Below are 72,089 nucleotides of genomic sequence, written 5' to 3' on the forward strand. Positions count from 1 at the left end.
CACCATGTTAGCCAGGATGGTCTCGATCTCCTGACCTCGTGATCCGCCCGTCTCGGCCTCCCAAAGTGCTGGGATTACAGGCTTGAGCCACCGCGCCCGGCCCAAATCTTTCATTTAATTTCTAATGAATGTGTGTAAATCTCTCCAATATTTTTAGCTCACCAAAATGGGGATATCTGCTCCATCTACTTTCTGACAAAGGAGTGAATATCAACTGAGTGATGTTTGTAAATGTGCTTAGTCAGCTAAGTACTACATTAGTCCTGGTTATTATTTGTCCAGAATTTTGCTTGGATGCATACCATCTACCATTCTAATATCAGCATCAGTCTTTTCTGCTATTCCTGGAGAGAATAAAAACACAAATGTAACGGAAATCTTATTTTGTCTCAAACTTAGGGGAACTCACCATATTATTTACCTTATTACATAATTCTGTCCAACTGATGGTATGGAGAGAAATTACTCTTCATGAACAGGTGGCAGATGACATAATAAACTTTGCAATGTTTGACTTAAATAAAAATTAGTAGTTTAAGTTGGTGGGGTCCTCCTCCACAGTCCTAGGTCTGTGTCTGTGTTATGCTAATTTGGTGAGTGCTATTAGAGTTTACTGATTCCTGATGAGGGTGTTGGAGGTGATTGGTTAGGAGACACTTAATAAGCATTAATAGGAAACTGTTTCTTGACTAGCAGCACTATTAGTATTCCCCCATCCATTCCTTTTTCACCTATAGCACAATTGGCATAAAGATTCTTCAGCAGGCTTCTCACCAAGACTAGTAAGAATAGAGCAGTAGGCTGGGCGCGGTGGCTGGCGCCTGTAATCCCAGCACATTGGGAGGCCGAGGAGGGCGGATCATGAGCTCAGGAGACTGAGACCATCCTGGCTAACACAGTGAAACCCCATCTCATCTCTACTAAAAACACAAAAAATTAGCCGGATGTGCTGGCGGGCACCTGTAGTCCCAGCTACTTCAGAGGCTGAGGCAGGAGAATGGTGTGAACCCTAGAAGCAGAGTTTGCAGTGAGTCGACATCGTGCCACTGCACTTCAGCCTGGGTGCATGGTGAAACTCCATCTCAAAAAAAAAAAAAAAAAAGAATAGAGCAATTAACTCTACATTGTGGTACCTTGTAAAAAGATAATGTCCCCAGATCAGTGAAGGACTCTTTCTATAGGCAATCACAAGCACAGAAAATGTCACCTTGTGGTATCAGAGACTTCCTTGAAATTACATTAAATCAGATTTAATTTTCACATGTTTTAGCTGCTAATACTGAAATACAGATGAAGAGATGATTGAGATGTTTAGTGCAGATTTTTTTCTAAGGCACAGAGCTTTTTAAAAAATTATTCAATTTTCTAAATTGCACCCTGCCATTAAGAAATCCTTCCAGGATATGAAGATTGAGTTTTAGAGAATACTTAAAACCCAAAACAAATAAATCAAGACAGCTCATAAGAATTTCGTATGTCAGTGTAATTTACAAAGATAGATATTGCACTTTTTTCCTGAATGTCAACAGAATGGGAATTGCATTGAAAATTCTGCATCTACAATTCCCGAACCATGGACTTGGGAACATAGTGATAAAGTTCATTTTTTAATGACATCTTAATGAAACTTATTCATATTTGGATGGTCAGGAGCAAGCAGAAAAATCAACTCCTTGTGTATTTATGTCACACTCAGTGCCCCTTCTCCTCCTCACTCCTTGCTTGAGAACTTCTGTCTTTATGCAGGTGTCTCAAGCAAGTTTTGGAAATTCAGTATTCCTTCAATCACTGATTATTGATGGGACTTTATGAAATGTCAAAGAGCATTTATTTTACCAAAGTAAGAATAACAGTAAAGAGTAGAACAATTTAGTCAACGTGTGTATACTCAGACACTATTATAATATATAAGTTTCATTGATAAAAAGCTCTTCTAGAGGGGACAATATTCTTGTGGACACCAATTTTTAGAAGAATTTGAAATGCCATAATGAATTACTGTGGTTGGTGAGACAAAGAGGAGCAACTTGCATAAAGAAACAAGATGAACTGGTCAGGCACAGTGGCTCAAGCCTATAATCGCAGCACTCTGGGAGGTCGAGGTGGGCAGATCACCTGAGGTCGGGAGTTTGAGACCAGCCTGACCAACATGGAGAAAACCTGTCTCTAGTAAAAATAAATAAATAAATAAAATAAAATTAGCCAGGTGTGGTGGCGCATGCCTGTCATCCCAGCCTCTCGGGAGACTGAGGCAGGAGAATCGCTTGAACCTGGGAGGCACTCCAGCCTAGGCACCAAGAACAAAACTCCAGCCAAAAAACAAAGAAAGAAAGAAACAAGATGAGAGAGAAGTGGACCAAATTTCACTTGCATATTTAAGGCCACTTGAGGGATATAAGAACAGAGTTGAAGCTTAGATAAGGAAGTCAATATCTTAATAAAGACTGCACTATGCACATGCCACTCCTAGTAACCCATGACAGGATTATCTTGTCAATTTAGTTATATTATAATTAAACACATAGATATGCAGATAGATAATAGACATGGAAATACTGATACATAATGAAGTAAAAGAAGTACTCTATTGTGAACTACCATATAGTTTGGTATTTCCATTTTAGGTCAAAGGCTATACATAACTTTTCATAGTGGATTAAAAGAACTTTATTTCCTGGTGGGATGAATTTGGATTTGGTAAATTTTTATGGCGATTCCTGGTGGCATGTCTCTCCTTTTATCTTGCCATGTCCAAGGAAGAATAATAAAAATGAAATGTTATTTCTGTTGTTATCAACTAAGACATACTGAGAGCTTGCTGGTAGAGGTCATCATGTGCATTGTTTCATTTTATCCTCATAGTACCCTTGTGAGGTGGGAATTATCTCTTTCCTTCACCTTATGAATGAGTAAATAGATCAGACATGATAAATAATTCACTCTGAGAAAGTGTTAGACTTTCAATTTGAACTAAAGTTTATCTACTAAGACTATGCTTCTTTCCAAAATCACATACTGATCATTTTTTATTCATTTAACTGGGATTTATTAAATTAGGTGTTGTAGGGAAAATTATATGGTCATAGTTAATTGCATGGGCTCCAGAGTCAGACAGTCTGGGCTAAAATTCTAGCTTCATCATTTGGAAGCTTGTTAGCCTTGGGGAAGTTGCTTATCTTCTCTAAACATTAATTGCCTCATCTATAAAATATGAATTTTAAAATGGTGTCTATTTCCGAGAATTTGTTAGATAATTAAAGAAGATATTGCATACTAAATACTTAGCTCAGTGCCTAAATCATAGTAAATGTTCAGTAAATGATAGTTGCTCTAATTGTGATAAATATACCAGGGCCTCTGCCCTCAAGAACCATTGATTTAAGAAGGGAAGATTTGATATGTACCAAGTGACTGCAATACATAATTCAAAATGACATTGTGAGAGGTGAAAGGACAAGTGATAAGTCTGATCTAGTGAGATCATAGGCGTCATTGTCAGGGAGGACACATTTTATTAGGGCCTTGAGGAATTGGCTTATGCAGATTCAGCAGAAGGGCATCTCATGGAGCGGCATGAACAAAATTGGAGCCAGGAAAATACAAGCCTTGGTTGATAAACAAAGAGAACTGAGACTGACTGGAGCGTGGGCTCTATGTAGGAGCTCAGTGGGAGACAAAACTAGGAAAATATATTGGAGGCTGCAATGCAAAGCTAAGAAATCTGGTCTTTATTAGGGGATAACATAGAAGACTTTTAACAGGGGAGTTAGAGGAATTTCCCTGACCTCTTAAATAAGATGCAGATGTAAAATGTAGTAATAACTGAGAATGTAAAATACAATAATCAGATCGGCCAATTAAGGAGACTATATGGAAGTCAAAATGAGCAATAATGAGACTTAAGCAAAATAGAGCAGTGGGGAAACAAACTGTCTCTGAGGGGGATAAACACATAAAATGGATGGTAGTTGTCAAACTGGGCACAAGAGACAAGGGAGAGGAAATAATTTTTTAAAAGACTCTGAAATTTCAAGTCTGACATAAAAGGACAGTAGAGGCAGTGAAAGAGAGAGAGATCAGAAAGCAGACCAACTTTGCGGAGCAGGTGATGAGCTCTCTTGTGCACATACTGCTTTTGAAACCAGATAGCTATATGGAGATGCTGAGAGGTGTTGAAAGATAAACCTTCGATAAATTCAATTTAACAGAGTTTAATTGAGCAAAGTACGATTCACAAATCAGGTAGCTTCCAGAGCCAGCCTAGGCTCAGAGAGGCTCCAGCACAGCCATGCAGTGGAAAAAGATTAATGGACAGATAAAGAAAGTGAGGTACAGAAAACGGAAAGGAGGTGCAGAAACAGTTGTTTTGGTTACAGCTCAGCATTTGCCTTATTTGAACATGGTTTAAATAATTGGCAACTTTTAATTGGCCAAACCTTGGTGACTGGCACAAAAATAGTTTAGTCTCTTGACACACCTAGTTAGGTACGTTTCCATTAACTATGTATGGAGAAACCTTTAGGTTGAACTTAAAATATGGAAGGAGGCAGCTTTAGTCTAAACTTAACAGAGAACAATCAGAATTGTGAGACTGCAACTCAGAAGAGATTTAAAATCATAGTGGTAACTGATTTGAGATGAATCGCCACAAGACTAAGAAGTTAAGTACCCTATAAAAAGTACAATTGCTGAGAGAAAGAGAGGAGAGCCAGGAGCATGGCATGCAGAGAGGGGATAGAGTCACAGAAAATACAAAGAATAACAAGAACAATGTTAAAGTATTCTCAAAGCCAATAAATAAGTAGTAAATAAAATAGATGGTCATCAGTGCAAAATTGTGCAGTGAAGCCAATGCTACAAACTAATAAAAGACCAATATTAACAATGGAAAATAAGAACTCATTGGTGGAGCCAATTTGGAAAATACTTTTGGTAGCTTCTCACAATTTTAAACATATAGATACCATATGAGTCAGCATTATACTCATAGATATCTACTCAGAGAGAAGAAACATATTGTCCACACAAACTGTGCATGAATGTTCATAGTGGCATTATTCATCATAGCCCCAAAATGGAAATAACCCAAATATCCAACAATTGAAATGCATAAACAAAATGTAGTAGATCCAACAATAAAATATTATTCAGCAGTAAAAAGGAACAAAGCACCGATATTTGCTACAGCATGGATAAACTTTGAAAACTCGATGTTAAATGAAAGAAGGCAGTCAGAAAAGGCTACAGATTGAATGATTCCATCTATATGAAATGTCCAGAATAGGCAATTCTATTGAGACAGTAAATTAGTGTTTGCCTAGATACAGAGGAAATTGAGAAGAATGAGTAGTGACTGCTAACTGGCATTTGGCTTTTTTTTTTTTTTTTTTTTTGGAGTGATGAAAATATTCTAAAATTAGATAGTGGTGATGACTGTACAATTATGTAGATATACTAAAACTATTGAATTGTATACTTAAATTTGCTGAATTCTATAGTGTACAAAATCAAATCTCAGTAAATCCATTAAAAAAGAAGAAAGACAAAACAATGGAAAAAGTAAAATCGTTAGTGGGTAAAAAGATGGTAGCACAGAGAATTTTTACGGCAGTGAAAATACCCTGGAAGATGCAATAATGGTGGATATAATGGTGTCATTTTACATTGTCCAAACCCATAGAATGTATAACACCAAGAGCAATCCCTAGTGTAAACTACAGATGCTGGGTGATGATGATGCACCAGTGTAGGCTCATCGGTTGAAACAAATAAACCACTCTGGTGAGGGTTGTTGACAGTGGGGGAGGCTGTGAATGTGTGGGGGAAGGGGGCATAGAGTCCGTTGGTAATGTTTGAAAGACCTATTTCTGTGAAATAGTAGGATTCAAAGAAATAAAAGCTTCTAATACAAACCACATTTAAAAAAATGTTCAGTAAGTTACAGCCATGAGGTAAGTCAAATGAAACCTCAAATAGGATACCACCTAAGACGCTGTATCATGTCTCTGCAAATGAAATTCTGACAATCCATTCATGTTTTACCCCAAGGAGAAGATGAAAGAAAGGTGGTTGTGTGGCTCCAAATGCTAAACTTATTTTCCGCTGACTTAAACTCCTTCTGCATAACCATTCACTGATTTGTTTAGAGACATCTAAGGTTTACTCATGAGTCAAACACTTTCATTATTTACTATGAACATCTTGCACCATATGCCTTCCAACACTCAGAATGACCCAGTAGGGACTTCATCATAGATTTGCTTGTCTATCATGCAGTGAAGCCATTGAGAGAAGAGCCTGGTGGTCTACACGATAACTGCCTTGACTCGCCTGGTGGTCCTACTGTGGTGGTAACACCCAGGGCACCCACTGGGGGGTATATCACCCCTGTGTGTTATGTGGGCTGCTCTCAGGTGTGGCACAACTGATCACCATCCTGGGGCATTTGGTTGAACCTGGTGCTCTAGGCACTAAAATGACATCAAGAGTCATCATAAAAGAATTAATATATCTTAATACAAAAGCAATAGCAATAGTAATTGAATAATTTGTGTATATGGCCCAAAATTTTAAGGAATGAATATTAAGATTAAATAGGGTTGTGACATTGAAATAAACATACATACTTTGAGCAATAGAAATCCTAAAAATTAGCAAAACTGTTTCAAAGCATTAGTATAGGCCCTAATGAAAAAGTGATTTCTCTTTCAAATATCATGTTTTTGGTTCTTCCAATATGAATAAATAAATAAAAGGGAATAAATGATAAGTATTTTTATTTTTAAATAAACAAATAAAATATTTTATTGTTAAATTCCTTAAATCCAAACCATTTTGACTTGCAAAAAAATGGCTTAGGGTATTATTTGCTTCACAACTGATTAGTAACCCAAAATAATTAATGGTTGGAGAAAACCCCACCCTCAGCAGATTTTATGAGATAAATTCATGCTTCTGACATTATAGGACATGCACTCAACACCTCAGAAAATTTCCCTCCAGGTCCAATCTCCTTTTACCTTCTCACACTAGCATTTTGTCCATTACTCAAGGAAAACAGAAAGGATTTTTGATGGCTAGTTAATGGTTACATACCATTTATTTCCAATCCTCTGAGCCATCTCATTAATGTAATAAGATTGAGACATTACAGCTTCAGAGCTTACATTACCTAAGATTTTGAGACTGATGTGCCAAAGAGAGCCCTTCAGAACAAAATGCACAGAGCAGGAACACACTGCAATTCACCACTTTAGTGGACTGAAAATTGATTCCATTCAACAAATTTGTATTGAGTGCCTACTATGTGCCAGACAGAGGGCTCATTGTTCTAAATGGCACTGTTCTAAACATAGTTACTCTATTCAAGAAGGCATTAATATAGTAGAGTGAGTTAGATTTTAAAAATTAATAAATTTCATATTAGGTAACCTAAATACTAATAGGGCATTAAAAGAAAATGTAATAAAGTTTAAAATTTAAAATAAGACCTGTATTAGTCCATTCTCACACTGTTAATAAAGATAAAAATTCCTGAGACTGGGTAATTTATAAAGGAAAGAGATTCAATTGACTCACAATTCAGCATGGCTTGGAAGGCCTCAGAAAACTTACAACCATAGTGGAAGGGGCAGCAAACACATCCTTCTTCACATGGTGGCAGGAAGGAGAAGTGCCAAGCCAAAGGGGAAAAGCTCCTTATAAAACCATCAAATCTCATGAGAACTCATTCATTATCACAAGAATAGCAGCATGGGGGTAACCGCCCCCATGATTCAATTACCTCCCATCAGGTCCTTCCCATGACACATGGGGGTTATGAGAACTGCAATTCAAGATGAGATTTGGGTGGGGACACAGTCAAACCACATCAGAACCCTATTTGGAAGATTAGAAAAACTTCCAATTAGAAATATATCTTTGATATAATGATAGAATAATTTTTTTAATGTTTATGTGACAAGCATATCACATCCATTTTCTCATTTAGTCACAGAAATAACACTAATATAGGTAGGAATATTTCCATTTTTATAGATGAGAAAACAAGTTACAAGACAATAATGAATTTCTCACATTCATGCACAGTCAATAAATAAGTAGAACCTGGATTCAAACCCAAATCTGTCTAGCTCCAAAAGTATAAACCAGGTCAATATAATGGCTTTTAAAACACAGAAAATTTGTACAAGCAGAATTGGTGTCAACATTTCTCATAAGTAGAGGGTTAAGGTGAAAAGATATCTACACAAAAGACTATGGGGATGTTGATGGATTGTCAAAAATACACTGCATGTAAGCACAGTAGGGAAGAAAATAAGGGTACATGCACTGGACTGAATGTTTGTGTTCCCCTAAAATTCATGTGTTGAAACTCTAATCCCCAAGTGATATTATTGGAGATGAAGACGTTGGAGATGATTAGGTCATGAAGGTAGAGCCTTCATGAATGGGATTAGTGCCCTTATAAGAAGAGGCTAGAGAGCTAGTTATCTTTACTCCACGTAATGACACAGCAAGAAGACAGTTGTCTATAAACCAGAAACACCACCCTCACCAAGAACCCAACCTTGCTGACAACCTGATCTCAGACTTCCAACAAACTCTAAAACTGTGAGAAATAGATGTTTGTTGTTAAAACCACCCCATTTATGGTATTTTGTTATAGCAGCCCAGGCTGACTAAGACAGTGCACAACTAGAAAGGAGAAATTTAAGAACCAGTCAAGAAATTTGTACCTTTCTGGTTAAAAAAAAAAAAAAAAAATTGAAAGTCTCTGGGAACTTTTCACAAAAAGAGCAAAGCATGAAGAACCTTAATTCAGGAAGATTGCCCAGACAACACTGTGTACAAGAGATTGCATATTGAACAATAATGGTACATACACATAAAGAACACTCATTATCAAATAAAAATGCTTAGTGCTAATTAGCAGGTTGTTTATTAGAAAGGTTGACTATGGGTAACAAGAGGGAAGGTTTGGAAGATATTTCATATAAAATAATTACTCAGGGTGGCCACTAAAGGAATGTTAAGTATTGTTTTGAGTGAAACACTGAGAAATAAGATGGCATTAAAAATATTTTTTAAATTCTGCTGCACTCACTCTGTCTTGAGCTGTTTATCCATATTGGGCTCATAAAAGCCAATGTCCCCCAGCCCACACAAATATTTTTCTCTTCAAGAGTTGCTGTTTTGTAGAAGGGCACAAATACTTTTCTTTCAATAGTTCCATAGATACTTTATACATTCATCCCAAATTTCAAATCTATTAAGCATCTTGCCCTCATTTATTTTCAGATCAGCACTCATAATTCATTATTCATTATACACTTTCCAAGCTAAGCACTGTACTAAGTATCGGGGATAAAAAGAAAAATAAAGTAAAAAGGTTATATAGCATGTTGGGGGATGTACACATGTCAACAAATCACGACAATACGTTGTATGAAGATTGTCTAATAGAAGCATATGAAAATTACCCTATGGATATTTCAGGATGTCAGTATAGCCATCTCAAGTATTTATAACAGAGAAAATATAATGCAAATAGTTGATTACTTAGAAGATGAGGATATGTGAAGTTAAATGATGGACAGTGAGGTGGCCCGGAATTATTCACTGCAGATAGCCTCTACCACTTCAAGACTGGAGAGACAAAGAGAGAGGTGGTTGTGGTATGTTAAATGGCGGTCCCTAAAAATATATATTCATCTTTGGGAGGCCGAGGCGGGCAGATCACCTGAGGTCAGGAGTTCCAGACCAGTCTGACCAACATGGAGAAACCCCATCTCTACTAAAAACACAAAATCAGCCTGGCATGGTGGCATACGCCTGTCATCACAGCTACTATGGAGGCTGAGGCAGGAGAATCACTTGAAGCCAGGAGGCAGGGGTTGCGGTGAGCTGAGATAACATCATTGCAGTCCAGACTGGGCCACAAGAGCGAAACTCCATCTCAAAAACAAAAATACACACACACACACACACACACACACACACACACACACACACACACACATATTCATATCCCAATACCTGGATCCAGTGAATATTACCTTATTTTGGAATAAAAGTTCTTTGCAGACATAATTAAATTGTCATCAAATTAAAGATTTTGAGGCTGGGCATGGTGGCTCATGCTTGTAATCCCAGTACTTTGGGAGGACATGGTGGCTGGATCGATCACCTGAGCCCAGGAGTTCAAAACTAGCATGGGCAACACAGCAAAACCCCATCTCTACTAAAAATGCAAAAAATTCACCAGGCATGGTAGTGCAAGAGAAGTTACAAGAGAATAATGAATTTCTCATGTTGATGTACAGTCAATAAATAAATAGAACCTGGATTCAAACCCAAATCTGTCTAGCTCCAAAAGTATAAACCAGGTCATTATAATTGCCTGTAGTCCCAGCTACTTGGGAGGATCACCTGAGCCCAGGAGGTCCAGACTCCAGTGTGCTGTGATTATGCTACTGCACACCAGCCCAGGCAGCAGGGTCAGACCCTGTCATAAAAAAAAAAAGAAGAAAGTAAGAAAGCTAGAAAAAAAGCAAGCAAACAAGAAAGAGAAAGATTGATTTTGAGATGAGATCATTCTAGATTACTCGGGTGGACCCTAAATCCAAAGACAATCATTGTTATAAGAGACAAAAGAGTAGATATAGACAGAGAAGAGGAGGAGGCCATGTGAAGACAGAGGTAGAGATTGGAGTGGTGTTGCCATGAGCCAAACAAAGTCTGGATCCATCAGAAGCTGAAGAGGTAAGACAGAAGTCTCCCCTAGAACAGTCGGAGGGAGTGCCCTGCTGACACCTTGACTCTTCTGGCCTCCAGAGCTAGGGGAGAATATATTTACATTAAGTCAGTAAATTTGCAGTAAGCTGTTGCTGCGGCCCTAGGAAACGAATTCAGCGGTGTTACCGGAGCTGGAGTTGGAAGCAGAGCAAGCACATGGAGCTGGAGCTGGAACCAGAGCAAGCATATCTACTGGGAGCTAGAATTTCACAGTGGTCAGAGTCACTTCTTGAAAATCACTCAATGCAGGGAAGGAGGACAAGACCCTGATTTCTGCTCTCCCACCCCTATTTTCTGCCAGAGTCGTTCATTGGCCGATACCAGCCCTAGGTCAGCTGACACAGGAGTCTGGAGGAGTCAGTTCCCACCATGCAGAGAAGAGTCAGGGAGAATGAAGAACTTGTCCGAGGGCCACAGGCTCAAAGGCAGCACATTATGGAGCACACTTGGTAAGCAAAGCTTGGTTATATCAGAAAATCTTCACAGAGAAGATAACATTTAAGCTTAATCTAGACGAATGAATAGAAATTCATTAGGCAATGGAGGAAAGGCATCCAAAGGTTGGAAGAAGCACATGCAAAGTCAAGTTCATAACCCATGGCATCCTCCTCCACTCGTGTGCTCATGGTATCTGAAACACAAACATGAGCAGGATGTAATCGCTAGGGGCAGGCACCCACTCTTCTTCAGGGTAGCAGCCTGGGTAATTGGCATAGGATCTAATCTGAAGATTTAGCCATTTTAGGTGCAGAACAAATGTAGAACATTCCACTGGGTATCTCTGGATGAAGTGGTTGTGTTAAGGGTTATGTTAAGGCTATGTTAGGTAATTGCCAATCTATAACAAAGCAGTATTATCCTTGCTATTTGGATTCTCACCTGGCATGCATAAATATCTTCAGCTCATGTATAAGAAACTCCAATGGAGGTGAAGTAAAGAGGAAGAATTTCAAATCTCTTCCCTATTCCCAAAAATAGATGCTTAGTTTTAGATCATATGATATATTCATATGTAAACATCCATTACGCAGTTGAAGTATGTTTCTGAAATTCAAAGCAAATATTGGACATGGGATAGAGGTTTGGGAGTCATTAGATTTATAATTTAAAATGTGGGATTGGATGAAAACATTGAGGTAGATGCTAGATGAGGACTGAGGACTTTAGGGAATCTCCAGTGATGGGCAGACTTCATTACTCTTAGGAAATTCTGTTGCTATTCACTACTCATCAGTCACCTGCAGCCACCTGGACTCTCCCACTTTACCTCAGACCTGAGCCAAAGTTATCAATGGAAGCTTAATTTTAAAACATTAGATAACTTTATTGAAATACCTAATCTACCAGGTATCAGAATGGGTTAATCAGAAAATAACACGGCCAAGCCTTCAGAACATTTTAGCTTTTTCTTAAATCCACCTATTCTACCTGGACTTCAACCAGAATTGAAGAGAAAAGTTGCTCTTATTTTACTGGAATTGCACCTCCTGAAACTATAACTCCATCTTTAAAGGTTCTGCTTTTTATTTCTTGCATATTTTATCTTTCAAATTCTTGCTCAAACAAAAATATAGTGTTATTTCCTCATTTTAGCTCCCACCTTATGTAACCTCAAAAGGCGAAAGAAGACCTCATCGTAAAGTTTCTTTTCATGGGATGTTGGTAAAAGAGGAAGAAAATGCTGCCTTGTCAACTAAACAGCACTGGATGGTTACAAATGAATGCAGCCCTCCTAAAGGACAAGCTTGTATCCAGGCAGAGGCTGGCAGTGCTACAGCATTGCACATAAATGAGTGATGCACTGCAGATAAAATGCAAATCAACCTGTCTTCTAGGCAGCGAGCCCGTTCAAGGAAGAAATTTTGCTCTTTACTGGAAGCACACCATCCTTCTTGTCCACACTCCCCAAGTGCCTGTCATTTCTTCAAGAAAATATTAAATGAAGAACTGGTCTCATTGAAAGAGTACTGTCCTGGAGGGAGGACTTTGACCTTTCAAAGCAGTCATCAACTTCCTTTGTCTAGAGACAGAATCAGCTCCCTGGATTTAGGTGTAATGGGAATTATTTTTCCTTTCTTGATTCACTTCCGAAAATGTTTATAAAACATCCCAGGTAAATTTGAGAACATCTATGTCCATTTTCTAGCGTTTGGAATGATGATTGTAGCTTTAAGATCTATAATTCTATACTAACTATGATATTAAAGACAGAAAGGATTTTAGAGATCATCTAGTCTAATGTTATAATATATCCTTACCAGGCAATTTTCTTTGCAACATGTCTGGAAAATTCTGCTTTAAAATGTTCAAGGACAGGAAGCCTACCAGCTATTAAAGCAGATCATCTCTTTGAAAGCTCTAGTTGACCAAAAATCTCTCCTAATAGAAGACTGAAATATGTATCACCTATTTCATCCTATATGCATCACCACCACATACCCTCTACCTGGCTACACTCCATTAAATCACACCTGCTCTTCTACATGAGAGCTTTTCATGTATTTCAAGGACACTTTTGCTATCACAGACACATGGCATCCATAGTTGTACCTGTAATGGGAAGAATATGCCATACCATGAAATTGACTAGTACAGTGCCTGTCCTACAATGCTGCATCCATTCAATACATGCTAGTGCTTCTTTAATAACAATCTCTGAAATTCAAGTAGGATTTTACAATATAAAGGGACTTTGAAATATTATTTTATGTAAATGACTCCACAAAACGAAAATGAGGAGGTAGGTATTATGATCTACTTTTCTTGGATAAGGATATACATACGTATGTATTTTCAGAGAAAGGGTCTTGCTCTATCACCCAGGCTGGAGTGCAGTGGCATGATCATAGCTTACTACAAACTCAAATTCCTGGGCTTAAGCAATCCTCCCACCTCAGTCTCCTAAGTAGCTGGGACTACTGACACATGGCACCATGCCCAGCTAATTAATTTTTTTTTTTTTCCTAGAGATGGAGACTAACTGTATTGCCCAGGCTGGTCTCCAACTCTTGACCTCAAGTAATCCTCCTGCCTTAGGCTTCCAAAGTGCTGAGATTACAGACATGAGCCACTGTGTCCGGCTAAGGGTATTTTCTTATTCAACAATTATCTATCACATGACTAATAAGTGACAAGCACTGTTCTAGGTATTCAAATTGACACTAAGAGAATAACATGTCTGCTTAACTTCATACAGCTTCTTAGGGGGAGATTCAGGACATCATATAGAAATCTTTGGATACAAAGTCCATCATCTGTCTACCACATGACTTATCTCATCACTCCAGAGAGAGAGGAAGACAGAGCTCTGGGGTCCTGGGCAGTGACAGACAAATAACTCCACCTATGGGTACATGGCATCCAGTCGGTTCATTCATGACCCACTCCTGAATAGGAATTTACAGTCAACAATTACCACATATTTGAGAAAAAAATTTACTATAAAAGACACAAACTGAAACAAACAGAGAAAAAGCAATAGGATAGACACAGAGAGAGTATGGGGAAAACAAATTTAAAATCTATATTAATAGCCCTCCCCAAAAAAATATGTTACATCCATAAAGTAAAAACAAGCAACATCCAAAAAGACTACTAAAAGAATCAAGAGATGTTAAGAATTAAAATTTAAACATGTAAACTTGAAGAAATCTCCCAGAAAACAGAACTAAAATATAGAGAATTGGAAAAATGGAGAGAAAAGATAAGAAAATTCAGTAACCTTTGCAGAATGTCCAAGATACAAATAGAAGAGTCACAGAAAGAGAGGACACAAAAAGTGGTAGGTAGGAAATCACCCATGGGATATACTTGAGGGACTCTCTCAAGTTTCTAGATTGGAAGGGCTTATTTCATGCACAGCACAACAGATAAGCAGTGGCATCATTGTAAAGTTTCAGAGCACTACAGACTAAGAAAATATTCTAAAATCTTCCCAGAGAAAACTGGTTTCATACAAAGAATCAAGAACCACATTGTGTCAGATTACCCAATAGCAACACTGGGAGGCAGAAGATCATGGGCCAATGCTTTCAAAAAGAGATTTGTTCCAATACAGAATTGTATTCAGCCAAACATTCGATCAGGTATGAGAGTAAGGGGGAAAAAAGAGACATTCTCAGACACTCACTTATCAGACAAAAATTTAAAAGAAACAAGAACTAGAGAGTAGGATGTATGACACAAAGGAGAAGCCCAGAGAATCACCAGGATTAGGGTAGACAGAGATACCAATGTGGCAGCAGTGTGCGGTAGAAAGAACAGGTCAAAAAACTCTGGGGATCTTTATTTGTTAAAAAGATGATATTGTAAAATAGCTGACGGATTGGGATGTGGTGGCTTACGCCTGTAATCCCAGCACTTTGGGAGGCCGAGACAGGTGGATTACCTGAGGTCAGGAGTTCAAGACCAGTCTGGCCAACATAGCGAAACCTTGTCTCTAGTGAAAATACAAAAATTAGCCAGGAGTGGTGGTGCACACCTGTAATCCCACCTCCTTGAGAGGCTGAGGCAGGAGAATCGCTTGAACCTGGGAGGCAGAGGTTGCAGTGAGCCAAGATCATGCCACTGCACTCCAGCCTGGGTGACAGTGAGGTTCTGTCTCCCCCCCCCCAAAAAAAAAAAAAAAAAAAAAAAAAAAACGATATAGAAAAATACCTGATGACTTTGAACACATTGAGAGAAGAGTTACAGCATTAAAAGAGATTTCATGTATAAATTAATAACAGGAATATAAAACCAATCAAATGGGAAAGAACAATTATGAATTTGGGGGTTGATAAGAAAGGGATAGCAACTATGACATACTACGTGTGTCAGCTATCAAGCACATTTACAATGTGAAGATAAACTGTTTATCGTCCAGTGATTCACAAAGTATGGTCCCTAGACCATCCAAGCAGCATCATCGACATCTCCTGAAAGTGTGTTTGAAATGCTGATTTTCTAGATTCACCTTTTTTAGTCAAAAGAGGAAGTAGCCAGAAAGTTGTATTTAAACAAGCTCTCAAGATGATTCTGATACATGGTAAATTTGAGAATCACTGATATAATCAAAATTACAATATCTGTATTAGAGAGGGTGACACGCTGTTTGCCTGTGTGTGACTGGAATGAACAGAGGAAAAATTTAGTAACTGATGCTTAAACAAAATGAATAATTAGTAATATCAAGAAATACCATCTAAGCATTATATTTAGAGATATAGAGTAACATTCTGAAGAATTAACAACGAGTCCATCACAGCAGCCTTCAGATGCTGGGATAGGTGGGACAGAGCAGGTTGCTGCTGTAAGCATCAGGTACAAGTCCACAGGACAGTTGTGCTCTGAACTATGTACTTATTTCAATTGATCAAAAGAAAAAGTAACTTACAAAAGGAGCTATAGCCTGCTCAGTGCAGCTGACCTGATGTTCCCCAGCCCACCAAAATTAAGGGTGGTTTCCCTTTTTGAATTATAAAAAGAACATCTGATCTACTTAAAAGGCCTTGGTTAAGGACATTAAGAATATTTAAATTAAGAATTAAGAATATTTGAATTATCTTCATACATATTCATTTAAAAATCTTTCCTACTTCATAAACCATAGATCTCATGTTCCAAAATATTCAAATAAAAATTCGTATTATTTTTAATCCTATAGGTGAGGTTTTTAATTGAATGCCAACCTTTGGGGGAGTGCGGGGGTAAAAGCATAGCTTTTAATAATAAGCATAGTATAATATGTCATATTATATATACACATACATATGCCATCATGCACCACTTAATGATAGAACTGTGTTCTGAGAAATGCATCATTAGGTGATTTTGTCATTGTACTAACATCATGTAGTGTACTTACAGAAAACTAGATGGTATAGCCTACTATACGCCTAAGCTAATAACTATGTATATAGTGTATGGCATAGCCCACTACTCCAGTACTACAAAACTGTACAGCATGTTACTGTATTGAATACTATAGGCAATTGTAACAAAAGAGTAGGTTTTTAAGTATGTAAACATAGAAAAGGTAGAGTAAAAATGTGGTATTATAATCTTGTGGGACCACTGTCATATGCGGTCCATCAGTGACCAAAATATCATGGGGCACATGACTGTATACATACGTATACATCATACATGCTTGTGCACACACACACATATTAAAGATCTCATTTTATTCTCAAAACCATTTTAGAAAAGTGGTTACCTCCTGTTTAGGGATGAGGAAATGCTGACATGAACAAGTTATCGAAATTGTTTAACATCACACTACCTTTCATGACCTCCTGTTAAACTATATTCAGGTTGTAATTATTTGTATTTCAACTAGTCAGATTTTTGTAGCATCTGCAGACACATAATTGTAAAAGACAGAGGTCCCAATCTTTCTACATTGATGTGAGGAGCTCAGTAAAATAAAATGAGCAAGTGGCTCTGCAATTTTCTCTTTAACAAACAAAATAAGCTATTGATCATCAAAATGTCGAAGTCAGTTTACAGGTCAGTGGAAATGTCTTCTTTAATAAAAAGTCAGAAGCAACTCTAAACATAAAAAGCAAATGGGGAAAAATTGAATTATTCAATCTTATTTTCCTCCTCAGAATTCTGCTGCAGGTGCCCCCTGGCAGGGTGAACACAGCCCTTCTCTGACTCAGTATTAAACCTCCCTCCAGAGCCCGCCTTGTTTTCTTCCTGTCTTTTTTGGCATACCTGCCTGACTCTAAATAATACAATGTGATTAAGGATCAGCCCTGATTGTGAGAATTGACTGACCAGAGCAGCCCAGGAAATTGTGTAGACACTCAAGCTGACTGCTGGACTTTTCTCTTTTTAGAATAAGTATCACTGGAATCATTTATATTCTGCACACACTCAAATCTTCATTCTGGACCTCAATATCATGTATTTCCTGAGACAAGGAGCCTAAGGCTGTAACTTTTGAGACAATCTTACATTCCCAGGGTGAGCAGCTTCCTAACCCATGCTTGTGGGTCTCTGACTTCTACCCCCTGGCCTCCTTTGCTGCTTCCACCTGACTCCCTATTCTGAGTGCAGAGCTTTCTTTTGTCCTGGACAGCCACCCTCAAGCTGATTTACTCCAAACTTACATCCACCCTCAAACCCTTATGCTTGGCAAATCGGGAGCAGACACACTTAATTTTCCAGGTGAGCAGGACTTCACAGCAATCTCAGCAACTATTGCAAAGTGACTATTATTGATGATGAAATGGAAATAGCCTGGGTTTAAGAGTGAGACTCACCTGATGTTTTGGGATAGGCTAAAAATAAAAGTGCTTTCTCTTTATATCTAGGTGTAGCTTTGTTCTTTCTATTGAAGTGAGAGAGGAATTGCAGAATCCTGAGAGACAGGCCAGCTAAAATGTTTCACTTTCCCTTTATTACCTCGTAAATATAGTGTCAAACATTATCCAAATCATTTCCAGATCTTTTCCTGGCTTCTGCATAAAGGAAATGTCCAGGCATTTCCCCAGAGGCCCAAGCCCCATGACCAGCTCAACTTGCTATGTGATGAGGCAGACAGCATGGGGTCACCACTGCTGCACAGCTGTCCTGGCCTGACCTGGCATCCATTCCAATGGCGCGAGAGAGCAGAAGATTGAGTGGGAGCCATATATTCCAACTCCTTCCATTAGTTCTTTCATGCAAGAATTATGACTACTCAGTACAAATTCCTATTTCTGTTTAAACCTTTTTAATTGTGAAATATAAAATATGATCTGCATACAGAAAAGTGCAGAAAATATAAATGTATGGTTTAATAAATAATCGTAAAGTAAACATGTCTAAAACCACCTCCAAGGACAAAAAAGAGAACATTGCTTGCACCCTATAAGTACTCAACACACCGTTCTTCATCTAAATTCTCATCTTTATCCTGGAGGAACCCTGACCTGACTTTGATGGTAATCATCTTGTTTTCCATGATAGTTTTAATATTTATGTATGAATATTTAATAATATAGTATGGTGTTGTCTATTTTTGACTCTTATGCAAATGGAATTATACATAATTCTGTATAATTATACAGAATTATTATACAGAAGTCTGCATCTTTGGTTTGTGGGTTTTTTTGCTTATTATCATATTTTTGCGATTCCTTCACATACTTGTGTAATGAATGGTTAGCAGACATTCATTCATTTGCATGGGCGTAGAGCAAACATTTCCTTATATGAAATATTAAAGCATACCCCTTCATGCTGATGAATACTTGTTGTTGCTTTATTCTAAGTTAGGTCATTATGAATAACGCTGCTGAGAATATTTTCATACATACCTCAGGTCACTCTTAACATCATTAAGGGACACATAAAAAATGAGTAAGTCTGAATCCAAAGCTAAAAGTGACGTTTAAAAGGGAATTTTTAGATACGCCTTTTTCTCTTGTTTCAGATGTATCATTGATCCTGAAGAGAAATATGCAGGTCTTCATTGCCTACCTATTCTATTTACCCCATCTGCTTTCTGAGAGCTGGAAAAATATTTGTATGACAGGGTCAGAGAAATCTGGGGTCCTAAAAGCCTTATTTCCTCATAAGTGGGTTCTGGAACCTTTCCTGTAAAGTTCAAAAGGGAATACATTATTGTTATTAAGCATCAATTATGTTATGCACATGAATTTTGCCATCCATGTAGTTAACGATCTTATTTAAGCATTTCAAAAACTTGGCGAAATAAGTCCCCACATGTTCAATTTTACTATTTTTATCTCCCAGAGTTGTTTTGGGTGCTAAATGAAATAATGTATGCAAGTGCTTGCACAAAGTTGAAATCCAACCCATATTCATTACACTGATATTGCCTCATCACAGTCTGCACATTTTAAAAACTATTTTCGACACTAAGTATATTTTATGCATATCTGATCAAATCAGCACACTGATTTTGTTATGATATTTATGTCTGATCCCCTTGTTTTGATTCATTTCAATTTAAAGTACGGGAAGAAGAAGACAATAGGAAGCACAATGAACATTAAGAACTAAATTGAGTTTCCACTCAAACTTAGTAACTGTCTTTAAAATGTCTTCAGTCCTCTGAAGACGCAGTGAAAACACAGTGAAATTTGGAATCCAGATTTTTAAGTTGCCTTTATTTAAATAAACCCCATGTCCTTAGAAAAATACTGTATAGAGATGGCTGTTGCATTGGATCTTCATTTAGATCACTCAATAAATAAATCAATAAATAGAAAGATGTGAGGATTTTTGTGGCTACACTTAAGGTCTATTCCTGCTTCATGTTTCAGGTTTGGGGCTTTAGCACTTTATTTCACTTTGGCAACAAAGTAAGGAATATTCCACCACCCTGATTTACAAAGCTGGTTTTGCCACAATATTCAGGAAGAGGCGCTCAGTCACTTTGATTCCACTACTTAGAAAAAAAAAGGAGTAGTCCCAGAAGAGGAGCGCAGTGGCTGAGAAATAATTAGAGAGTAGCTCTTCTTCCCCCACCCAGCCTGGCTGCTTCCCACATTCTCTGCTTCAATCTTTTGATGGCCAGCAAGATAATGCATCTTGTTAACCAGCTGAAGACTCCTTGGGTATCATGGCTGATAACTCAAAGTCAGAGAAAAAAAGGACATGAGGGCCATTGTTCAGGGAAAGTATTTAATGAGTGCAAACCCTATATAATGCATCATATAAAACAGAAGATCAGCAAGCATGATTCGCTTGTCAAGTCCTCAAGTTATTGCATGGATTTCACCTTTGCCACTCAGCATTAGAGATAATGCATAATACTGTTTTAAAAAAGATTGAGAACATGTATCCCCCAGTAACCCATACCTCCTCTGGTACTGCAGTTTCTAAAATCTGATTTTCCTTGCTTCCCCCCTCGCCCCCCCGTGCAAATCTAATGCCTTGAAGCTAATCCCCTGAGCAGTTATGTCAGAATCTTTAGTTCATATCTGTCTGGAAGACTGATTCCTGAGGGTTCTTTGGTATCATGTGCTGGGAGATGATAGCATACAGGAGAGCCAGGAGCCAGGAGGGGCAGAGGTGATGGTGTTCAGAAGCTAAGAAGAAAAGAGCATGTCAGCAGAATCCAACATGAAGTTACAGCCATTTGTACTTGGCTATGTACCAAGCCAATTCTCCAATTATCAATGCAACTCCATTTTCCAACCCTGGAATTAGACACTGTACAATATAATCCCTGGCAAAGATTTGTCTGTGGCAGCAGTGGCTGTGAAGTAATGGGGTTGAGCAAATTGTAGGGCTTATGTAATATGTCTTATTTCTTTCTGGCTGCATTCAGTCCTCCTGCCTGTGATTAAGTCATCCACAGTATCCCTGAAGACTAGCTAGAGGATTTTACTCAATTCCCAAAAATTCACTAAGAAAATTGTGAATATCTAAGCTTTAAGAGGAAGTTAACTATGATACCATTGAAATTTGTTTTCCAAGTTGAAGATTCAAATATTCATAGCAGAAACCTACCTTCATTTTATGGATATGCAGTGTATCTTTTCTCTATAGGCCCAGAAACCAGAATGCACCTATTTCAAGGGGAAAAGGCAATACCCAAGAAAAAATAACCATTGGAAAATAGCTGAGCAATATTGGGGAAACCAAGTCTTCCATACTGTCAGACACCAAGCATTTTCAGTGCTGCAACAATGAGTCTAGAGACCAAAATACACCACTGTCTTCTGAGAAACCAGACATTCATGAATTATCACCCACCTTGAGGTTAGAAACAATGTCATTAGCAATAGCTGCAATTGCTTAAGTACGTACTATTCCAAAAAAAAAAAAAAAAAAACACACACACAAAAGTACCAGGAATTTACATGCCTAACAGTTAAGCCTCTCCACAAGTTTGCAGGGTTCCCATTATTATACCCATTTTACGAATGAGCAAATTGAGGTCCATAGATGTTAAAAACCTTACATGAGATCACGTAACTGATAAGTGGTGGAACTGGTATTGAAATCAATTTCTGCCTCACTCCAAATCCTATTCTATTTATGTTCATTATGCTATTTACACTTCTTTTTCTGAAAGAGAATTCATTCATTTACTCCTTCATTCAAAAATTACTAAATAGCTGGACATACTGGCTCACACCTGTAATCTCAGCACTTTGAGAGTCTGAGGAGGGCGAATCACTGGGGGTCAGGAGTTCGAGAGCAGCCAGGCCAACGTGGTGAAACCCCATCTCTACTAAAAATACAAAAATTAGTCAGGCATGTTGGTGCATGTCTGTAATCCCAGCTGCTCAGCTGGCTGAGGTGGGAGAATCATTTGAACCTGGGAGGTAGAGGTTGCAGTGAGTTGAGATCCCGTCACTGCTGTCCACCCGGGTGAAAGAGCAAGATTCCATTTCAAAATGATAATAATAACAATGATAATAATCAATACCCAATATCTATCAGACACTGTTCTAAGTGCTAGGATCACAGCAGTTGTGAAACAAAGTTCTTACCCACGTGGATCTGACCTCCTAGTAATCATTAATCTATAAAGAAATGTATGGTAGACTAATAGAATAAAATTGAGAATATAGAAATAAACTCATACATCTATTAATATGACCAACTGATTTTTGTCAAGGGTGCCAAGTTCATTCAATGAGGAAAGAATAGTCTCTAAATGGTGCTGGGACAACTGGATAGTCACATAAAAAATAATGAATTTGGTCCCTTATCTAGAACCACATACAAAAATTATCTCAGAATGAAACAACCTCATGTAAGAGCCAAAACCATAAAATTTTTAGAAGAGCGCGTAGGATAAATCTTCATGGCCTTGAATTTGATAATTGATTCTCAAGTATGACAACAGAAGCACAAACAACAAAAGAAAAAAAGAACAGATGAGACTTCATCAAAATGAGAATCTTTTCACGTCAAAAATCTTTATCATTCACCATGGAATACTATGCAGCCATAAAAAAGGATGAGTTTGCGTCCTTTGTAGGGACATGGATGCAGCTGGAAACCATCATTCTTAGCAAACTATCACAAGAAGAGAAAAGCAAACACCGCATGTTCTCACTCATAGGTGGGAACTGAACAATGAGATCACTTGGACTCGGGAAGGAGAACATCACACACTGGGGCCTATCATGGGGAAGCGGGAGGAGGGATTGCATTGGGGAGTTATACATGATATAAATGATGACTTGATGGGTGCTGACGAGTTGATGGGTGCAGCACACCAACATGGCACAAGTATACATATGTAACAAACCTGCACGTTATGCACATGTACCCTAGAACTTAAAGTATAAAAAAAAAAAAAATCTTTATCATTGAAAAGAACATATAGAACGGTAGAAAACATTTGCAACTCATATAACTGATAAGAAGCGAGTATCTAGAACATGGAAAGAATTTAAAGTGAAAAGACAACTCACAGAATGAGAGAGAGTATTTGCAAATCATATAGCTGATAAGGGTCTAATATCTAGAACATATAAAGAATTCTTACAACTTCACAAGTAAAAGATAAATTATTGAATTTTTTAAGTGGACAAAGAACTTGAATAGACATTTCTCCAAATAGCCAACAAGTACATGAAAAGATGATCAACATAATTAGTCATTAGGGAAATGAAAATCAAAACCATATTAAGGTTCCACTTCACATCCACTAGGATGTCTGTAATCCAATAAACAAAAATAACAAGTGTTATCCAGGATGTGGAGAAATTGGAGTTCTCCTATATTGCTGCTGAGAAGGCAAAATGGTTCATCCACTGTATAAAACAGTTTGGTGGTTCCTGAAAAAATTAGACATAGAAGTACCATATGACCCCACAATTCTGCTCCTAGGTAGACACCCCAAATAACTGAAAACAGGTACTTAAATACATGTACACCCATGTTCATAGCAGCACTATTTGCAATAGCCATAAGGTTGAAACAGTCCAAATGCCCATGACCAATGAATGGGTAAACAAATTATGGTATATACATACAGTGGATTATTATTCATTCATAAAAAGGAATTAAGTGCTGATACTGGCTACAATGTAGGTGAGACTCCAAAACACTGTGCTAAGTGAAAGAAGCCATATACAAAAGGTCACATGTTATATAATTCCATCTGTATTAAATACCAGTAATAGATAAATGCACAGAGATAGGATGCAGATTAGTGCTTGTGAGGCATGGGGAGGAGCAGGGAATGGGGAGAAACTGGTTAATGGGTAAAAAGGAAAACATGCTATGAAATTAAATAGAAGTGGTAGTTGCATTGTCAATATACTAAATGCCCCTGAAAATGGTGAATTTTATGTTACTGGAATTTTACCTCAATACATTATTAAAATATAAGTTTTTTAAAATCTAGAAACAGTCAGGCTCCAGGGCCCACACTGTTAACTATAATGCTGTAGTGATAGTGGCAGTTGTGCTGCAGGATTGGCTTTCCATGAGCAGGTCTTAGTGTGCTGCTGGTTTTCTTGCAGCAGTCCTCAGATCGTGCCTGGTTACTGGCTTCCTAATCAAGGCATGAGGGCTTCTGATATCCATGGAGTGTTTTAAATATTAAAGGACTAATGAAGTAAGATATTCAACTAAAGTGAATTAGCATTGACTCATGCAAGTTAAATACCTGTCTCTTAATGGAAGCTTAGAGCTTCAAACTTGATCAATGGGATTGAGAACTGACAATTAAATCCACTCAATAAACACTCACCACCTGCCATTACCTTTCACTTGGTCCTTGCTTCTCACCAACTCCTCTTCCTTTTCTGTCTGAAAACCATGACTCTTTAGAGTTTGTGTCTATCTTTCCAAACCAAAGTGAAAGAGAGACAGTCTATAGAAAATACCTTATCTACTTAGAAAATGAAACCTAGTTCACCTGTTTTCAACACTATACCCTGCACCAAAGACAACTGATATGAGGCAGCCACAAAGAGCAGGGAAGGCTCTGGCATTGCACACCTCCTTTGTATAAATGGTAGAATAAGCCAGGTGTAGTGGTACACACTTGTAATCCCAGCTACTTGCAAAGCTGAGGTGGGAGGATCACTTGAGCCCAGGAGTTCGAGGCTACAGTGAGCTATGGTAGGGCCACTGCACTCCAGCCTGAGTGACAGAGTGAGACTCTGTCTTTGAAAATAAAGAATAAAAACGAAAAGATAGTCTTATTTTGGGTAGACTTCTTGGTGACTCACCAAATTCATAGCACCAATGTTTTTATTTTCACAAGGCTCCATTCCTCAGTTCACTCAATAGATGTTTACTGAGCATCTATCAAATGCCAGGCACTTCTGAGTAACGGCAACACAATGGCAATGAGGCATAGGCTTTGCCCTTGGAAAAAAAATATTCAAAGTAGTAATGATTGTGCAATGAATAAAATTATAGGTATTTACTTAGGATGCTATGGTAACATAATGCCTTGGCTAGATTGTTACAAACATCTTTATAGAAACATTGGTGCTCATTTTGAATAAAAAAATATATCGATATATATTCTCAGCCAAGTAAAATTATATCTCAGGACCTTAGTTTTATCATATGTAAAATAGGTTTAAAAATATTGTCTCTTCATCATCAGAATCTTTACAAAGCTTAAATTTAAAGAAGACATAGGGAAATGAAAGATCTTTGTAAATTATAAAGTTATCTGCCAGAACAGAGTTAAATAACATGGTGATTTTTCTAAACCTTCACTCTGAAACAAATTTTGCACTTTTGACATTCTCATAGGAGATGCTTATATTTTCCCCTAAATGAAAATTTCCATATCGGACACTGCAGCTATAGCTAAGCCAGCTCTCTTATAGTTGCAAGTGTGCTGGAGACCCTGTTGAGTAGCACTTAACACTCTTAATGCACATAGCCTGTGAAGGAATTGTTCCCAGATGTCTCTTTAGTGCTATCCAAACTACCACCATCCCACCCCTGGCTCCCACAAGCTCTTAATCCTCTCTCTCTCTCTCTCTCTCTCTCTCTCTCTCTCTCTCTCTCTCTCTCTCTCTCTCACACACACACACACACACACACACACACACACACACACACAAAACCATGCAAACACACAAACAATTCCTGTCAAACAATCCCTGTCTAGTCGTCTTCACTCTTTGTAGAGGTCATCCTTTTAAGAGGCAAAAATGACCTGACAAAAAAGTAACTAAAGAGAATACTTTCCTAAAAGCCCATTCCATTAACCTTCCTCACTTCCTTAAGCTCCACCCATGTGTTGAATCATATTTAATTCTCCAGCTTCCATGAAACCTCTCTTGATTATTCCAACACATATTGACCTCTCCTTTCTTTGAATCCTGGTGGCAGTTAAGGTCCGTAGGCCACAGCCCCACCAACAGTGGGACTTCCCCTCAATAACGTCCACACCACATTCTTTTGTACACCATTGTTCTTGGGTGACTCTTCATCTGTAAAATCATCACCTGTAAATAAAATCCTTACTTTGCAGAATACTCTCAAAACTAAAGAAAATAAAGTGCTTTAAAAATAAATATTGCAGCATTTGCTACACAGAAGGTGCTAAATAAATAGTACCTCTTGCTTCCCTCTCTTTTGTATCTCCAGCAATCAGCACAGTTCTAGGGTAAATAGTAAATGTGTCAATAAATAGAATAAATAGGTATCGATTTGCTCTATCATATTGTGTGCCACTCTTTTCTCTTCCCTTTGGAATTATAGAATTTTTTAAAGCTATAGTGCAAGAACTCAGTGCTCTTTATGCTCCTCCCCTTGATTAATTTCCTCTCAACTCTTGTCCTGCCTAATTACATCCAGTCTCTTTAGGTCCTTCTCCAGTTACTAGCTGATTCAAAGGCGTGTTTGTTTGTGGATTTCATTTAAATTTCTACTTTACAGGCTAATTGCTGATGATGTTATGAAAGTAAACAGTTCAGGAAAGCTGCCAATGTGTGTCCTATGAATTCATCACTGGTGAAAGCCCTTATTCTGCCAAGCCTGTGCAGAATGTATAAAATATTCAGAATGGAAGGCACTCATGTAGCAGAAAATATCCCAGCAGATCTGCAGCTCAGCATAGAACAGCGGGCAATGACTTAGAGCCCAGAAGAGTTTATCACGCAAGCCTAGTACTTCTATTTATGGTGAAAAAGGAGACAAAACTTGGCTTTCTTAGAGCGTGACCTGAAATCTAGGAACTATGAGAAGTCCAGTGAGTGGATGGGAGTCTCTTGCTCACTAATGTGGCAAGAGAATACAAAACACATTGCACCCCTGTATCTCTTGTCAAAGGCAAGGAAGTCAGTTACCCTGCCTCACCTCCAATCTCCGATAGCCACTCATGACAACCAGCCATTCTATTGGTCTGCATGTCAAATGACCATACCATATAGATCATGGGCTTTATGCACCAGAGGATTCCCCAGCAGGCTCTCCTTTAAGTCCACTCTCTTCAGGAATGCAGTATTGACTACTAAGAGACTGGCTCTTTTGAACACTAAGAACCATTATAAAGGTCTTATGTGAGTGAGTGGTAAAGGTGTTGGCAATCACACTGCATAAAGTCAACAAACATAGTTCATTAAGCCCCTGTGAGTTGTCATTTCTGCAGGACTGGAAAGCCTTTCTATCTTTGACACTGCAACTGCTTTCTGCCTGAAACACCTGAAAGTCATCAATGAAAGTGGTAGCCCTGAAAGTTGCATTCTTTAATTAAAAATAAAGATCAGATGCAACTGCACCTGGGCCAGGTGACCCAGTGACTTCTATTTATACCAGAAAAAGATCACAAGGCTCCCCCTACCTTGGCTGTGAGCCTTGTACAACTGAGAAGTCGCCATGAAAGATGACATGCATTGATTCCTTGTCTATCTCAGAGAGTGCTCATTAACTCTACCGCAACATTACTGAGTGCTGCAACAGAAAACGGACACGGGCATAGGCAAATGTGGCTTCTAGAAACAACCACTGCTATTTCAAGTGTTCTGGCTTCCCCTCCTTCGACTCTAAATTATAAGATGCACAGGATAACCAACAAATGGAATTGAGTTTAAAGATTTCTGATTCAAGGAAAAAAAAGAGTCCACATTCTCCCTACTTCTCAAATACCAATAATATAATAAAAAGAATGTAAAAAGATACCAAAATCTATACCTGTTCCTGAAAGCAGGGAAAAAAAATGTCATTTACATACACAAAATTTTAAGAAATTTCTGCAAGAAACAGTGCTGGCAAGACCAAGGTAAAGGGTCACCTGATCAGCACCCAGATCCCTGCATGAAGGGAAGAGTCCCTCTTGTGAGGCACACAGGGAGCCCGAGCAGACCGCACTAACTATTAAGACTGGACCAGGGGCAATCAGTGCAGATTAAATCAAATACAACCACCGTCTCTGGAAAACACATCAGTGTTGATGCCCAGAGCAATGGGCTGTACTTCCCTTCACACCTTTCTTTTTTTTTTTTTTTTTTTTTTTTGAGACGGAGTCTCGCTCTGCCGCCCAGGCTGGAGTGCAGTGGCCGGGTCTCAGCTCACTGCAAGCTCCGCCTCCTGGGTTTACGCCATTCTCCTGCCTCAGCTTCCCAAGCAGCTGGGACTACAGGCGCCCGCCACGTCGCCCGGCTAGTTTTTTGTATTTTTTAGTAGAGACGGGGTTTCACCATGTTAGCCAGGATGGTCTCGATCTCCTGACCTCGTGATCCACCTGTCTCGGCCTCCCAAAGTGCTAGGATTACAGGCTTGAGCCACCCCGCCCGGCCCCCTTCACACCTTTCTTTGGACACCGGCTTTGGTCCAAAGAAGGACATGGGAACCCATGAGAGAGTTGACCAATGAGAACATTCAGTCAAGTTGCAGGTAAAAAAACAATAAAGATCAAATCCATCACTTCCTTATATGCCAGCAATAACTGCATAGAATATATAATGTAAAAAAAGGCCTCATTTATAACAACAATGTAAATTCCAGCGAGTTTAAGATGTAAAGGTAAAAAAAGAAGCCTTAAAGTAAAAAATAGTTTATTAAATATATAAAATAACCTCATCTACAAACAAAACATTAGAGGAAGATAGAAGCGTTCATATAATATCATTTGTATAGCATAATCTCTTCCAAAATATGACCCCCAAAGGCAGTTTCTGAAAAGAAAATGGCAATGATTTGAAAAAAGTTACAGATATATGTGCGTAAATATTAAAATATTAAATAAATACAATTGTTACAAGTAGGCACATAAAATTTTAAATGCAACATAAAATTAAAATATTAAAATATTGAGAGATAGAGTGAAATCTAAATGATCAATCTCTGACATATAAAAAATGCTAGTGAATTAATATGAGAAAAATAAAGTCTTGATGCCTTCAAAATAAAACACTAGTAACTGTGAAATACATTAATAAAATGTTTACACATACTACAAGCTAATATTAAACCTCATTTTTGAAAATATCAAACAGATTACATTAGAATTATAATTAATTGGAAAGAGTCAGAAAATGAGCTTTGCCATGCACTGCCTGTGATAATTTCAGTTGTTACAAACTTTCTTAGAATTACACGAAGGTGTGTCTCAACAATCTTTAAAATAAGCTTCTCATTTATACAGTATCCCATGTCTAGAAAATAATTTTGATATAATAATTGTAAATATAGCCAAAGATGTCACTTAGAAAATATCAATTACAGTACTATTTTAAATTGCAATAGAATTAGTCATAGTCTAAATGTTCAGCTTTGGGGACTGATAACTTTTTTGATACAAATCAAGAAGTTACATGTAGTCATTAAAAAGTATGTGATAGACATATACTTAATAAAAACATATTTTATGATAAAACTATGTTTAAAACTGTATGTAAGTTTTAAGTCTGTTAAATATGCATTCGTCCATTCAATTGCCAACTTATGGCCTCATGGAACTTATATTTTAGAGGAAAAGCATATATCTGACTACATATCTATTTGGAAGGCTAGATGTTAAAATGTTACTAGTGATTATCTCGTGACTATCTCAAGCTGAAAGACGGTTTATGTAAGTTTCATATTTTTCTCTAGTAAATGTGTAAAAATAAAAAAGGTTATACTGAATGGCACTCAAGAAATAATAGTGACATGATTCAATTCAGTCAAATTACCAGTTACTAAATAGATTTCTAAACACTAACATTTGAATTCGAACATGTACTTTGAAATAAGCTTCCATGTATAGTTCACAACTAAATTTATAAGTCATTTTACATAATTATTCTGAGTGAATTAATATTATGATCAAAACTTTTTCCTCTACAAACAAGTGTGAATTAAAGAAGGAGAACAAATCAAAAAAGAGATGAAAAATTAAAATTAATTGTTATTGGTGAATCACAATTTTCTCCCAGCAACGTTTCTCCCTGCTCTGTAGAATGATGCCTCAGTTCATTAAATAAATGCACACACATTCCCCACAAATTCAAGGGATATTTCTTAAGGATACATGTAAATCGCACAAAAATTTTCTTCTAAAATAATGAAAACAGAATACAGTCTTCACATTTTTAAAAATGTGCAGATTCTGTGCTATTCTCACTTAGGGTATTTATTTGCGGATGCTGGAATGAAGAGAAAATTGCAAGTTTTATATAAGGAGCTTTATATATAAATATTGCTTCTTCTAGATTGCCATCCCTTGCATTTTCTCCCAAGATCCTTACAATTTTTGTATTCATTTCATTATCACTTCCAGTGCCCTTCCTTCAATCCTGTATCTTGATTTAGTCAGAATAATTTGCAAGGAATCCCTAACAGTGGGTTCTGGTTTTAGCCCTACCAGAACTGAATTTTCATATTTGAGCAATTCATTTCACCTCTCAGAAGACAGTACGCATATATCTGAGAATTCTTAGAGTGTTATTAAGTATTGTGACTCATTTCCATATTGTGCATCAGACTAATTTTTGATTCAAGAAATAAATATGAATGTGGTTAGACTCTGTTTTTTAAAAAATCTGTAAAAGAGAACTAACTATAGCCCTTCTTTTTCAAGCAAGGATGCTTTAAAATAGTAATGAACATATGTATTGTATGCTTGCAAAACTATTTACACCTCTGTGCAACATGAAGAATACACAGAGGCAAATTGCATTATCCCTGCTTTCAAGTTGGAAAAAAAAGATAATACATAAAAAAGGATTCTAATATGTATTCACGTGTTATGTGTAATATGATATGTGCCATCCCAGCATTCCTGGGAGGCATATATTTGTAGCTGTTTTGCAGATTGAGAACAAGAAGCATGAAAATGGTAACTGGCATGCTCAAGGCCCCAAGAAAGTGGTCCCTAATCAACCCTATGAGTAAGGAAGGGAACAGAAAATATTTTAAAATTTAAAATAAACACCTACCTTATCCCAGCCTGCCAGATACACTAATATTCAAGAAGAAACTGCTGGGAGGTTTCTTCTATCCTCTGATTCTCCTTAAATCTGTAATATTGGACTTGTACATCTATGTTTAGCTGGCCATTCTTCTAGTCCTTTTGTTGGTAGAAAGCCAAGTCACATATGAATATAAGATTATAGGGTGACAATTATTCCTTCTTTTTCAGTCCCCATTATCACTCCCCACCCCTGCATTTCAAAGATTTTGCAGCAAATTTTAAAAAGAAGTCACTATCTGGCCATTTTTTATTCAACCCTTGACAGGCTTCCTTAAAAAAATCAATAAAATGTGAAAAGTATTGCTTAACACATGCATTAGCTATATTGGAAATAAGAAAGTGCTTGTGCAATTGCTTTTCTATGTGTGTATATGTGTGTGTGTATATATATATTTCTATGTATATGTGTGTGTGTATATATATATTTATATATGGAGAAAGACACACACAGAGGGAGACAGAGGGAGAGGGTGAGAGAAATCAGAGCTTTAGTGGGGAAACAGGCATCCTAACTATTCTGTATGGGGTTCAATGCTATCTGATTTGAGCACTTGTCTGTCCACCTATGAATTTCAGTGACCAATCTCAAGTTTTATAGTGATTGTGTCCACTTTATGAAAATGCCTTTGACATCAGGTAATATCTGCATTTAGGATTTGATTTCTTGAAAACCTAGTTTTTTCTTAAACCTTCTCCACTCTTAATTTACCTGTTCAGACTTTCTCCACCTTGTCTCCACCTACTAATCATGATGATAATGCAACTGTGATTGTTTCTATTCACACACCCCCACCCACACCCACAGATTGTTCTACACTACACAAGCCTCCTAGTATGGAAACTTCTGCATTCATTATTAGACTGGCTCCCTTTCCACACCCTTGCATTCTCCCAAGAAATATAGAGTCAGACAACTTCCCTTCCGCCTTTTTATAGCTGCTCTACCCCATACCTCCTCTCTCTCCCTTTCTCTGTCTCTCTCATTCTCTCCTCTCCTCTCTCTCTCTCTTCCAATTCCATCGTCAAATTTCCCTCTTCTCTTCTTTCTTTCCCATCAACAATTAGTTTTCTCTTCTCCTTCCCAGCCATACTTTTTTAAAAAAGACCCAATTCCCCTTCCTCAGATTCCATTCATTCTTCCACCCATCGCACACTGGCTTCTCCCACCACAATGCACTGGAAACTGCTCATGACCAGGTTGCCAGCAACCTAGTCACTGATAAATTCAGTGGACTCAGCACAATTCTTTTTTGTGCCTAATTTATTAGTAATTATCGAACTCTTTGGCACTATCATTTATCTTTTAAAATATGTAATGCAACCATGTATTTTTTAATCACTGAAAGGCAGATATTATCAAAGTCTGAATTCAACCATTGTTGCAAGATCTCCTTTCTTCCACTGTATTCACTTTTTGAATATTTAAGCACGTGACTTCTTTGAAAATATTCTATTTCTATATTTATATTTCTGGGTTTTGTTGAGTTGCACTTTCAAATTTTCTGTTTCTATTATGATTCTGATATATATTCATCCTAAATGATCTAAGAATTAAATAATATTTTTACATAAAATATTTTTAAATTTTAGTTAAATCTTATAAATACATATTTCAAAATCATTTGCAAAAATGGAATTCAGTGTACATCTAGTTGCCCTTTTAAAGAAAAATTATCATGCTTCAAACATTTCATATCTGCTCCTACATATATACAAAATTCAGAGAATTATGAATTGTTTCATATTGCAACGTATCACATAGCTTCTAAGTCATATGTACAATTATTGAATGCTGCACTAACTCACACTCTAGAATCGTGAAACTGACCCGAGAGGAGCAAGAAAATGAATGAGCAGCACGACTGGGAAATGAAATGTTATTATTGAACCTTCTATTCCATTCATGTGATCTAAAAAGGTTTGACAAGTTGAGTTGTTTTCTCTCTTACCTAAGTCCTCCTACCTCCCAGCTCCTCCCTGCATTCTGAAAGTGTCCAGCTCTGATAGCAGCACCATGACTCTTTGAGCCTTAACAGCATAATGACATAGCAACCTTTGTACTGAGGACATACAGCCAACGTGGAGCAGCAGTCTCCTGGGGCCTGAATGGTGTTAGTCATGAGAGCAGATACTTAGAGGCACAGGTTGTACTATGCCAGTTCTGACACTGGATTCTGAGTGACAAATAAGCCAATGGTATGCTTGGCATACCCTTCCTGTCTCTTCCTCGATTTCTCTGCCTCACTCTTAATTTCTATGGCAGGTCTCTTGAGCATTTTGGTTACTTGTGTTAATTGCAATAAAGTGTGAGGGAAAAAAAGGCAGGTCTTGCCCAGGTCTAAGGGCAGTAGTTCCAGCTAAAATACCATTATCATCTCAACGTTGCAGATGAGGAAAATGAACCACAAAAAGATGAAGCATTGTGGCCTAATCACAGATTTAACCAAGGACAGAACTGAGATATGAATCCAGGCAGTCTGACTCTAGATCTGTTTTCTTTTTGGTTTATATTATTTCTAAAAATACATATTTTTTGTTGTTGTTTTGAGACAATAAAAACCCATGATGTCTTAATAAAATCCAACAACTCAGAGAAAAACTAAGCCAAAACTAAATTGTCCTTTTTGGAGGTAGCTTTTGCACTGACTCTTTACTCTGAAAATTAGTAATTAAAGGGAAATAATTATGCACCTATCTTGTCTTTCCCAACAGGAACTGTGTTTCAGGATAAACAAATAACAATGAAGAAAAAGGAAAACAAAACAAACACCAATGTTCTTTCTTGTAATAAAATATTATTGTAAATACCTGGTCAAAGGGAGGGACTGTGGCTTAAGACTCAAACTTATTTTAGATTTCCTTTTTATAATCTTCTTTTTCTCTCTTTTTGCCATTCCAAAGTATCTCCTTTGCAAATGTTGTATAATATAATAGCAGAGAAATCACTCTAGAGGGAGTCACTTACCCACTTTCCTCAGAACCGAAAGTAAGCAAGTTATAAGAAGAAATTAATTTATGCTAATATCTTAAAATCCTGCCAAAATGTTTCTTGCTATCTCCATTAACATTTAGGATCTGGGCCATAATTCAGAGTAATATATTCTAGTGACATTAATATAAATTTTAGTATTGATGTAGTCATTGAAGATATTTTTTAAAATTGCTTTTATATTAATCTACATTAATGAAAGGCAAGGTGACCAAGCTATTATTAGCCTGAGAAAAGTCTGAGTCTGCAACACACAAAAAATATTCAAAAGGAGAAGAATGAATGGGAATCAAAATCTCTTCTATGACCTTGCTCAAGTTTTCAGATCTTAATAGATATTATTGCTCCAATTCCAAAATATTTCCCTGAGAGGAAAACAGAGATATTTGGTAAATGATCAATATTTTCACAGGCAGTGTTTAGATGTTATGTCCACATCCCTGTCACTGTATCTTTCTACATTCCTGGTTTAGCAACACAGTATTCTCTCAATTCTAGAAGGATCCTTTCCATTTCCGCTAGTATTCTCAGTGAGTCTAATTCATTCCCGTGATTTAATCAACTCCTGTTATGACTAAAAATTGTGAAAGAATATTCATCTGCTGCTGTACTTGCAATTTAGCATGGGATTCCTAAATTCCCTCAAAGTCATGAATATTGAATAGTGAGACTTCAGATGTTACGGCAAGCTAAAAGGAGAAGACTGAGAAGGAAGGAGTGGAAGGAAGCTGCAGTCTCCTTCAGACCACCCCATGGGAGTCCCTGTCCCACTAATGTATAGGCCAAGCCATTAGCCAAGGAAACCGCAAATGTTGTTAACATTCTTGCTTTCATATCACCTCTTTTCCCTGAGTGCTGCAGTGCATGACATCATCAGCCATACAGCAGCCTGTCAAGTTTTTGAAGACACCATTGTGTACCTAATGCCAACTAAATTTTTGTTTAGAGGTACTTTCACTGACACCAAGATGTTTAAAACAAACTCTCACTTTGATTTTTTGTTTTGTTTTATTTATTTATTTATTTATTTTTTTTTTTTTTTGAGATGGAGTCTCGCTGTGTCGCCCAGGCTGGAGTGCAGGGGCGCGATCTTGGCTCACTGCAACCTCTGCCTCCCAGGTTTAAGCGATTCTTCTGCCTCAGCCTCCTGAGTAGCTGGGACTACAGGCACACACCACTATGCCCGGCAAATTTTTGTATTTTCAGTAGAGATGGAGTTTCACCATATTGGCCAGGCTGGTCTCGAACTCCTGACCTTGTGATCCACCCACGTCAGCCTCCCAAAGTGCTGGGATTACAGCCATGAGCCAGTGCGCCAGGCCCAAACTCTCATTTCTTTAAGGCTTAAGATAGCAAATGCATTATCTTCTCATGAGAGACGGCACCTGTTGTTGCTAAATAGCATTTGTAGATTTGCAGAAAGTTGCACTGAGAAGACTCCATAGGAGCTCATCTAATTTACCACATTTTCCAAATTATCTCCCACCTTCCACCTTATTTTTATGATGAAGAATCTGAGAGGAAAAAAAAAAGTTGGAGGAAGTCACAGCATTCCACTAGTTCTCATCTCTCACCAGAAAATGAGCGGGAAAACATCTCTTTGCTGCGGAAAAGAACCAGGGATGACTTGCTTCTGATGCCTCTTGGCATGACAGAGTAACCAGAGGACTCAGGATACCAGACAGGGAAATTGAGGGAGAGACAGGCCAAGGAAGACTGTGCCAAGCTCCAGTGCCAAAGATTCCAGAGGATCAGGGAGAAGCAGGCAATGGGAGTGGGAAAGAGCATAGAGCAGAGATTAGGCAAAGGGATGAAGGAGGCCAACATTCGTTGCCTCTGTCCCTGTTTCTTGCATCCACTTCTGAATGCTCTGTCCAGGTAGCCCTGGTGACAGATTTTCTCTCAGTACTACCAGCAAAACAGAGAAATGCCTTATTGGCTAAGGCTCCAGGATGCACCCCACCTGAGAAGCAATCTCTTTAAGCCACAGCAGGGCTTAGAGGAAGATTCCCAAACTTGCCTTGTCCTCCAAATACTGAAGTATCTATTTAAAATACAGAGTTTCAGGCTTGTCCCTTGGAGAATTTGATTTAGTAGGTTGGAAAGGCTCTGAGGAATCTGTATTTTTCACAAACATTCTGTGATTCTAGTATCAAAAAGTTGGGGACATATGGGCGCAATAAAGAATGCAGGCTTTGCTGTGGCAGAGATGAGGCCTACTCATCATGTACCTTGGGCAGGGATTTTGAAGTTTCTGAAACTCAGTTGCCTCATTTATAAAACAGAGATAATAATCACAGGACGGAACATTCAATTGGATCCTACAAGTAGTCTCTAGTCATAGGCATGGCATGACCTGCATTCAATAAATACTAGCATCTAGTTCATATCAACTATTTTCCTTGGCAGTACCTCTAGTTTTAAGACTCAGGGCACAACAGATAGTTCCTCATTATTTAGAAGACTAGCCTGCTTAAAAAGAACAATGTTGAAAACTTCCACCAAGTGGTAAATAAGAATTACTGAGGTAAGAACCCAGATATCAGGCTATATTTGCTGAGCACAGCTACCAAACATAGACAAGAGGTGACCCCCAAAGAGATTCCTATGTTGTAAAATATAATTAGCCTCTCTTTGTCTCCGGACTGTGTTCTGCATAGTTGTATCTACTTCTGCCTCATCTACCCCTGGCTGTGTTTGACTTTATGTGATGTGGATCCATCACCCAGACTTTTTTTTTTTCCAGCTGGCTTCAATCTGGGATTTGGAAGTAATGCATTGACTACACTTTGCCTCATCCTTGACCAAGAATTCCTTCCAGCATGCTGCCCTTCCACCACTGTCCATGGCTCCAGCTTTTCCATTCCAGGCTTTCATCCTAAAACAACTTTCTCTTGAGGGCAATATCACAGTAACAGATACTAGGAATGGACTGAGGTTGAAAACAGTGTCCATGTGTTGTGGGCTTTCAATCTCTTCCACTCAAAATATGTCACACGGGATTCCACTAGATACAAAATGACAACGTAAACATAACAGGGGAATTTCTATGGGAACTAACATAGCATGAACTTACATCTCTATTTAATTGTCAGTGGTTGATATGACATCATTTTCCCAAGTCAGGTTCCGAAGAAGATTAGCAAGAAAAGGAAAATAGGAGAAGAAGAAGAAAGAAGAAATAGGAAACGCTCATAATGAGGAAGATGAAATGTTTAAAATCAAATATTTCTCCTCCAATCTTGCATTACAGACCAATCACGTGCCCTTAGCAATCTATTGGAGTTTAGGGACTTTTGTTTACTAAGTATCTGAAGGTAATAGTCCAATGAGATGACCAGAGATAGGACATGTGATACCTATGTCATGTAGCTCAGTGAATGTATCTCTGTAATGTTCACCTTCTGTAAGAAGAACAGGAGGACGAGTAGTGGTAATACTCCAGTGTCTTGGAAATACACTGCACAAAATTCCAGAAATGATAATTGTATGCAACAGAAAATAACATAAATCACTTCAGTATTTCTATCTGCATTTATGTAAAAAAAACACAGACTATCATCTTCTTTGCAGAGGTTGGGTAGGAAATAGGTGACTGTTCAATTTCATTCTACAGTTACTATGTCTTAGAAAATACTTGTCTTTGAAGCATTTATTTCTAAAAATCGTCTCAAATATAATGGCCCATTTTCTTAAGCTAGCAAGTAAAATATAAGAAACCCTGACAGGAAAATGAAGGGCAAGGAAGTCCCACCTACCCTTGAAAAAGTTAAAAATAAAACTATCTGATAGGTGAAACCTTCCAAGGAAAAGGAGAAAAGGTTTTGAGAAGATATTTTTGTCAGAGGAGTCTAAGATTTTTTTTTAGTATATCTTTGTAATTTTCTTATCTGCTTTCTCTCCCATTTCCCTCTATTCCTCTACCAACCAGTATTTCCCACTACTTATAGACTTAGTGTTTATTAATATACTATTTAATTTGGTGTTTAGCTTAGAATTTGCACTGAAGGGAAAAGAAGCAGGAAGGAAGTAAAGGGGAAAAAAAGAAGAGGAAATGGACGTTGTATTAGTCCGTTCTCACACTGCTAATAAAGACATACCTGAGACTGGGTAGTTTATAAATGAAAGCGGTTTAATGGAATCACAGTTCCACATGGCTGAGGAGGCCTCACAGTCATGGTGGAAGATGAAGGAAGACCAAAGGGACGTCTTACATGGCAGCAGGTAAGAGAGAGCATGTGCGGGGGAACTCCTCTTTATAACACCATCAGGTCTCATAAGACTTATTCGCTATCACAAGAACAGCAGGAGAAAGACCCACCCCCAGGATTCAATTACCTGCCACCAGGTCCCTCCCATGATACATGGGAATTATGGGAGCTACAGTTTGAGATTTGGGTGGGGACACAGCCAAACCATTTCAGGGATCAATATATTTTATGTGCCTAACATGTTTCAGGCATTGGCTACTAGTTTCTAGGCACATTAGCACATCCTGTGCTCACAGCCATCCTGTCTTATGGGTACTCTGGTTTCCATTTTGCAGCTGAGAAAACTGAGACTCAGAAAGACTGGCTTATCCAAAGTCACAAAAATACTGAATACAAGTGCTGATATTTTACTTCTAAATCCAAATCTGACTTCTTCTATTTCATCAGATGTGATTGGCTTGTAAACAAACAGCTGCCCACTTCACCTTCCTGGCTGACAGAACCCTAGTTTTATTCAGAGAACCACTCCTTGGGAAAAGTTATTCTATCCCAGCTCAGGCATTATTTTGGATAAGTTTAAACCGATCAGGCAAGTCCCAGTTCCCTTGCCAATGTTAGTTTTCAGGGTATGTATACGACCCAACTCAATCCACTGAGATATTTGAAAAGTTTTCCAGGAGAGTTCTGGGAAAAAGTTACTTGCTCTTAAAAAGTGAGCAAAGATGATGTTGTTATTTGATCAGATATGGTTGCAATGCCTGCAACAGTGGCAACTATATTTTGACCATGATGGCTCAAGCCTAAGAACAAAGTGAACACATCAAAGACAAAAAATTGTAAGGTGAAAGAAAACCTGTCACTGAGCTACTGAATTGACCAGCCATGAAGCTGCTCTACCCTGACACTCTCACCATGTAGCATAACAAATCCCCTAAGACGTTAAGAGCTGAGTTATCTGTTACTTGCAAATGAAAGCATCCTAACAGATAGAAGCCTCATTGTGGGAGATATAACAGATGCAGTGTCAATCCAATATAGAAGCAGAAAACACTGCCAGTTTATGAATAACTAAAATGGTATGAAAATAAAGAAGCCACATGTGGAAGCAAGTGTATAAACACACATAATACTAGAACAGCATCTCAACAACATCCTAGAGCAAAATATCCTACAAATGTTAACAGTTCATCTATCTCCTTAAGTCTCAAAGTCTCACAAGGCTCCATTACATTGCTTCAGTTTTCCTGAGATGTCAGGAAAGCTCTGAAAATACCAAAGCCTGGGCTATCTCTAGGGATTCCAATTTAATTGGAATATAGAACATCACTGTTCTATAAACTTCAGCAGTGGCATTGTTTCAAATGCTTGATTACCTCCAGAAGATATCTGAGGCTTGCCCCTACTGAACTACGTACATCTGTATTCCCTTTCCCCAAGAATATTTCAATTTTTCATGGAGCAGGGGTGGGGTAAGAAGAGACTGGAGCAGATAACAGTCTGCTGTTCATGGCACTTGGAGGTCGTGGCACTTGGAGTTCTGGGTGGTAAACGAGGAGCAGCACTGGCTTAGAAGCCAGGAAATCTAGGTTTCATTGCCGGTGTCATCAGTTACTTGGGATCATGGAAATCACCTGCTGACTCTGTATAATCATGTCTTCAAGGATAAGACAGAGCTAATTATTCTTCTGCTTCCCTCTTGGGTGTTGTGAGGATCAAATTCACTATGCATGTGAGATGTTTTGTAAAAGGTAAAGCATCACACAGGTGTGAGATGTTGTGCTTTGTGAATGAACAGCTCCAACTTTAGAAGTTTCCAGGTTGTCACCCACTAGTTATTCTAGGCTTGAATTACTTTGCAATAGCTCAGGTTTTCTTCGTCTTTTTCCTCATTAGAATTCCTTGGGGAGTTCTTAGAAGTCACCAGTGTCCTAACCTGCCCTCCAAAAATTCTGATGTAAACTGTCTGGCATGGGGGCTGACAATTAGCACTTTTTAAGGCTTATATGTTGTGTCTAATGGTCAACCGAGGATCTCCAAATCCAAATGCTTGTAAATAGCAGTGTTTTGTTAGGTGGTGTGGGTTTGTTCTGTTTTGTTTTTTGCCTTCCTCATCCCTGACCTCCTACTGGAGACCATGAGTCAGCTGCAATCTCCCATAGTCCTGCAGAGGATGGATGGCTCTGGGAGGCTGCCCTGGTCTCCTGCTGCCTTTCTGATCTCAGCTCCAGAGTCAGGAGGGAGCGTTCTCCTCTGAGTCATCATCCCCTATAAACAACTCTACAGTTGGGTTGCTAGTCACCCTGACCCAGCCACAGAGACCTCCTGCTTGGTTTATTCCATTCATGGGCTCTGCTGAGGCAGCTCTCGCCTGGGCCTCTAAGATGTGCAGAGCCTATCTAGTTACCACCTGCAGGTCATTTAGAGGCCATGCAGCAGAGAGAAAGAGGAAATAGAGAAAATCTTTACTTCCCTATGCCCTATAGTTCTCTGCAATTGCCTTTGTTCCACCAGGCTCATCATCAATTCATAGAATAAAAGGTGTAAATAAACCTTAAGAACAGGTAGGGCATTTCCTACCAATGCAGGATCTTCTAGCCCGTTGGGCACCACCTTTTCACTTGGACTTTGTAGAGGAGGGACAGGGAATAGGCAGGTTAGGAAAACCTGATGGCCCAGGAAAGTTTGGGATTGAGAAGTCCTCTTCTAGCAAAGATGCATCCTGGAGTATCCTGTAGATGGTTAGGGAAGACAGAGACCCCTACCTCCTACAATGCTGAGAGAGGACTTCCTGAAGCCCCCAAAGTCCTGTGGACCAGCTATTCTCACTGAACTCAGGCACCCTGTCTCTTCCTCCTCAGTAGACTCATCAGTAGTTTTCTTCCTATGATGATTACTAATATTCAAGTCATTAACTCATTCACTGGATTGTGAACTTCTAGGCACATCTTTGATTCATCTTGGATTATCCAAAGGGGCTATCACAGCCATTGACCCTCAGTAAAAATTTGTGAATGAGTGGATGGTGAATAAATAAAGGAGTGAATGAATGGGACTAATCAAATTGTTTTTCTCATTCCTCTCTAAAAGCAATAGTTACTTGTAAGGGTTAAGTGTTATCTTACAAGTAGATGAGTAGGAAGAGAGAGGACTGAGTAAATGAGTTTTAGGAAGATAGGCCCTGCTCTCTGACTGCTATTCTGACCACATCTCACCGTTTCATCAACCCACGGATTCTCTGTCCTTTTACTTATCCTTAAGTGAATGAATTTTGCTCTGCCCTGGGCTTCTTGCACAGACACTAGACATGTTCCCTATTGAATTCTACTGAGATTCTTTGCGGATTCCTACCCACTCTTCTACTGCAGTCAATTGTGGTAACTCCAACTTCAGGGAGAAGGCTTTTTCAGTTGTTTTATTTTGTTTCCTGTTTTATATTTTCTCCCTGTTCATTTGCAGCATATTTTGGCTGTCACTGGCAAAATCACTTCAAGGGATTGCCATGTCGGGACTAAATCTGGAGGCAATGTTCTAATCTCCAGTCATTGCATAGAGACAGTGAAAACCAGTTCCCTGGGGAAGGTGGTGAACTGAACATTGAGACCTGCTCTCATCTGGCATTTTCCTAGGTAAATATTTGTAGCATTTCCCAGGAAAGTAACACAGTGATATCTCATGCCAAACACTGACCTTTCCTTATTTCCTATCAGTAGTTCATTTTGCAGAGTAAAGAACCATGCCTAGTTTTATCATGGGGCCACTTTATTTGAAGAGTTTACTTTTTTACTTGGGTTGGCAAAATAGCAGAGTTTAAATCTTAAGAAGATCTGATTACCTAGGGCAGTTTCCACCCTTACTTTTCCTCGCACATTTCTTTAATCAGGAATCAGATTCTAGTTGTCTTTAGCGCAAGATGTGTCTCAGGCTACATTTTTGTTTTTGCTCTCCTGGACCAATACTTTTGTAGAAACAGAGCAATTATGAATGGGGTAAGGCACAAAGATTTAATTTCAAGCCCAAACACTGATGTAATTCAAAATTAATTAACATTTACACAGCACCTACTATGCTTCAGGCAGTTTCTATCCCCATGTTTCATTGAATCCTCAGACAGGTTCTGAGGTAAGTGTTAGCATATCTGATTAACAAATGAAAATACTGAGGATTAATATAATATTACACACCTACTTATTTTTAAAGAGCAAATAAAATCATATATGGGAAAATGACAACTATGTACAATGATAAGGAAACACAGGATAATTGTAATTATTTCTGCATGATAAAATGTGAATCCTAGTGAGTTTATTCTTCATATATTTTTGCTCCCACTTAGTGATTATGTATTATTTCAAAAGTGGCAAGTGATACCTATTTTAAAGAGAATGAAAAAGCAAAACAAAACTCAGAGGCTGTGGTTGTTCATGAGTGCACTGTTAGTAAGCTTCTGAGCCAGGACTTTCCTTTTTCTAATGGAAAGCACTGCTCGCTATTCCACAGTGCCTCTGAAAGGGAAGTACTTTGTGAGGAGAAGGGGCACAGGAAAACACCCCCTGTGGACCTGCCCTGCCCTGAGACTGCACCATATTGAGCTCTGGGCCTTACCTGAGAAAGCAGATGCGAGAAGGAGCTTTTCTCCTGTTATCAGAAGTGTTTCACCAGAGCAACTCAATCCTGAAGAGGGGCTGGGTAAATGAGGCTGAGACCTACTGGGCTGCATTCCCAGACAGTTAAGGCATTCTAAGTCACAGAATGAGATAGGAGGTCAGCACAAGAGACAAGTCACAAAGACCTTGCTGATAAAACAGGTTGCAGTAAAGAAACCAGCCAAAACTCACCAAAACCAAGATGGTGATGAGAGTGACTTCTGGTCATCCTTACTGCTACACTTCCACCAGCGCCATGACAGTTTACGAGTGCCAAGGCAACGTCAGTAAGTTACCCTGTATGGTCTGAAACAAGGAAGCATGAATAATCTACCCCTTGCTTAGCATATAACCAAGAAATAATCATAAAAATGGGCAACCAGCAGCTGTTGGGGCTGCTCTGCCTACAGAGTAGCAATTCTTTTAATCCTTTACTTTCTTAATAAATTTGCTTTCACTTTACTCTATGTATTTGCCCTAAATTCCTTCTTGCTGAAGATCCAAGAACCCTCCTTTGGGGTCCAGATCCAGACTCCCTTCCAGTAACACTGTTGCCTTCCTTAAGCTTCCTGATGCTCTCACTGCTAGATTTAGTGTGATACAAATTATCCCTATTATCCAAATTCCAAATCCAAATGATCTTCCCTTTCATTCAGAGACATTGAGTCAAAGCATTGGTATGTGTCACTCCAAGTGCAAATTCACTTTCAAAGTATATTATGGAATGAGTTCTGAGCTCAGAAATGAGGGCCAGACTGAAGAACATTTGAGAGGCACTCACGTCATGTTGGTGGCTGCTTGTTGCTATGGCTGGACTTAGCTGACTTTTTGTACAGCATGTCTGGTTTCCCAAAATTCACTCATTTGCATTACCTGATCTTTGTGAGCCTTGGAAATAGGCAGGCATTAGTCAGATAAGGAAACAGAGACCTTGAGAGTCTGAGTGACATTTTTTACTTAGTTCAGCTCCTCTGTCCAAAAACATTCAAGATGGCTTAAAATAAGACATTTGTACAATGATAGTAGTCAAACAGAAATTTTAAAATCACAGCCATAAAAAAGAGAAGAAAGTGGATAATCCAACCAGGCGAGCTGATATACATGATACAGATATTACCCTGAGTTTCTCTGCATCCAGGACAAAAAGGGAAACATGGGAAATTAGCACACTCTTATTACTGGAGAGGAATGGGGGAGGAAGAAAATGCCATTTTCTCAGAGAAGCAGAGTTCTTTTTAACTTGGTTGTAAAACCTAAATGGAATTCTTTATAGGAGACATTGAAAATTGGCAATGACCTTGACAACAGATTTTTACAACAGATTTTACAGCAAATACACCAAAATGAATTTCATATGGTTTTTTTTTAAGCTACAAATTTTAAGCTACAAATTATTTTTAAGCTATAGGGACTTTTTTTTTTTTCATGAACTAGATCATTAAAATCTTACAAAAGCTCTATGAAGTATTTACTATCACATTTTCCAAATTCAGAAATGGAAGCTTAAAGTGATTAAGTTGCTCTCTGAACATCCCACAGCCCATAATTGACAGAGTTGGGGCTGGATCCCAGGTCTGACATCTTAAATTCTGAGGATAAGTAAAACGCAATCACACAAAGGCAATCTGGCAAATTGTCCAAAATGTCTCCTAGTGGATTGACCTAAGCCCAAAATAAAACTTAGATCCCAGAAGTAAATGAACAATATATTGCAAATTACTTTAAGAATTAGTTCTCTAGCTGAACTTTTAATAAAGTCTAAAAAGCAAACACTTAGGCATCGTACACTGGCAAAGGCTGCTGGTTGATGTTACCCTGTTTACAGAAGGTCATGCAGGTGGATTGTGTCCTGCCAGGTTAGAACCCAACTCCCCCACTACTAAGTCACAGACCTTATTATAATCAGATAAATCTCTCCCCAACTATGACCTTAGACTCATAGTTTCTAAGGTCAAGGAATATACATCCAATATTTTTCCCATATTTTTTAAATCTGATACACAATAGTCCTCCTGTGTGTCTGGTGCTTCACAGGGAACTGAGATGACTGAAGCTGAAGAAGCTTCAAACAGGATGGGATTATGTAACAAGCCCTCCTGGATACTGAGCAGTGCTAGAAGTGAACTGGGGACATTCTCCCTAGGAAAAAGCCAAGAAGCAAGATTCACAGGGAGATAAATTTCCATAGCCTTAGTGTTCTCTATTTTATTGTCCACACAATGGTTTACATCCCTGAAAACCTGCCATTGAGTCCTCAGCTGCATCCCTGAGGCACTAAGGCTTAATGAACTCAGCTATGACTCAGTCAAATCACTCCCAGAGTAAAGGTTTCACTGGAGAATGTAAGAGTCCTTTTGCAAAGTTAATTCTTTCTGAAAGAGGAAGAATATTAGAAAATAGTCAACCATAAATTAAGTACTTACATAACACCAGTATTTCCAATTTAGTGTAGCAAAGAACTATGTCGCAGGGATTTAAAGTACATACTTTGTAGCTGAATCGCTTTGGTTCAAATGCATATCCTGCCAGGGTCTGAATTTGTTACACTGGCAGTTATTTCTAGGCCTCAGTTGTGTCATCTAGACAATGATTATAATAGTATCACATTATTGAGTTGTTCTGCATATCCACTTAATTATTACACTTAAAGCAATTAGTAAGTGCCTGAGACATAGTAAGTGTTCAATAAATGTTAGGTATCAAAATTCAAGGAATTGAAGTAAAAGCTGAATGAGCTGTAAAATTAACGTAAGACTATTTTCTAATCCTCAAGGAATGATTTTAAGCAAAATACAAATGATGGAGTAATTCGCTCCTAATGAGGCCGTATTTGTTAGCTTTTGCTGTGTAACAAACCATTGCCCAAATATCATGGCTTAAAGCTAGAACCATATTTTAGCACACGTTTTTACATTTGTCAGTTTAAGTTGCACTCATCTAAGCAGCTCATCTGGGCTGGGCTCAACAGATTTCAGCTGGGCTTGCTCGTGTTTGACAGACAGCTAGTGGGTTGCCTGGTTTACCATTGTCTTTTCTGGGACACCCAGATTTACTGGGACTTTTCTCTCCATGGTCTTTCATGTCGTAGAAGGCATGCCCAGTCTTATTCACGTATCAGTAAAAATGTTTCAGGAACGGCATAAAAACAAACCCAAAGGTACAAGTAACTGTCAAGTTGCTGTTTGAATTAGGTGTGCTACTGTCCCACTAGCTTATACTCACATAGGACTTTCCAAAGGTTTGAATACAGGGGGTGTTAGTAAATGGAGTATCACTGCATCAGCACACTATAGGGGGCATCAGAAAATAATCTGTGGGAGGACATAGTGGGAGTTCTAGTACACATGAACAAAGTTTGATCAAGAAAAATGGGAGGAGTATTCTATATACAGAAAGTATCATGACCTGAGATACATTGGGATGAACACATATAGCGTGAGGCAAACTAAAACTCCCAGGGGGAAAGAAGTGAGGTGTGAGCTTTGATGGTCATCTCTAGCTCCAAGCTCTTCTTTCTGTCAAATAGTTTATAAACTGTCTTACCACCTACCCACATAATAACTGTTCCATAGTGCAGCATTCTAAACAAGAATTCCCAATTGGGAACTAGACATCCTTCTTTCAAATATTTTTTGACTCTTTCATCACTGGAGATTATTTTAAGAATCATTTCTCTAGCCCGACTCTTAATAAAGTCTAAGTAGCGAACACTTAGCTGTTGTATTGATACCACCACTCCATGCCACACCCCAATAACTAGGGTCCTCAGGCCTTCCTCTCTTTTCATCCCCCGCTTGCTGAATGTATCCCAAATGTGGCTTTCCCCAGAAGCTACTTCAGACACAGCTCTGGCCCTGTATTTGCTTGAAAATAAATTAGGATTCACAACACAAAGGACTTTCCATTTAACAGGGTTCACGCTTCTGAAACAGTTGTGGGTTTTTCTTCCTGTTATTAGACAGTATTTATGTTGCAATTAACATTCTGTCTTTATCAAAGAAAAATCAACAGTAGTACAAGAATTATAGAGCCAAAAAATGCATGATAACCAGATTTAACAATGCTGGATCATGGATACTGTCACTTCCTGATACTTTCCCCTTATGTTCCCCATCCCAATATTCCAGCTCTACTGTTTCATAAATAAATTTGAAAATCTCACCCTTTGATAGAGATTTTGAAAGAATTTTTATATCATGTACATGTCCTATGACACCTGGAGATGAATCTAGTCCTCTGGGAACCCATGAGAATAATGAGCATCAGGTTGTCTATCAAACTCATACAGCAGGAAGAAAGTCCGTGTGGCTTGTCTTACTCTATCCTGATAAATTCTGTTTCCCCTATTCTTCAAATCCACTCATAAAATCTCCCTGCATGATGATTACGACTATACCCTGAAGATTCAAATTGACTGAAAACTTGGGAATTTATGCTCAGATTTAGGAAACAAAAGACATAGGAGTTTTAAGTAAGAGCCATTTCAATATATGGCATGTGTGTCTTACATTGTGACTTACTTTATTAAATAAGTCCGGGCTATGATATTTCAAGCATGGATTCTCCAAAGCAAATCTAAGTTGCATGTAGATAGGGTTGATTTGGATTTTCCAAACTACATGATCTTTCTGTAAATATTAGTGATATATTACCAAAGGAGCCATACAGACCAACCTGCAGCCCAGTTGTATAATAGAAAATGAGATCTAACATTCCACAAATGGCCAGGAAGTACAGATAAGAGAAATCAGTGAGGAGAAAAATGTCCAGGTGCTGCCTGTTGATTGACATTAAATTTGAACATACTTTACCTTATTTATTGATGGACAAGAGGAAATCAAAGCAAAATTAGACATAAATATACTACAAAATATGTAGAAAAATGAATTAACTTAGAAACATAAAGATTAAAATAATCTACTCTTTGTTATTAAAGAGGGGAGAGGGGAGGAAACCTATTTGGCATTCTCAACAGATTTTTAAAACACTAACAAAAAATAAAATGATCTGATATTAGCAAAAAGATGGAGTAAGGACTCTGAAAGTTCATACCTTCAGAAAAATCAATGAAAAATCTGACAAAAAAATCAGAATCAACTTTTTATACAAGCATACCAAAAGTTTGAAATAATGCACAGAACACTTATTTTAAAACACCAGTTAAATCTTGGTAAGATCTTGTGGCTTTTTAATTTACCATAATTCTAGCTCTCACTTTCAGCTCAGAACATTATTTAAAAAATTCTAATTTCTGGTACTTGTAACAGATGGAGCAGAAGCCATTTATTTTCACAGTGTTGAACTTTTATGTTTTGACTTGTCTGTTGGCTCCTTGGAAGACCAGATCAAAAGGCTTGTCTTTATCTTGCCTGATTCAGAACCCACCTAGTGCTAAAGCTACTACCTGGAGTGTGTTTACAGGAAACATTCACAGGCAAATAAATATTTTAGTGACTGCTGCCTCAGGTAATGGATGATACTTAAAAGAAACCTTTGATAAGCTATTTCTGGAAATTTTGAAAGCTAAATGTATGCTCAGAGCTATGTGCATTCTCAAGGAAGACCCAGTAAGGGCTGAATCAATCACCAATGGCTGATCTTGATGCTCTATGAAAGCAGGAAGGCAATAGCAGAGTTTCAAACTGCCTGGCTAAGTGCTGAAAACACACCACACACACACAAACACACACACACACACACAAACACATACACAGCTCTGCGTAAAACCGGAAGATGTTTCGGTTTCAGGATTTGAAGAAAAGTTCTGCTCTATCATTACTTGACCACTAAGCTAATGAAACAGAGACCTCAGTGGCCACACATAACAAAAATGAAAACTTTACAGATTTGGTTCTGAAAGTCACTAAAACAAACAAAATGTTACCAAACAAACAACTACTACAACAATCAGCAACAACAAATCCTGAAGAAGAGAAGAATCTGGTTATCAGAGTTGCCACCTTACAATTCTAAAAATGTTAAATTTGAAGCAATAAAATATCAGGCATGCAAAGAAACAAAAAGGTATGATCTATAAATAGAGAAGAAAGTCATCAATGGAAATTGTCACTCAAGGAGTTCAGATGACTTATTATACAAACACCTTACATTATCTATTTTAAATCATTTAAATATATTCAACGATTTAAAGAAAATCATGTCTGAGTAACTATAGAAACCATGAGAATAATGTCTCACAAAATAAAAAATACCAATAAAGAAACAGAACTTAAAAGGTAAGGAGAAATTCTGGAGTATGAAAGTACAACAACTTAAATAAAATGTCACTAGAGAGGATCAAGAGCACACTTAGGCAAGCATAAGAAAAATCAGTGAAATTGAAGATAGGTCAATTGAGATCATCCATTCTGAGAAATATAATGTTTTAAATGAAGGAAATAAATAGAGCCTAAGAGACTTGTAGGACACCATCAAGTATACTGGCACAAAATCATGAGACTCCCAGAAGAAGAGGAGAAACAAAAAGGAAAAAAAATTTGAAGAAATAAGGGTCCAAATCTTCCAAAATTTGAATTAAAAATAGTAAAATACACATCCAAGAAACTCAAAGAACTTCTAGTCAAAAAAAAAAAAAAAAAAAAAAACTCAAAGAGATCCATACTGACACATAATAATCAAAGTGTCAAAAGATAAAGATAAGGAATCTTGAATGCAGCAAGAGAAAACTACCTCATCCTGTGGAAATGACCCTCCATAAGATGAACGTCTGTTTTCATAAGACACCACAGACGCCAAAAGCAGTGGGATGACATATTCAAATAGCTTAAAAATAAATGAAAAACTATAAAACAAGAATTTTATATCCAGTAAAACTTTCCTTCACAAATGAAGGAGAAATGAAGACATTGCCAGATAAACAAATACAGAGAGTTACTAGCAAACCTGCCTTCTAAGAAATGCTAAAAATCTTTCAGTGTGAAATGAAGAGATACTATATAGTAACTTAAATATATACAGAGAACACCAGTAAGTTATCTACATAGATAAATGTAAAAAACAGTATTAATGTATTTTAATTGTTTTCTTTTCGAGATGGGGTCTCACTCTATTGCCCAGGTTGACCTTGAACTCCTGGGCTCAAGCAATCCTCCCACCTTGGCTGCTCAAAAAGCTGGAATTACAGGTTCTGAGACACTGTGCCCAGCTGTGAGAGGCACTGAACCAGAATGACTCCATCTTAAATAGGGGCTCAGTAAAATAAGACCGAGACCTGCTGGGCTGCATGCACAGTAAGTTAGGCATTCTGAGTCACAGGATGATAGGAGGTTGACACACGATACAGGTCATACAGACCTTGCTTATAAAAAAGGATGCAGAAAAACCAGCCAGCCAAAACCCACTAAAAACAAGATGGCAGCAAAAGTGATCTCAGCTCGTCCTCACTGCTCATTATGCTAATTATAATGCATTAGCATGCTAAAAGACATTCCCACTGGTGCCATGAGAGTTTACAAATGCCATGACAAAGTCAGGAATTTACATTATATGGTCTAAAAAAGGGAGGAACTCTCCCTTTTCTGGGAAAGGAGAATTGCCCACCCCTTTCCCAGAAAACTAATGAAGAAGCCACCCTTGTTTAGTGTATAACTTTAAGTGTCCTTAGTGGAGCAGCCCACACCACTGCTCTGCCTATTGAGCAGCCTTTATTTATTCCTTTACTTTCCTAATAAACTTGCTCTCACTTTATGAATTCACCTCAAATTCTTTCTTGCACAAGATCCAAGACCCCTTTCCAGCAACAAAGCCATATGTAATTTTTAAATTTGCAATTCCTTTGTTTACATCTGATTTAAAAGACAACTGTGCACAATGATAATTACAAGTCTATGTTGGAGAACACATGGTGTAAAAAGATGTGTTAACAATTTGTGAAAATAACAGCACAAAGGGGAAGATAATCTAGGCTATAGCAGTAATGCTTTAGTGTACTATTGTGGTTAAGTTGGTATTAACTCAAAAAAATTAAAATGGCACACTAGGAAATATCTATTTAACTCAAAAGGAGACAATAATGGAGGAAATGTGGAAGAAAAGATAATAAGACACATAGAAAACAAATATCCAAGTGCAGAAGTGTATTTTTATCAGTAATTATTACATCCAACATATATCGATTAAACTTTCCAATTAAAAGGCAGAAACTGGCAGAAGGGTTAAAGGAATAATAACAACAAAACACGATTCCTCCAGACTATATGCCATCTATAAGAATCCCACTTTAGATTCAAAGACACAAATGAATGCAAGCTAAAAAAAAAATGGAAAAACATATCCCATGCAAGCAGTAATCAAAAGAGAGCAGACAAAATGGACTGCAGGGCAACAGTTGTTATGAGAGGCAAAGAAGGACATTATATAAAGATAAAAGGATCAGTCCATCTAAAAGTTTTAACAATAATTAAAATATATACAACTAAAAGGAGCGCCAAAATACATACATCAAATCAGACTAAATGAATGAATAAACAGTTTGATAATCATAGTTGAAGACCTCAACACCCTGCTTTTAATAATGGACAGAATGACACAGATAATCAAGAAAATAAAATAATGGAACAACACAATAACCCAAGTAATCAATAGAACATTTCACTCTGTGACAGCAGAATACACACTCTTCTCAAGTGCATCTGGAACATTCTCCAAGATACACTGAGTCAATTCACAAAACACGTCTCCTAAGTTTAAGAATATTGAAAGCATACAAAATATGTTTCCCACCACAATAGAATGTGTAATGCCCAGATCCACGATGACCCAAAAGCAACCACCAGAGTCCAGAGACAAAGCCAAGTGGCAGGGATCGCTTTATTTCGAGTTCGAACTCGGTTCCCTCCAGCTAGGTATCAGATCCTAGGGAGAGACCTCGAGCTCGGTGTTCAGCCGTCTTTTATAGTCAGACACAAACAAGTTACAGCAAGTTACAGAGTCACTGGGGATTTTTACAGTTGTAGGTTTACAATTGGCTGACATTTAAAGTTAAACATTAGTCAGTTGCTCATTGGTTCCCGCCCTTTGACCAAACCACAAACGGCTGCTTGCCCTGCTAGGGACTTTCCAGATAACCTTGTTGTTTTAGCATTAAGGGGAGTTTCCTGACTTTTCTGACCTCTGTATTCCTGACTTTTCTGACCTCTGATATTCCTGACTTTTCTGACCTCTGATATTCAGTATTTTCCCACTCCTCAAATGAAATACAAATTATTTTTGGAAGTTTTGAAAATTCATGAATATAATGAAACTAAACAACCCACTCTTAAAAGATCTATGAGTCAAAGACATCATCATAGCAGAATCAGAAAATACTTTGAGATGAACTAAAAGAAAAAAAGCATACCAAAACATGGGAGGCAGTGAATGTAATACAGCAAATCTGTAGTTGCAAATGCTTTCATTAAAAAGGAATGCAGGTTTCAAATAAGCAACCTAAACTTCCTCCTTTAAGAAAAAGAACAAACTACACCCAAAATCAGAAGATGTAACTAATAAAGACTAGAGAGGAGATGAAACAGAGAATTTAAAAATCAATAGAGAAAACGAAACCAATAGTTGGTTCATTCAAAAGAATGACAAAAGTGCCAAACTTTTAGTTAGATTAATCAAGAAAATAAGAAAGAAAACACAAATTCCTAAAATTAAGAATAAAAGTGAAGGCACTCGGCTCACGCCTGTAATCTCAGCACTTTGGGAGGCCGAGGCGGGCGGATCACAAGGTCAGGAGATCGAGACCACAGTGAAACCCTGTCTCTACTAAAAATACAAAAAAATTAGCTGGGCGCGGTGGTGTGCGCCAGTAGTCCCAGCTACTCGGGAGGCTGAGGCAGGAGAACAGCGTAAACCCGGGAGGTGGAGCTTGCAGTGAGCCGAGATTGCGCCACTCTGCACTCCAGCCTAGGCGACAGAGCAAGACTCCATCTCAAAAAAAAAAAAAAAAAAAAAAAAAAAAAAAAAAAAAGTGAAGGCACTCAAACCTACTTGAAAGAAATAAAAAGGATTATTAGCGAGTACTCTAAATGATTGTGCATCAACAAATTAATCTTCTCATCTCTCTTAGGTAGCTTAACTTTTTAAAAAATGCTGAACTATTCAAAACTATATAAATAATCTCTTAAAATATGTAAGGTCCTCCTTTCTGAACTAAGTAATAATTTTAAAATCCTATTCCTAAATACACTTTGAAAAACCCAGTGATAGAACATGGGGCTAGAGAGGCTTACTATATCATTTTTAGAGCTTGGTCACTTTGGATAATGGCTCAGATTGCCCCTGGGAACTCAAAGGTCCCACCAACACAACACAAACACACTCATGCTTATGACGTTCCTAGGAAAATCTGAATATTTGAGAATTTGAAAATTTGATAACTCAATTCCCATAACACTTTTCATGATCAAATATTCAAAATTGATTTAACATATTGATGGACCCCCAAAAGAATGACTCAACATTGCTATTTTTTAATGCTTTGTTATAGTATCCAGCAGGCAATGGTTGTTTTTCTAAAGCTTGGAATAAAACTGCAACTGACTGGGAAGCCTGAAAGGACTCATCCCCTTTATTATATCATAACATCTCTTGTTTCTCCTGATTCGTGTTTTTATTTGTTTTTTGTTTTTTAATTATACTTTAAGTTCTAGGGTACATACGGAGAACGTGCAGGTTTGTTACATAGGTATACACGTGCCATGGTGGTTTGCTGAACCCATCAACCGGTCATCTACATTAGGCATTTTTCCCAATGCTATCCCTCCCCTAGTGCCCCCAACCCCCAACAGGCCCTGGGGTGTGATGTTCCCCTTCCTGTGTCCATGTGTTCTCACTGTTCAACTCACATTTATGAGTGAGAACATGCAGTGTTTGGTTTTCTGTTCCTGTGTTAGTTTGCTGAGAATGATGGTTTCCAGCTTCATCCATGTCCCTGCAAAGGACATAAACAGGGTCATGTTTTTAAATCTTGTAATATTGAGAATTAAACAATTCCTTATAATTTAAGCCAGTTGGGTGTCATTCACTAGGCATTAAAGCATATATTAATCTTTTCTAAATTTTTATTTATTAAAAGCTCTGAGACATTCAGAAATCAATAAAAGTAAAATCAATTATCTTTCTATCTCCTTGTATGTTCAGGAAATGAATCAGCAAGCACAGCAGTGAGAAGCTGTTCAGCTTTTTTATGAGTTAACTATGCAAGCGGTAAAATGTTTGAGAGAGATATGGAGATTTAAGCTACTGAACTCATATTTAAAATGTAATCGACAAACATTCATGACAATTAGTATTTGCAGAAGCTCTTACGATTTATCAGGCACTTTCACATGCATTACCATATTCAATCATCACAAAAAATCCTGAAACAGATATTTTTGTCTTGAATTTAAGATACAGAAAGATTAAATGGCTTGGTAGGAGACACCATGTCAGAAGCAGACTCCTGGTTCCATGCCAAAGCTCTTACCCATTTTGCTGAGTCATAGCAGAATCCACACAGCCATTATTGAATTTTGTCTCATCATGAAATATGTTCTCATAAATGTTGATTATAAATGCACTTTCCCTGCAGGACATTATCATTCTTGACAGTTTTTAGTTCTTAGTCACACTACTTAGAGAAATTATATTTTGCCACATATAATTAATATCCCCACCAAATTATAAAAACCTGGACTTTGTAAACTTCGTTGGGCATTTTAAAATCATAAACTTTAGACAAGTATAACTAAAATTAATTAATTATCTGCAATATCAGTTATCACAAATGCGTGAAACCAATTCTGAATTACTCACACTCATATCATCTATGGCATTTTTTAAATCCTAAAAGTATTTATTCCTGTCTCTGAGAATATTTCATATTACAACACCTGAATCAGGAAATATAAATATAGATATTGGCTTAAAAATATAAAATTAGGATAAAGGGCATAATATGTATGTTATATATGTACAAATACCTTTTGCTACTTTCTTCCAACTGAATTGATAGTCAAGAGTTGACAAAAAAGTTATTAAAATAGACATAAAAAACACATAGAATGTATATGACTTGTATATATACACATAAACATAATACATAAATATGAATACATATGATGGATATGTACATACACACATTATATAATTATTATGAATGTATATACACATATATACACATATGCATGAGCTCATACTGAACCCTCCAATGACAAATCAACAGCAACAGAGGATTCATTCTAGTCTTCCCCTTTTCTATAATACCTTTCATCAAAAGTGAGAAAACTAGCTCACATTATACTCAATCTATTTACTTGATTTCCCAGTCATAAAATATACAGAAAGCAGTTTTAGAATTGTTAACCCATAGCAATGCAAAAAAGCCAAACGTAACCTAACTAGATCTCAATATTTGCACTTGGTCTTAGTCAAAAGGCTGAGAAGCAATGAGATCTCAATAATTGTGTATAGCTTCTTTTTCTCTTTAATCTAAGGTCAGAACTCAAAATACTATGCTCAGAAGCTGGTAGGGTTAGATTTTCTCTTCATTCAGTTTGATAATGTTACTCATTTAAAATACAATTACATTAAACTTATTTGGTTCCTATCTTACTTTATGGTTCTTTTGTGCATGTACATTATCTTGACTGCAAAGAGTCAAAACTATCTAAAAAGTATACATCTATCCTTCCCTATCCACAGCTTCTGTATCCCCAAATTCAACCAACTACATATTGAAAATATTTTTAAGAATGATAAAAAATGACAATGAAAATAAAAAGTATAAAAATACATTATAACTATTTACATAACATTTACATTATATTATATATAAGTAATCTAGAGATGATTTAAAGTATATGGGAAGATGTGTATAGGTTATATGCAAATACTAGCCATTTTATATAAGAGACTTGAGCATCTACAGATTTTTGTATTCACGGGGCTTCTGGAACCAATCCCCCAAGGATACCAAGGCACAACTGTACTTAGAAAAGTGTCACCCCCATGCTATCTTTTCTACCTCACTCCTATCTGACAACCCCTGTAGGTTGTCAATCTCATTATTTTCTAGTTTGCCTTTCCTACAATTCATTTTGCAAAAATAAACAGATATAGGTATCATTTTATATTTCCTTTTTTTTTTTTTTTTTTTGCCCAAAGTTAGCATACTATACTCTTCTGCACTTTGTGTCCTGCAAATCACTCTATATACGCTCATAGCGATCTTCATCATCCTTTCATAGCAGCTTCAGGACATTCTGATAAGTGCACATACCACAATCTGTTCAATTAATCTTCCATTTATGGCCATTCAGGATGTTCCAGCATATTAAATTACAAAAAAAGTAATACAATAAACATCTTTGTGTAAATGCATTTTTACACTGTAGGAGATACGCCTTTAGAATAAACTCCTAGAAAGAGAATTTCTTGGTGAAAACGTAAACTAGTATGTAGTTTTCTTAAATATCCTCTTCTATAATGGTTGGACCAGTTAACATTCCCATTGGCAATGCATGTCAGTGCCTTCTCCCATCCTCAGCAAGTCTTGATTAAGGTTTTATATTTCTGGAGGTCAGAAGTCAAGAATCAAGATTCCCTGAGCTAAAATCAAGATGTCAATGGGGCTGTGTTTCCTCTGGAGGCTGAGGGGACAATCTGTGTAATTGGGTCATTGAGTTTTCCAGCTATGACAGCTCCCTGTGTCCCTTGAATCCTGCATTCCTTTCCATCCATCTTTTTTTTTTTTTTTTTTTTTTTTTGAGACGGAAGTTCACTCTTGCCACCCAGGCTGGAGTACAATGGCACATTCTCAGCTCATTGCAATCTCTGCCTCTCGGCTTCAAGCGATTCTCCTGCCTCAGCCTCCCGAGTAGCTGGGACTACAGGTGTGTACTACCATGACTAGCTAAGTTTGGTATTTTTAGTAGATATGGGGTTTCACCATGTTGGCCAGGCTGGTCTCGAACTCCTGACCTCAGGTGATCCACCCTCCTAGGCCTCCCAAAGTACTGGGATTACAGGTGTGAGCCACCGTGCCTGGCCTTCCCTCCATCTTTAAATTCAGCAATGTCACATCTCTCTTTCCCTTCTTCTGCCCTCATACCTCTCTCACTGCAGAAAAATTCCTTACTTTTAAAGGACTCACATGATTACACTGGACCCACCCAGATATTCCAGGATAATCTCTCCGCCCCAAGTCCCTTACCCTTCATCACATCCGCAGTCCCTCTCATCATGTACAGTAATGCATACCTGGTGATTAGCACATGGACATCTTTAGGGGCCATTGTTTTAACTAATACAGGTATTCTATCATTCAGTGTCGAAATTTCTCCTTCTGGAGATGAATTTGCCTTTCATCTGAGTTATTTCTTCTCTTCTTTTGGTAGAATCTCTTAAGCCTCCCATTTCCTTCTTTCTATGCCCACAGGCTTGAGGGGCCACTGCAGCTCTGATGAGATTTGGGTTTATTTTTCTCAGATGTCATTTGAAGTTCATGGTATTTTCTGCCTCCTACTAACATAATGGTGAAATCATAAGACATGTGTGGGTTTGTGTGTGTGTGTGTGTGTGTGCTCCTTGTTGTACTTTTTGTTTTTTATTTATCTGTACTTTATGTTCAAGAGGGATTGTATATGGAGAGATTTAGATTCAATTCACCACAACATTGCAGATTTTATGACTATGAATGTATGATTTAGGAGATTTCTTAGGACTGTCCTAGGTCTTTGATACTGTTACTATAAATGCATTTTAAAAACCAGAATACCATATTACCTCTGATCATCAAATATGCCAATGAAGAACAAAGTTCCAGGAGCATTGTTTACAAAATAGAAGGGATAAAGCAGTGCTGCAATCAACCAATGAGAGCTCATAACTACAATGTACTGCAGGCACCCACTAGAAGCAAACACCCACTAGAACACAAGACCTTCCGATGAATTATAATTGTCACTTCACACCTACTCCCTACAAGGAGGCTTTTATCTGCAGTTGCTATAATCAATAGTGCTTTGTTGCTGGCAAGCATTATATTTTTATAGCTGCAAAATGGAAACAGAAAGTTTTAAAATCTCTCAATATCTATGTTTGAATATCTCACTATCTCTTCTCTGTTCTCTTATTTGCAAACACTGTTCATGTTCTCTCTGATCACTTTACAGATGCTTTCTTATTTCAAGAAATATTTCATTATTTTATCTATTAAGAGAAATGGGCAGTGAGTCAAGTTTCACAAACCAAAAGGGCACACTGTATTAAAAAGCTGATTTAGGCAAGTTGGGTTTCATAAAATTTTTTATTAACGGTGTATTTTCAAGGAATATGTGAAAATAAAATGACACAAAGAGCACACCATGAAAAGCAGCTTTAAATTCCCCCTTCCTACTTTTAATTCTTAGTTCCTCAGTTTCATACTCAAAATAACCCGCTTGCTGTTTTCTTATTTATATTTTCAAGGTTCATTCAGTTACAATTGTATGTTCACACGTTCTCCTTTGTAATATACAAATACGAGCCAATGATACTACTGAGTCTTCATTCTTTATACTTAGGTACCTTGTGATCTTTCCTTATGTGCATATATAAACCTATCTCGTATCTTTTCACAGCTGCACGGTTTTACTCTGTGTAGTGGTTAATACTGAGTGTCAACTTGATTGAAGCATTGTTTCTGGGTGTATCTTTGAGGGTGTTGCCCAAGGAAATTAACATTTGAGTCAGTGGACTGGGAGAGGCAGACCCACCCTCAATCTGGGTGGACACCATGTCCAGCGCAGCTAGGATAAAAGCAGGTTAGAAGAACTTAGACGGACTAGACTGGCTTAGTCTTCTGACTTACATCTTTCTCCCGTGCTGGATGCTTCCTGCCCCCTAACACCAGACTCCAGGTTCTTCAGCTTTGGGACTCTTGGACCTTCGACCACAGAATTGAAGGCTGCACTGCTGGCTTCCCTGTTTTTTAGATTTTGGGACCCAGACTGGCTTCCTTGCTCCTCAGCTTGCAGGCAACCTGTTGTGGAACCTCACCTTGTGATGGTATGAGTCAATACTCCCTAATAGACTACCTTTATACATACATCTATCCCATGAGCTCTGCCTTCTAAAGAACCCTAATACATTCTGTATTAATAATCTATAATTTATTTTAAAACTGTCCTATTAATGGATTTAAATTTTTTATTCAAACTTCCTATTACACACATTTACTTACTCCAAATCAAGTGTTCTTTTTTTTTTTCTTGTTAAGAAGTAATAGTAGAAATTTAGAGCACAAAACAGAATCTGTTGAGCAGAAAAATAATAAAAAACATGGGGTCCATTTCCGACATGCAAAAGGTTTTGGAAATCAGCACTCTCATCCCGACAAGAAAAGCAGCTCAGCAAACTGAAAGATCATAGAGAAAACCGCTATCCTGAAAACAGTAGATATGGATGAAAAGAGAGAATCACTGGAAAAATTAGTTTACTCTGAGCAGAAGCCACTGATAAACTGGTAGGAACACTTGAATCTTAATTTTTACAAATTACTAGAGGCTGAATGTGAACTACTCTGAGAGGTAGAAACATGAGACTATGAGAGTAAGACCATAGCTGTGGAGCTGTAGTCTTAAGGGGACTTTCCATTTGTTATGGGTTTCACCTCCAGGAACCCTACCAGACTTTCACAGTGAAGAGCTGAAAGATTCCTTCTTGGTTCTGGAAGAGAAGGAGAAAAAGTAATCATTTCAAAATATGCCAAGATAGTTCTCCATAAGGAATTCCTGCTCTCCAGGTTAGCCCACCTAGGGAGAGTTCTGATGTCCAAGAGAAGACAGAGAATGGGGCAGTAACATACTTGGTAAAAGCTGCAACTTCATAGATTTATAAATTTGAGGTCACCACAACCCAAACTGAATAAATACAAAGAAAATATGCCTAAGCACATCATAGTCAAGAGTGTCCAAAAACAGTAAATTCTCAAAAAAAAAAAAAAAAAAAAAAAAAAAAAACAGAAAAAGAATACGTTATATACCTGGAAACTAATTCAAATGGTTATAGACTTCTTATCAAAAATTAACAGGCAGGTAGTGTTATTTCAATATAAGTTTTGATTCTGTGATCATTATTTTCATGCATGAACTTGACTGGACTAAGGAATACCCAGGTCACTGGTAAAGCATTATTTCTGGATATGTCCATGAAAGCGTTTCTGGAAGACACTGGCATTTGAATTGGTGAACTGAATAAGGAAGATGCACCCTTACCCAATGTGGGTGGCTATCATCCAACTGAGTGAAGGCCCCAGTAGAACATGGCAAATTCTCTGTCTCTCTCTGAGCCAGAACACCCTTCTCCTCCTGGCCTTGCACATCAAGTTCTTTTGCTGGTGTAAGTACTGGAATCCAAAGGCAAAATGACTTGATGTGCAACGCCAGGAGAAGGGTGTTTTCTTTTTCCTAGGGTTAATTTATTTCCATTTTGATTCTCAATTCTGTGCTCTCTACTCAAGGCCCTGCATATTTAATGAGCTCTTTTGACTTTGGCTAGAGGAACTTGAGTGTTTCCCACCCTGGTGTGAGCTCTGGAAGTTGTTCATTTTACAGCTTTCCAGGAATTGCTTTTTCCACAGACATTACTTTAGTCTGACCTCTTGGGGTTTCACTCTACCCAGGTGCAGAGTCTTCAACCAAAGACCATGAGGACCCTTATCCATATTCCTAGGGTCCTTTCTATGCATCTCTCTCTTATCTTGGGTGCTTTCCCAGAAATTAGAGTCACTTGGGCTTCCCTAAACTTTGGTCTTTGTCTTTTTGACTCAGTGAGATTGGCTAGACTCTGCTGGAGACAACGTTGCTCTGAGCCATGGTCAGGAACCATCTCCATGCAGAAGGCTTTGTGATGAGTTCACCTCACTTGTTTTCTTGATTTCTTTCTTTGCAGGAATGACAATCATGTGCTGTCTGTGGTCCCATGTCTAAAACCTGTCATTTCTTTAAAAAAAAAAAAAAATAGTTACTCCAGTTTTTAGGTTGTTTACACCAGGAGATCAGTTCTGTGCCAGTTTGCTTTTATGCTAGGAACAGATAGTCACTTTTACTGATTTTAGTCATGTTAGTCTACCTCTTGGTTTTTCTATACTTTATAATAACCTGAAACTTTTCACTACCTTAATGCTTGTTTTATATGAAATTACTAGATTCTGAGGCATCACGGGTAATTTACTTCTCTTCCACACCCACACACTGCATTTAGTGCCCAGCTTCTGTAAGAAGCTTTACATTTTCTACCTTCTTTGTGATCATTCCTCGCCTACACTCTACTTCCATGTAGCCATGCAAACTAGCAATGGGTTTTTGAATATCCTGAAAAATGTTAGCATCCCCCACCTGCCAGCTGATTATAGAAAAACCATCCATGCAGAATTCCTATCTCCGAAACTGTTTGGTTTACCTTTTGATGTTGGGAGTTGTTTGAACTCTGTCCCTTCAATATACCAGGCATTGAAGATAAAATTGTGAGCCCAAACAGGGTCCCTCCTTCTGTGGAAATTACAGTCTAATGCAAGACAGCCATTCATCATCACATGAACCAGTGGATATTTGAAAGTAAGGATTATTATAAATATAAGATAAGCTGTGCTGTAAGAATATAACCCAGCTCTATCTGAGAAACCCAGCTCTCTCTGAGAAATGCAGGGAAATCTTGGTGAAATTACTATTGATATGAAATATGAAGCTCGACTAGGAATTATCTTGATAAAGGTGATGGTAGGAAGGTGGGTTGAGAGAGGTGTTCAGGTAAAGGGAACATCTTGTACCCAAGGCTTGTGTTTAGAAGAAGCATGGTGCATTGAAACAACACAAAGAAAGGAGACACGGCTGAAACCAGAGTGTAAAGTTACACTGGTGAGACAGGCAAGCACATGGTGGTTTATGCTAAGGATAATGGCCTTTACCTTAAAAGAACAAGAAAATTGCCAAGGTGGGAGGACTGCCTGAGGCCAGGAAATCAAGACCAACTTGGGCAACACAGCAAGACCTCATCTCTACAAAATAATAATAAATTATCTCAGGGTTTTAAGCAAGGCATTTATCGGGGGAAACCCACCCCCGATATTCAGTGTGGGTCTTTTGTATTTTCCCTAAGTGTCGGCTGCTCTGAGAAACAAAGGGAAAGAGCACAAAAGATATAAATTTTAAAGCTGGGTGTCCGGGGAGACATCACATGTTGGCAGGTTCCGTGATGCCCCCAAGCTGTAAAACCAGCAAGTTTTTATTAGCAATTTTCAAAAGGGAGGGAGCATACAAATAGGGTGTGGGTCACAGAGATCACATGCTTCAAGGGCGACAAAAGATCACAAGGCAGGAAGTCAGGGTGAGATCACAAGGTCAGGGTGAAACTAGAATCATTAATGAACTTCCATGTCCTGCTGTGCACGCACTGTCAGGGTTCAAGAGCAGAGAACTGGTCTGACTAGAATTTGCCAGGCTGGAATTTCCTAATCCTAGCAAGCCTGGGGGTGCTGCAGGAGACTAGGGTGTGTTTCACCCCTATCTACATCTGCATAAGGCAGACACCCCTGGAGAAGCCATTTCAGAGGCCTCCTCTGGGAGTGCATTCTTTTCCCAGGGCTGTTAATTATTAATATTCCTTACTGGGGATAGAATTCAGCGATACTTCCCTTACCCGTTTTCGGTAATAAGAGAAATATGGCTCTGTCCTGCCCCACCCACAGGCAGCCAGACTTCAAGGTTATCTCCCTTGTTCCTTGAATATCACTGTTATCATGTTCTTTTTTCAAGGTGCCCAGATTTCATATTGTTTAAACACACATGCCTTACGAACAATTTGTGCAGTTAACACAATCATCACAGGGTCCTGAGTCAACATTCATCTTCAGCTTACGAAGATGATGGGATTAAGAGATTAAAGTAAAGACAGGCATAGGAAATCACAAGAGTATTGATTGGGGAAGTGGTAAGTGTCCATAAAATCTTCACAATTTATGTTCAGAGACTGCAGTAAAGACAGGCGTAAGAAATTATAAAAGTATTAATTTGGGGAACTAATAAATGTCCATGAAATCTTCACAGTTTCTGTTCTTCTGCCGTGGCTTCAGTCGTCCCTCCATTTGGGGTCCCTGACTTCCTGCAACAGGCATTGAATTCATCAATTTGAGTTATAAAAAGATTATCATGAGTTTGGTATTAGGGAAAGATTGAAAAGAAGAATGATGGAAACAAAATAAATAGACCTGCTGGGCACAGTGACTCATGACTGTAATTCCAGCACTTTGGGAGGCCAAGGTAGGTGGATCACTTGAGGTCAGGAGTTCAAGACCAGCCTGGCCGACATGGTGAAACTCCATCTCTACTTAAAAAAAAAAAAAAGGCAAAAATTACCTGGGTGTGGTGGCACATGCCTGTAATCTCAGCGACTCGGGAGGCTGAGGCAAGACAGTTACTTGAACCTGGAAGGTGGAGGTTACAATAAGCCAAGGTTGTATCACTGCACTCCAGCCTGGGCCACAGAGAAATACTCTGTCTCTCCCCACCCCCTACCACAACCCCCACAAAAAAATAGCTAAACCATTAACCCGGATAAATAATGGTAGCCTGAACTTGAGAGTTAGCAGTGGATGGGAGGAAAAGGTTTGGGAGATAAAGTTGTCAGGGAGTGAGTTATTTTAAAGAAGCACTCTTGGGCTCTCACTTGTGGAAGGGAGGAAAGCAGAGCAGGGTAGAACAGAGGGGGATGTGGAGTTTTGATATGGGGACTTAACAAAGAGGAAGGATGAGAAAATAACAACTCGGGGGATTAACCAGATAAGAGTGTCATCTTCTAAGAAAGGGAAAGAAAGGCAGGGTTAGTGATGTCTGGGGAGAAGAATGAATGAAGACTGAGTCTAGTTTGTATGTGCTGAGTTGCGGATGCTGTGGGTTCACTGAATTATAGGTGCTTTGTGGACAGCTGGGAATATAGAGATGGAGCTCAGGGAAGTCAACGTAATAATTGTGGATGAGTTTTGCCAATGGACATAACATACAGTCTGTAGAGATGCTCCCACCCCATGAGTAACTCTTTGCCCTACTACAGGAAGTGCCACTGACCAAGGGCCTTCAGTTATAGCTACTTCAGGAATATTTTCTTTCTTTTTTTTTTTTTTTTTTTACAAAGATTGCCTTGTCCATGGTTATGCCTATTTCCAAGTTGGCCTTTGGCCAATGACTCACAAATGGTGGCATATAAAGGCCGGGGCATCATGACCATTCTAGCTCCAGAGCTTCTCACATGGTTGGCTGAGGTGGTGACTGGGCCCTTATCACAGCACAACTTCCTCCTTTACTCAATCTTGCCTCCGTTTCCTCCCTTCTACAGGTGAGGGCCCAAAAGTGCTTCTTAAAAAACAGACCACATGCCAACTCTGGGGAAACCAACTTTAATCACAGTGAAAGTGCAAAGAGATCTTGACTGAGCTTTAGTAAGTCCAACATGTTAGGCCCTGATAAGAGAAGAATCATAAAACAAAACAAACAAACAAAAAAAAAAACAGAGACAATATGACTGGACTAACAGACCTAATAGTGGGCAAGAGTAGATGTCACAGATGCCAAGAAGCTGAAGGACTGATTACTGTGTAAACTGCAAAATATATTTGTATTGGATATATGGGTGAGAGTTCTTTCAGAGCAATTGTAAGAGTGGAGAACCAATCTACAGTGGGTTGAGAAAGGAATAAGATACGCAATAAAGAAAACAGTGAACACAGACACTTCTCTTGAGAAGCTCCTCTGTGAGGGGAAAGAGAGAAAGAAGTGGTTGGCAGAGGTCAAGAAGATCAATTCTTAAGAGGACAAAGTTTCATGTTTAGTTGTTCATAGAAAGAAAACAGTTGAAATGGAGTTAAATTTTTAGAAGAGATACAGAGAGAACAAGATAGTAAGTTGTTATATTTGGAAAGCTTAAAAGGTCAAGAAAAATTAATTAAAACCAACAGGATAAATTGAGGAAGGGGCTCACTGCAGTCAGATTGCAGTGGAGTGAGGAAGAGAGGAAGATAAAGGACTCTCCAAGGTCAATTTTTGTTTGTTTTAATCCAACTTCAGCATGTATAATAATCATTAAAGGGCTTAATAAAAACAAAGAGTCCAGGATAATTCCCAGAGACTGGATTCAACAGAAATGCAATGGAGCCCAGATACTGCATTAATAAAACCCCTAAAACCCCTAAGTGATTCTGATACGGATGGCTCCAAACTGTTAGAGGAGGACACTAAGGCATTGTAGGTGCCACTAGTGAGCTCTCCAATGGCTCTCAGGGGAGTGCCAAGAGACAGCGCCTGTGTGTAAGGAGGAAATAAATATGTTAACAGCCCCCTAGAGCCCTCTGGGTAGGGAATTGCCTTGACTTAGCAAAGTACTTGTCTGGGAAGTAGAAGGCAATTCCCAGAGGCCTTGGGGACTGGGAATGGAAAGTAATGAGAAAGTAAAGAAATAGGTATGTTGCCGGGAGTTCGAGACCAGCCTAGCCAACATGGCAAATCCCCATCTTTACTAAAAATACAAAAAAATAGCCAGGCATGGTGGCAGGTACCTGTAATTCCAGCTACTCAGGAGGCTGAGGCAGGAGAATCACTTGAACCTGAGGGGCAGAGGCAGAGGCGGAGGCTACAGTGAGCCGAGATCACGCCATTGCACTCCAGCCTGGGCAACAAGAGTGAAACTCTGTCTCAAAAAAAAAAAAAAAAGGAAAGGTAAAAAGGTAATAGGTACATTGATACATCAAAGAAATAAACAAGGGAGGGAATGTGTGGGGAAGAAGTGGGGAGACTTTAAAAGGTTACCATTCAAGGGAAAAGATAGCCTCTGAAAAATAAAAAATGATGATGGAGTGACTTTTCAGATCTGAGTTGCTACTATTAGGAAGGCACCCTTTGACTCCAGACCTTCTCTAAAACCTGACTTGTCTACAAGAGACACATGGTGAGTAAAGAATGAGCAGGTGAGGGAAAGTGTGATAGGCCCTGTGTGGGTTTCTCTACCGAGCCTCCTGATAACTGGATGGTCCAGGCCATGGTGTGAGTGGGTAGACAGTGTCTGCAGAATAAGGAAGTGCCATCGAGCACCACTTGCTCCATGGGACCAAATCTTCCTTTTCCCCCACTATTCAAAAACTCAATTACATATTTATTCATCTATTCAACAAATATTGACTGTAAATCAATGGTGCTCTCTATAGTATGGATTATAAAGGGGCAAAAGCAGTCATAGTCTCTGTCCTCATGGAACTTGCAATATAGTGAGGAAGATAAAAGTGAGTAACTCTACAAATATAATTACAATAAGGTCCTAGGAAGACGAGACACATGCCACAGTGAGTTATTAATAATAGAAGATGATCTAATATGGGGGATCAGATCAATTTTCCAGATAATTGAACTGAGAGCTGAAGGATGAGTTAGAGTTAATGGGGTTAATAATATCTTGTCATAGTGTCCTTGAGAGGTTTAACTAAAACACTGTAGGAAAAGCCTCAGGCCATGGCATAGTTCCTTGATTCTACTATAGTATGAATGAAGACACACTGATTTAACAACAGATTTGTGAGGGGTAAAGAAACATGGTCTCTTTATAGGCACACATTTAATGTAAGATTCACTTCACTTCTGAAATATGAACACCATAGGGACTGAGGCTCAGTATTCTTTATATTTCAAGTCTGGCATAGTGCATGCCACATAGTAGATACTCATCAAACATTTGTAAAATAAATTAACATCTGTTCCTCTTGTCTCTCTTTTATCCTTCCTTCTCTCTCACGTGTTATCTCATTTCTCTTGTCAAGTACAGATTTGTTAAATGCATTCACGTTGAAATTTTAAGGATTTATGTATTCATCTTTCATAGAGCATTCTCACTTTAAAAGCTGCTATGGAAAAGGTAATGATCACACTTGGGAAATAAATGCATTACTGTGGAATTTCAGGTATTTCTACTAGAATTATTTTGAGAAGAAAGCCTACTCAGAGATATTTGAATTAGAACATGTAAAAAGAAACGTGTATTAGGATATCCATTACTTAAACAAAGTGTCGGTTCCTTTTCTGGTGACAACACTGTCCAGTGCAAGCAGACAGAGTAGCACTCTGCTCCACGCAGTTATTCAGGGATCTAGGCTCCTTCCACCTCTGGCTTCACCTTTTTCTGGGTTCTTGAGTTTTCTCTATTCAGTAACAGGATAGAAAAAAGACTGTGGAATTTACAATGAGGATGTTGAAGGGTCAGGTTGGAGAGAGACACACATCAAATCAGTTCACATTCCATGAATCAGGACTTGGATTCATGGCCACGACTAACTGCAAATTGAATTTAAAATGACTTCTAGCCAGGTATGGTACTCACACCTATAATCCCAGCACTTTGGGAGGTCAAGGTGGAAGAATCACTTGCGCCCAGGAGTTCAAGACCAGCCTGGGCAACATGGCAAAACTCCATCTACACAAAACATACAAAAATTAGTTAAGTGTGGTGGTGCACACCTGTATTCCAAGCTACTTAGAAGACTAAGGTGGGAGGATCGCTTAAGTTTGGGAGGTGAAGGCTACAGTGAGCCATGATCATACCACTGCACTCTAGCCTGGGTGACAGCTCAAGACCCTGTCTCAAAATATATATATTTATATCATGAAGTCCAGGTAAGGACTCAGTACAGAGAAGGGAACACAGATCTTGGTGAATCCTAGAATTCTCTGCTATGCTTCTATTCCATCTGTATGAGACGGTCACTGCTATTGTGCATTTATTGGCAGGTTTTTTTTTAAGTTTTGTTCTTACCATGTGACCAAAGTCAGGGGTTACCCATAAAACTATCTTGGGAAAGTTTTGTAAATATATATATATATATATATATATATATATATATATATATATCCCATATATAGTATATATGTTATATATATAGATACATATTATACATTTATATTCATATATATTATATATATATCATATATTTTTTCCAGGTTCAATTGATAGTTCTAACTGGATTTAATCGACTCTCCAAAAGTGGATGCTAGAAAAGTCTCCCCAGGTAACTCTGGTTCAGTTAATTCAAGTATTGATGTTTCAATACCACTGAACAAAGTCATTCATAATCCCATGCAAAATCTTTTGAAGGAAGGAAGAGTGAGATGAATCTGAGCCAAAATCTTTTAAAGTGTAAAATGAAATCAGTCAAAAAATTGAAGGTAAAGGAGGAATTAAAAGATAGGCCAAAAGGCTGAAAACAAGAAACAAACCCAAGGTTGAGTATTAAGAAGCATAGGAAGAGAGTGAGAGCAAGTTAGGAGTGAAGAGCTAAGGGTCTTGAGCCACTGCACGTAAGGGAGAAAGGGGGTTGCGAGACTTGGGACTATTTGGAGGAGCATATATGAGCCAGTCATGCAGATCATCACCCACGATTTTGCAAATATAGAAATTAAACATCAAAGACATTATTTTCCATTATAATTCAAGATTCAAACCCATCTTTGTCACATCATGTTCTTTACATTTATACCAGGACTGACCTGAGATTAAAACCTAATTTCTGGCCACAAACAAAGTACCACTAACTGGCCACATAAGAATGGATTCCAGAACAGGCAGTATGGGGACACACTCTAAGGTGGCCCTTATGGTCTCCACCTCCTGGGGTTTACTCCTTTATCTAATCTCCTTCCTGTAACTGTAGGAAAAAAAACTTTGACTTGCTCCTGATTGATTCAATATGGCAAAGGTGATAAAATGCCACTCCAGTGACTACGTTACTCGGGTAAGACTTTGTCTTATAGTAGAAGGGCTTTTTCCCTTTCTAGCTTTGAAGAAGTAAATAACCATGTTATAAGAGATCCTACATAGATGTCTACATAGCAAGGAATGACTGGTGGTCCCTAGGAACTGAGAGAAGCCAGAATGACCAGTGGTCCCTAGAAACTGAGAGAAGCCAGAATGACCAGTGGTCCCTAGGAACTGAGAGAAGCCAGAGAAAAACTGGTGTTCTGAGTCTGACAGCTTCAAGGAAATCAATTCAACCAACAACACGAGTGAGCTTGGAAGCATATTCTTCCCCAACCAGACCTTCAGATGAAAACATGGTCCAGGTGACACCTTGATTGCAGCCTGGTGAGATCCTGAGCTAAGGGACCAACTAAACAGAACCCAGATTCTTGAACCACAGAGACTGTGAGATTATAAATATGCATTATTTTACACTGTTACATTTGCAGTCATCTGTTATGCAGTAATAGAAAATTAATGCAGGGACCTCATTTGTTCCTCTGAGTCATGCAGGTCTGACATGGATTGGTAATTCTAATCCTTAAAACATAATTGTTCAAAATGAGTTCAAAAATAAACAGCACACACATCAACCTAAGTGTCAATTCTTGTTTCCTGATTCCCCAGAAAGGGGTCTTGCTGGGTCTGCTATGTTCATCATCCTTCCACGCTGATGTTTTCTTCTTGACAGATTTACTAGATAAACCCTCAGTTTTCTTGTCTGTGCAGTTACTGAAATGCTGCCCTAAATTAGCTTCATGCTTGATTGGCTTTTGAATGTACAAACATCATTCCAAACTTCACACAGACGGATCATGAAAAAAAGAAGATGGTAAAATGAATAGAAATAAGCCCAACATTTCTTATTCAATTGTCTAAGGGTCTAAGAAGCAGCACAGCACGAGGTCTAGTGGCTGCCAACCCCATGTACCTGGGCTGCTGAGCTGAGGAACACTTGGCTCCAATCCCCTCTCCATGGCCAGAAATAACAGGTCCTTGGAGAGCAAAGAAATGTTCAGAAACAGCCTGGAGTGGGGCTTTGAACTGCTGCACTCTTCAGCTGCCCGGAACAACTGACAGATGGAGCAGGTTACAGAGCCAGGTGGGGAGGCTGAGTTGCTATGTAGCTTCCCGCCCATCAGCCCATCCTTCTGTTGCTCTGGGATGTCCCACAGGAGCCCAGACACAGCAGGGACTTGAAAAGATGGGAAACACCTTAGCAGTAGCTTCTAAGTCAGTCACAAGGTGTAGCCAGCCTTTGGGAATGGGACAAACTGCCACCTTTGCTTTGCAAAAAATGAGTCAGGTTGTACTCTCCATAACAGGAAGAGGGAGCTACCTTAGACTGTGGGGGAGGAGTTGGCCATATGTTGGCTTCATCCTATAGGCAGGATTAAAGAAACTCCCTACAGAGGCCCATAACATCACTATCTCAAGCAAATTAAAGTAACTTTTGGAAAAATTACATTTTATAATTTTAAAAGATTTCTTTATTGTGGTAAGAACACTTAACATGAGATTCACCTTTCTAACAAATCTAAGTGTACTATACACTGTTGTACAATGTTGTGCAACAGATCTCTAGAGTGTTTTAATCTTGCTCAACTGAAACTTTTTGCCCACCGATTTGCAACTCTTGATTTACCTCTCCCCCAAGCCCCTGGAAACCACCATTCTACTTGGCTCAAGAAAAAAATAATTTTTTTTTGACTAATCAACACCATTTCACCTACCTTAACCCCCAAATCCATCTTATCACCTTAATTCCAAGTCTTAACTTTCTATCAGCCACTAGTTCCCCCACCAAGACATGAAGCTAACCTTGTATTTTTTTCTACCCTTTACACCTCTTCCTTTCATTTTTCTCTGTGGTCACATCTTCATCTATGCAACAAATGAAAACTCATACAGGCATACCCCTGACATTTGGAAATATATATTCCTAGAATGAAAGGGGAAAATCAAAGGAGTAGAAGGATCCATTAAAGTTCAAATTGAGAGGAAAAAAAAAAAAAACCTGTGGCAATACAGATAAAGAACTAGAAATAGATCCTAGAAGGAAAACCACTTTCATCTGCAAATCAAATCAGCAGATGTTTAATGAACACCCACTACAGTCAACACACTAAGCTAGATGTTAAGATATAAACACGTTTCAATTACAATTTCTTCCTTTAAAAGTTTATGATTTGTTCGGGGAGCTAAAACAAAGAGATTAGAATGACAACATAGTATACATCGTATAGTGCATTTTATGTGGATTACTTTTTATAAACCATTTTTACATTTGTAATCTTGACTCACCCTTATTGAAAGCTTGTAGTGAGGGCTTTTTTTTTTTTTCTTTTAAATACAGTCTCAGAGACACTGTGATGTGCTAAATGTCACATAGCAAACAAGTGTGTGACCCGAATCTTAAACACAGCTGTAACTAAATTCAATGCCTTTTGCAATGTATGCATCTGTTTCTAAATGAAACAAACTATAGGTAGGAAAGATATCCACCAATGGGACAAACTATGTAGAATCACATAAACAAGCTTGGCAGCAGATACGGAATTTGAGCTGGCCCTGAAGAATGAGTAGCTTTAGGAATCAGGACAACTGGAGAGGGCACTTTGGGTTGGAGAAATGTTGAAAGCAAGGGCTAAGAAGTAGAAATAAGAGTTAATACATTTAAGGCCCTCTGAGTATTTACAAGTTATTGAACGTCACCCACATTTCATACTTGCAATCATTTTCTGTGTCTGTAAAATAAGAAAATGTCTTTTTACTGGGTACATGCAGCATAGGGGTCGTTTTTCTCCTTCGAGGCAGGAGTAGAATGGGGGCAGTTCCAAACACAGAACAGAGCGCTGGAAACCTCCAGCTGCTAGACATCAGCGGCTTCAGAGTCAAAATGGATTCTGAGTAAACCAAGTTTTATGTATCTAATTAGAAAGTATAGCTTTACAGCTCCAAAGAGTATGGAAGACTCACTTGTGCATATTTTATATGGTAGTCATAAAAATTAATTGAAAGTCTTTCTTCAGCATCTAAAGCTGTGTTTGGCTCTTTATTTCACCTAAACATTTAGTACTTATCATTAAAGAATCAAGTTCTGGACACATTACTTTTTGTATTTTGAACACTTCAAATTCATAAGTGATTCAGTATTATGTTTTTCTTTTCCTTTCTTTCTTTTTTTTTTTTTTTTTTTTTTGTTTTTAGACAGAGTTATGCTCTTGTCGCCCAGGCTGGAGTGCAGTGGTGTGATCTCAGCTCACTGAAACCCCTTTCTCCTGAGTTCAAGCAATTCTCCTGCCTCAGCCTCCCAA

This window comes from Rhinopithecus roxellana, chromosome 9 (assembly GCF_007565055.1).
Source record: "Rhinopithecus roxellana isolate Shanxi Qingling chromosome 9, ASM756505v1, whole genome shotgun sequence".
In the NCBI taxonomy this organism is placed as follows: domain Eukaryota; kingdom Metazoa; phylum Chordata; class Mammalia; order Primates; family Cercopithecidae; genus Rhinopithecus; species Rhinopithecus roxellana.